This window comes from Saccostrea cucullata, unplaced genomic scaffold (genome assembly GCF_032062105.1).
Source record: "Saccostrea cucullata isolate Sc308-1 unplaced genomic scaffold, CSIRO_AGI_Scuc_v1 ctg48, whole genome shotgun sequence".
NCBI lineage: Eukaryota > Metazoa > Mollusca > Bivalvia > Ostreida > Ostreidae > Saccostrea > Saccostrea cuccullata.
In genome coordinates, this window is record NW_026930219.1 from 3,489 (window position 1) to 75,577 (window position 72,089).

The window sequence follows — 72,089 nt, forward strand, 5'->3', positions numbered from 1 at the left end:
CATCCCCAAATGAAAAAGAAAAAAGTTCAACCCCAAAAATCCTATTTCGTGGAAGAGTGGGCGGGGGTGTTTTCTTTTACTTTTTTTCAAATCCCGGAATTTGCCAGTGCCTGACCTACTGGTAACAGCAACAAGAAGTTGGGGAAGGGCAACCAGCAGCTAACTGAAGATAGACTGTACTCAGGAAAGCCCCCCGTGCCCTTCCCCCGCGTCCTACGGGCCTAATAAGACAATACTTATTCAGGATTGCAGACTTTTTGGAAACAAAATTTATCTTGTCATCAGGTGTTTCATCCTTTAATTAGAAACACGGACTAATCAATGAAGATTTTATTACTGGAGCTAGACTGAGTAATCGATCAGCGTTGTCTGTAAAATTAACACGACTCTGAATGTTTGTAAGAATCTCCAGTTCATAAGTGTGGTTTCTACACAATCACAAGTTAACAACTTTATAGCAATCGATAATTTCATTTTTGAAATCTGCAGAAGAATGGAAAAAGAATAGAATAATCATATAAAAAATTAACAATAATTTGTAAACCTAAGTTTTCTGATATATTCTTTGAGCTGAAAAACAAATTAAAGGGGTCTTCTGAATGCTTTAAAGTTATGGTGTAGACTTATAGTTTCATTGCAGAGACTTCTTAAAATATCGTTCAAAAACGAGTTTTACGAGAATTAATGATCTTGACCTCTGACTTTTTGATCACAAAGTCAGTAGGGGTTTTCTAGTTTGAAATTAAATTCTATTGAATAAAAAATTATGTGGAAAATGTTATTTACAATGTATTAATTTATAACCTTGACCTTTTGACCTCAAAATCAAAATCAAAATGAGTTTTCTCTCATACGGAGGCATGATATAAAAAACTCATATATTTGTAAAGATATTGGCTTGAAATGAAGTGTTCGAATTATGAAGTTATGACCTTGACCTGTCAACCGCAAATACTGGCTTCTTTAGGACATAGGGAGTTTGTGGTAAAGAATTACATTGCTAGAGCTGAAGAGTTTTTGAGATATAGTTCAGAAAATACAGCTAAACAGACACTAGGACGAACAGACCCAATTATCCCCATTTACAGTGCAACGAAATCTTGTATAAATCCCTATTGCCTACAGAAAACCTATATTAGTTTTGGGGTCAAAAAGCAAATTAATTACTACATTCAGCAGGTGTATAAGACCTTCTTTTCCGTGCAAAACCTGGATTTTTTTTAGCTATATGTCAAGCCCAATTTCTTAATGCATAAAGAAAATCAGTTTTGGTCTTCAAGGCTAAAGGTAAAGGGTGGCACTTTGCAAATACATTTTTCAGATGAAACCTTTAGTTTTCTTTAAGCTCTCTTTGATGTGTCAGAGGTCAAATCAATATATACTATTTATGAGTAACCCTTTCATTCTAGACATCTTTTCAGTCTTTGAGCTTTTGCATTTTTTTTAATACAGCTCCTAATGGCCTTAAAAAAACCCATAGGTCAAAGTCTTATCTTTATATCAAATTTATTATTTCCCTTAATAATTTTAGAATTTCTTTAAGAAGACATATTTACTTTAAGGTAAAAAAACTGAAAGGTCAAAGCTGACCTTTTTTCTTTCTCCATCTGCAAATGTTCCCTGATCCTTAACCCTTTTCTCTGTTTTTGAAGGGGGAGGGGGCAAATTCTCTGAATTGGCTTGTTAAAGTTCGAATTCCCTTAGGTGAGAAATCATGAAGCAAGTAAAAACAAATGAAGAAAAACAAACTGAGGCCTGAGCGGTTGATTTCTTTATTTTACGTTGGGACACAGAAGCAATGTTTTAAAAAATCCTAACAAAATCGTTCATGTAAAAATTAAACACCTAAAATGTGTACAGCTAAAATTACATGTATATCAAAATGTTTGACAGCTTTAAAATACATGTATAAGAATATAAATGTTTCAACCTGCATATAGCACTGAATGTTCTGTAATGTACAACTAACTTGCAATAATGTTCATTTAAAAAAAAAAACAAAATTGCAAGTTCCTTTTTAAAAATTTTAAAAAATTCAAACATTAATTTCACATATCATGACAGAGACATATAGCCTTAAAGAGATACAAATCTATTCATCTGAGATTCAATTATAGATCACTGTAAATTTTTAAAACATACATTTCATGGTGTATAAGTATTTTCTGCAATTTTGTTCTAATACATTTACTACAATTCTACAAAAAAAATCACTTTGACAGAACATGATGCAGAGATAGCTAGAAATTCTGGTAAAGAAAAAGAGACATCAAAAAGTGCAAAAGGTTACAATGTAATCCTCTTTTTTTTGTCAAATTATAAAAACTCCAATACAAGTATGGTTTTAAAAGTTTAATTAAAAGTGGAATTGGTCCATAAAGAAAATGTGAACTTCGAAACTTAAATTTTTGTAAGAGCTCATTTACAAGGTTATTTTTGTCCCTTTTTCTCTCTGCAAAGACTTGTTGCATTACTTTATCTATCTTTCATTAAATTCCAAGGTAAATTTTCAGTACAACTTTTCATCATAAACCACACAAAATAACATTTTTGAAAATAATCAAATGCAGTTTCCCTAGTCTTTTTCACATTGTTCTGCCATAGTAATTTTCTATGAAATTACATTACTTCCATGATTGTAAATCAGCAATAATTCTTCCTCCTTTACAATAAATTCCATTCCAGAAAAAAAAAATGTTTTCAACTACAGCAAGACCACTAACAGTTGTACAACATCTATAACAACATAACAAGTACATCACATTAAAAATATATCTTACTTTATAATTTTGTACATCCAATGTACACATATATTACCAACAATATATCCTCTAAATAAAATGCTGGAATGGGAGGAAAAAAATACTGTGTCTGTCCATTATCTTGGGTATGATGTTATTCACCAGAATCAAAAGTATCACATACTCCATGAAAAAGCTTCGTGATCATTAAAGCAAGGAGTTCTGATTAGAGAGGGGATTCCCTTCAGTTCTGACACTACCCCTCTTTGCACATAGCCCAGGGCTGGGAATCTAGCAGCCTTATATAAGCCCTAATAATTTAACAATTCCAGTAAGTCAGTACGTCCCTCCTCACCCCTCTTCCACCTGCTGTATGGGCTGTCCAGCGTACGCCACCATTTGAATCGGTCCCTCCTCTGTATCCACTGTCAGGGTCTCAGGAAACACCTCCATCTCCCCCTCCTCCCCTGTTTCACTTGAATCTTCAAAAAAAAAAAAGTTTTCAAAAGATTAAATCAAGTGTCATCAATTGACTCTGATGTGGGAAAGATATGTTGAAGAATTAGGAGTTTCTTATATATCTGTATTATTTAAACCTTTTAAAATTGATAGATATCCAAAAGCACATTATGAAAAAATGTCAATTTTTTTTTTTTACCTAAAGCTAATTGGGCATTCTTGTTTTTGTGTGTTTTTCTGTGCTTTGTAAGATGGTCACTTCTCATAAACCTTTTCTGACACTCAGGACATTCAAACCTCTTCTCTCCTAAAAATCACAATCATATTTTGATTTAATACAATATTTGTCACTGTACCATTATCATGCCTTTAAAATCATGGAGAAATGTGTCAAAAACATTTCAAAGATTAACCTGTATGTGTTCTCCTGTGTCTTTGAAGTTCATCAGATCTTGTGAAGCGCTTTCCACAAAATAACCAATTGCACACAAATGGACGTTCACCTGAGTGCCACCTTTAGGGAAAAAAAATTATGCAAACAATGTATTCTTACAAGTACAAACATTAGAGCAAGCATAAAATAGTAGTTAAGTGTGATATTTATTTTTAAACTTAAGGACAAGCACTGGTAATAACATGAAAATGATATAATTACCTGAGATGGGCACGCAGATGAGAAGTTTTTCCATAGACTTTATTACATCCAGGATAATGACATATATGTTGCTTTTTCTTGTTGTCACCAGATCTGTAAATACATACATATATATACAGGGAAGGAACTCCAACAATGTAACACCCAAAATTGTGTGATACACTTGAAAATTTACCAACAGAAGAGAAATATGGTCACTCAAGTTCTTATATGGAAGAATATGTGTAATAGAGACATCATGCAGTAAAATTATTTGGGATGATGTGCAAGGCTGTTAAAAACTAGGCAACTGCAGACTCATAATTGCAATATAATCAGTCCTGGTTTTGACTTGCATGTCAAAATTCAATAACTATAAATATATGATAGCAGTTTGGAATGGAAGGCTAGCAGTTTTAATGTGCATAGAAACCTTAATTACTGCTTTTATTCCCTTAATTGTCTTGTAGACTTGAGTATATTTTACTATTAAAGTGCAGATGACCTACAGGATTAAGTATGCCTAAGTGCATATGACAGCTCAGTATGACAGCATACTTTACACTCCTTTGGCAATTTTAGAGTCAGTATTTGATTATGCAAAAGTTTATTTTAGCATTATACATGGCAATTAATTACACATATACATGTATTTAGAATGTGGTTTGAATGCATTATCATTAAATTTAGATTTTTTTTTCTAATTTGCATAAAATAAACAATGATTGTAATTTTTGTCTGGATGGAAGGATACTGCAGAAATTCAACTAGGACAGAACACAATTTTTTTTTTAGATGGGGACCCAACCATCTCAGAAACTTTGAGTCCTGGAACTCAAATTAGTAAAATCCTAGAGAGAACCTTATACACATTATGTCTCTTCCACCCAAAATCCTAAACTGCTGTTAAGGCCATAAAAAAAAATTGCTAGATTCTCACCCAAATCTTTTTAAAAATCGAGGCAGGCCGGCGGCTTTTATTTTATATTTTATATTTTTTCAATTTTGCAGATTTTTTATTGACCTGGTCAATCGGTGTAATTTCATCTACAATACCCGAATAAAAGTCATAGTAAAGGTTCAATTATCTCTTACTTCACATCATCACCAATCTTTTTCAACCAATGACCCTTGTTTAAAATATATATGCATGTATTACAGCAATAGTCTATATTACCATCTTTTCAGCTGTCAAAATCATGTAGACTTTCGCGGGATTTAAAACGAAAGTAGAATGGTAGATGAATACCGATCCCGATCAGAATTAAGACGAAGAAAAATGGAAATAAAAAAAATCGAGGCGGGGGTATAAAATTGGGGCGGGCGGGGAAGAGAATCTAGGAATATTTTTATTATGGCCTAACTTGGCCTGTCACCTACCTTCCCTCATTGTCTTTACAGTTAGGACAGGTGCATGCCACTCTCCTAAGCCTCCTCCCTGGCTGTGCTATCCCCTGTTCTGTGGGACTAAGAGGTGGGTTGTTGGGGGTTTGAACTACTTGCCATTTAGTAGGGTCATTTGGATCCTGCTGTATGGTGGTTCCAGCCACAGGCTGTCCTGTATTTGCTACAAAAATAAATGGCAAATGAATAATTCTCACATCATAGACTAAAATTTATTATATTCTTAAACAACAGTCTTATTTCATTTGCTTCTATCATTTACTATAAATCACTTTTTGTTCACGAGAACTTAACTTTGCGTAATTATACCAGACAGTGTGTTTGCAAAAATTTTATTCTCATGTAAAATAGTATTACATTAGATTATACTATAGAGCAAATACCACAATTTGTGAAAATTTTGTCTCGCTAAAAAGGGACAATGACTTTCTTGCAAAAATAAAGAATTACTTACCATTGATAATCTGAGCTTGTTGGGGTGCGGGCTGAATGTTTTGTACAGTTGCCGTGTACTGTTGGGACATCTGTGGGCTCAGAGACTGGGCAGGTTGGGTCTGCTGGGTAGTCTGTGCTTGAGGGGCTGCTATAGTAATCGCCCCCTGGGAGTTTACGGCAAGATTTGATTGGATAGGGGTAGGTCCAGCTGCAATCAACTGCCCTTGAGGTGTCAACTGAAATGTCTGTATCCCTTGAAAGTTCTGCACTGCAGGCAGACCTTGAAGGTTTTGTAGAGTCATGTTTGGAACTTGTATGGTTTGAATTGTGTTTGGTGGCCTAATGCCGCCCACATTTAAATTGTTTATGGCAGATAACCAAGGTGTACCAGTGATGACTTGACCAGGCTGTTGGGCACCAGAGAACTGGATATTCTGACCTTGGATAGTTTGAAGGCCAAGTTGCTGAGGGGTAATTACCTGGCCTGGTTGAAGCACTGAGACAGGTTGAGAGGACTGGGCTGATGATGCAGTACTGACAGTTGACGTTGAAACACTAGATGCCATCTGTGGCATAGAATTCATCACAATACTTTGTCCATTAGACACTATCATCCCTTGAGAAAGTGGAATTAACTGTCCAGTGGCAGCATTGTACACCATCGTGGGCATCTGCTGGATGGGAACAGAACCGCTGGCAGGGAGAAGCTGAGGGATTGCACCCTGGTTAGGTTGCTGCGTTGAAGCTGCTGTCGTTGACGGTGGTGAAGATGAAACAGGGTTTGGTTGGATCGTTAAAGTCTGTGGTGTAGATGGTTTACTACTATTATTATTGTCACTGCCTTTTGAGGGAGTTGCTACATTAGAGATTTCAAGCACTTGTGGTTGTATTTGAATTGTCTGAGGCTGTTGCTGCTGTGTTGGCTGAGGTGCAATACTGACTGTGCTTGTACTGGACACAGTCTGTGTTCCATCGGCATTCGTCTGTCCACTGCTATTAGCAGTAGTTGTAATTGCTTGAGAACCTTGAACCATCTGAAATCCTGGTAAAGACTGTAACTGAATAGCCTGCATTGCTGCAGCTTGACCATTAGAGACAGGTATCTGAATAAAATTGGGCACCTGTTGATATTGCGACTGAAGCTGAACAGCCTGGACTGGTCTTGGACCACCCTGGACATTGCCCAAACTTACTAAATTTCCTCCCAAGTTCACAACATTCCCTGCCAAGTTTGCAAATCCCATGTTTGGAATAACACTGTTAGCTGGGAGACCTTGAGCTCTGATCAGTTGACCATTAGGTGCAGCCAGCACAGTTTGTTGTCCTCCAGTAAATATAGCTTGTCCTGTGTTATTTGCTGATGGAGAAGCTGGAATAATGATAGCAGATCCATCCTGGCTGTCAATGCCAATTGTTGGGTAAGAAGGTATAACACTGTACTGTACATTTCCATTTGCAAACAGTTGAGGTTGGGCTGCTTGCTGTATAATCTGACCATTAGGGCCTATGGAAACAGGGATCCCAAACTGCTGTTTACCTATGAATTATATTTTTAATAAATAATAACAAATGAATATTGATAGATCATTTATAAAATTTTCTATAATTTGAAAAAAAAAATTAATAGAATTCGTAAACTTAAGAGAACACTTACCACTAGCGTCTACAATGGCTCCCGATGGTAACTGTATAAAGTTTGGTGTAACTATTTCCGCACCCCCAGCTTGTCCGACCACTCTTACTGCATTACCCCCATTCTGTGTGGCTCCTCCCTCGGGGGCAGTCGCAGGATCACCTATTTTACTGCACGTTGCTGCTAGAAGGGCTAAGGGGGATGGTTGCGCGTCCTAAAACAAGGCGGGGTTAACGTAGATGAGGGGTGTACATAAACATGGCCGACACATGTATACAACACGCGATGGTGCCGATGTATTATAATACACACTTGTAAAAATATCTTACCTGAGAAGAACTTGCAGGCACAACATATTCCTGGTTATTTCGCCTGACTGTTATTGTTGTCGTCATATGGTTTTATTTAATATTCTACTCATACAGAGATAAAGACAAAGAGGCTTGTTTATTCAAAATATGGGCCGTGAATTCATTGTCACAGGAAGGTGCGTCTCCCTCAATGGCTCGTGTCCAAAAATTGATAGCCTCGACGAGATTCATACGCGTACGTTTGTATCCAGGTTTTGATATCAAAATTTTATCAAAATCAAAAGTTAAATCACACTTTTACAATCTATTTGAAAATTCTACGTGACCTAGGATAAGAAAATTCGAAAAATTTAAATAAAAATGATGATCTATATCTTACCGCGAAAGGATTTTTTGTCGAAAATAAACACGCCTTTCACCATCACCGGATCTTGTAATTTGATTGACAGGAAAATATAGATTTTGTAAAAGATCAAAGGAAATGAATTTTTTAGGCGAAACAGCTCGCAAATAATGCATAAAATTTAACTATATGTGGATGATATTAATTTACACTTGTTCTAGTGCAAAATAAATACAAAGTTGCTGAAAACTTGAGAAAAGGTGTATATTCATGAATGAGTGTGGGCGTGGATTTGGGTTTGTCGAACATGAAAGTATATTGCCTCGGGTCATGAAGTGCGTCGACCGCCTAGCACATAGCACACGCCCTATCCCGGTTAACATCATGATCAGTTTAAACATAGACCTAAAGCACACAAATCTCTTCCTCAGAGAGCTGTAATGTATACTAATCAAGGCCTGTGTGTAATGTAAAAAAAAAATCAATAGAACATATCGTAGGATACAAATTTGGGGGGGGGGGGGGGACGTGATCATTTTGGTGAACTACAGCAGGCCTTATGTCTAACAAGCAAAAAATTTGTTAATATAAAAAAATAAAGGAACACGCAATTAAATGTCGTCAGTTTTTGAGTTTTAAAAAACTTTTAATTTCGTTGATAAATATCGTGTTTCTGAATAGAGTTATGATTTATATACAGCACAAAAACTATGAAATTTGTGCACTATTTTTTTCACACATTAAGGCAAATGTTTATTGAGTGAAGCGGTCATAACAGGTGCCCCGTTTCTTTTACGCATGCGCTAATGCATCTTTCGCCATCTTGGAACATTTGAATAAAGCGAGCAAAGTGAGAGCACGAAAAAATACAATAGAAAAGAGAGAGTGTCGACATTTTGTTTCGAAAGCCACCTATGGTTCGAGGGGGCATTACAATTTCGGTAAGAAACTATTTCAATGCACAAGATATTGGCTTTACTAAACTTTTTACTGAAAAGCGAAGAATGGCCGACATTGTTATTACATTTACACAGTGGACCCTTTTGTTACTAATCTGTGTAATATTGCCAAGAGAAGTGTGCAAACAATTATTTTAAACAATATAACACTTATTCTTCATTGATTTTTTTTTATTATAACTAATGTTTAAACAAAAGAAACTCTTGAACATGAGCATTTAGCGTTTGGTGAAAATGTTATAAGAACATGGGTGATTGAGGAAAAATGCCTATGAATGGACAGTTATAGGCCTATTGAGTTTTACACTTGCAGACAATATATGTACTTGTTCTAAAACCTGTGTGATATGTGTATAATTACAAATAATCTGTTTCTTGGATATAAGTCAATATGTGTATTATTTTAAAAAGACAAAGTGAATGGGATTGGGCAGCAGACACAGTCTATTTTGGCATAGTTAGATATGAATCTTTCTTGGGATACCATAGAATATGGTTGCACCAAGAAGTAGAGGAGTGGAACTGTTCCGAACTGATCATGAATGATACAAAAGAATTGCAGAGTTGTGGAAAAATGCCGGCAAAACCGGCAAAAAATTTGCATGACTGGTAAAAATGCCATCAATGTTGGTCCGAATGACCGGCCCCTTTTTTGGTTAGTGTTTTTTTTTGTTTTGTGCATTTCCCATCTTAATTATTGTACCTTATATGTGATTGCGTAATACCTTTTCTTTAAATGAGATTGAGGCTGTAAATGAAAGCAAAACTAGCATGGTTCTTGTGACCTATTAAATTTACAACTGGGGCAGAGTTAGGTAGAAAACATTTTTAAGGAAATACTTAAGGGGGGACCTATGTCCGAAAAGTCTTTGTGTGAAATTTTAAAAACTTTGACATTTTTTTCCTGACTACTTGTTCTTAATTTTTAGGTATTAAAAATAGTACCTTTATATGTTTATTTTTACACAGGAGCGCGTGCAAAAACACTGCGAAATGCTAAAAATAGATTATTTTCAGACATTATTGTTCTACCCAAAATATGCGCTAAAAAGAAACAAAAATGTCAAATCACATTCAAAATCAACAGGTATTTAATTTATATGACTTGTATCTTTAAGATAAAGGCAAAATCATTGTCATTCATCTCGCATGAAAAATTATAATGGGGCACAATGTAAGTATCATCCCGTTTTTCTTGTCGTATTTTTTACAATTCCGACATGCATAACAGGTAATATCTTAAAAAGTCTTTGTGTGAAAATGTTGAAATTCATATTTTTGGAAAGAAATGATCCATCTCTTTATTTTAACAAAGAAAAAAGTATACCTTTATGATAAAATTAAAGAGAAATATGACGTTTTCTTTTATTTTCGTGCTCTTGTGTCATAAATATTCACATGTCTGCACTTAAAAAAAAGGTAAATAGGCACTGACAAACATCAGAAAATAAAATTATTTTGCGAAAAACGAGTATTTTGTTTTGATTAGAATCAATTTAAACAGATTAATTCTTTTCATCTTCATTCCAATCATTCTGTTTCTCCCCCTCCCCCCCCCCCCCCCATTTCCCCGTCATAACCAACACCTATTAGAACCTAGGAGTGACTTTATACAATAAAATCTACATGTACTTTAAATCAATAAGCAAATATAGGTACAAGTGCATTTCTTTATTTTTTCTTAGTTTTATCCAGAAAATACAATGAATGGTAAACATAAAATTTTACATATTTCCCTGATTTAAGCCGCTTTCTTTGCTGAAATTTATCGTATTTTTTTGCACTTATATATATCAGCATATCATCGAGGTATTTCTTCACAAGTGAAATTGCTATGAATTATCAACCAATGGAAGAGAATTCTTTTATTAACAAACTCTATAAATCATATAGAGCAGTTAATAATGATGATAAATTTTCTTTTTGTAAATATTGTATACGTTATTGATTAATAACAATGTTATGCCTATATCACAGTTGCAAAAGTCAACAGGTAAAAACTAACGTCGCTATTGTGACGTCACATAATGCTGCTTTGACGTGGAACGACATAGGTCCCCCCTTAAGATGAAGCTGAGTTAAATGTGAAGAATTTCAACAGAAAGAATTCAAGCACAGGTGGGGAAAGCTGTAAATCTACTCTAGTACTTCCAACTGTCGGAGTGTCCCGAATTTTCGTTTTTTCACCGATTGTGTTGATATCTTTATTTTCAGATTATCCATGCAAAGCATTTTTGCAATTTTTAGACCCATTTTCTAGGTCTATATAATTCCAAAATGCATAAATGTTTTTTAAAAAAAATTACGTTCAGTGTGCTGAATTAGCATTGTCACCTGCCCAAAAGTGGTGGTATCTAGTATTGTTATAAATGCAAAATTAAAAGAAAACGGAAGAGGACTTGGAAATGGAGACTGAATTTTGTTTTATTATTAACATTGGCTGCAATAATGTAGCCCTCTCCCTTTTTTTTTTTTTTATTTTTTTGGGGGAGAGGGCTACAACTCCTTGGGATCTCCGTAATGGTGCAGAGCAGGAGCGATTCGCCCCCGCACGGATTTCGGCTTAAATTGCTAGTAAACGGCTATTTTATATATATGTCTTACCTGGACTTCCAAAATGTAGTTATCCCAGACATAAATCGATCCAAAAATATACAGAACAATCCATATATCAGTATTTTTCGTGTATGTCAACATCACAACTTAAATTTATCCGCCATGTTTACTGACCTTGACAGATTTTATTTCGGGACAACCAATGAGATTAAGGATCTATAGGGAGCGGATTTCTTTGGAATTACCTTATTTTAAGCTTAAATATCGGTGTTTACAAAAAAATGAAACATGGAATGATTTTATTTATTGATGTTTAGTGTTACTATTCATCACAATTATTTATAAACATCGACATTTGCTTTATTGAGTTGTTCTAAATTTCAAGCGCAAGTGTCACTACGTCACGCGTGAACTGTCATGGCTGCCGAAGTAAATGCACAGATTTTTTTTACATGGTTTTTGCGTTTAACGAGCTTTGATGTCGACAGTGAATAAAAATTTCGTCTTATTAGAAGTAAGTTGATTTGGAAAAACAATTTATTCTGCCTGCAGTCCCCAGTATTTACAAAATATTTTTGCACCATTACGGAGATGCTGTGGAATTGTAGCCCTCTCCAGAAAATAGAGAGGTTTAGTTACACGTTTTGCGATGAACTTGTACCGGTGACGTCATCAAGACATAATGATCAAATCCGACGTGTAGCTACAAGTTTAGAACGTGTAAAAACATGTACGACGTAAACGGGTAAAGTTATGGATTAAATTCTTTATTTTTTGATTCAGTTTATATTTCTATGCAATGATTTAAAAATTACTATATGATGATTCGATGATTCCATCAAAGTATTTGTATATTAAATTTTTATCATTGAAAAGTCAAACTCAAACTGATACCAAACAGCAAGTTTATTTTGTACGCAGGATCCATTTGAAGAAGACCCTGTCAATGTATCAAAAAATTCTTGGCGCTGATTTTTTCCCTTTATATCATTTTTTATTAAAACCTATTTTAACACCCTTATATATTCTTTAATTTTTTTAAATAAAATATTTTCTATTTTAAAAATGAAAGAAAAAGTGAGCCAGCTCACATACCCACGCTCCCCCAAAACTCAAAGTGCTGAAAATCCTGGAAAAAATGAAAGAATCAGAATTTCCCGGTAATATGCACATCTACAAATGGTGTCCTAAATATCTGCAAAGTTTGATGAAATTTGTCGTATGAGGAGTAAAACTTTGTTACATATTTCAAGATATCCTCTTCTTCTCGGAATTTCCTGGTAAAATGCACATCTATACATTGTGTCCTAAATATTCAAGTCCAAAGCTTGCCACAAAATGTTCATCCTATATTCAAGGTATGGTGAAAAATAAGGGGTAATATGCACATCTGCACATTGTGTCCTAAATATCTGCAAAGTCTGACAAAATTCTGTGCAGGGCCACAAAATGTTCATCTCTATATTCAAGGTATGGCCAAAAATCTAATTTGAAAAGTGCCAAAATTCCAAGAAAAATAAAAATGGAATTTCCTGTAATAAATTTGTGTCCTAAATATCTGCAAAGTTTATGCAGCGGTTTTGAGGAAACAAGCTGTTCATTCTTATTCAAGATATGGCCAAATACCATTGTGCCAGGATATGCACATCTACACATTGTGTCCTAAAACCTGCAAAGTTTGATGAAATTCTGTGCAGCAGTTTATGAGGGGTCGCGCTGACAAAGAAAAGGACTGACTGACTGACACTCTGACACACTGACGCTCTGACGGACAGGTCAAAAACATTATACCTCACGCAACTAGTTGCGTGGGGTATAATAACATCCACAGGCATTAGTGACATGACAAAAATATAACCCCTCGCCTATAAAAGTTATAGGTAGTATGTGTAACGTCAAGTGCTTGTGTAGATTCTATTTCATTAACAATTTTTTTCCCTTTTTTACTAGCACTTGTAAAGATCTAGAGCAGACACGTATTTAAAAAAAGGGGGCCGGGCCGTGTTTGATTTTGGTTTAAACAATGTATTGATGTATTAAATTTTATTCCATGCCTCCTTTCTAGACGTTATAATGACTGAGCCCTCACAATTATCGTTTTTCCCCCCCTCCACAAAGTGCAAAATGTGGTCGTTTTAATTTTATCGTCACTTAAATACTTTTATGACTGCTTCCATTTTTAAAGTGACGCAGAATTAAAAGCTTGTCATCTAGATATACTAGGCGACAAAATGTTTAGACCGCTTCAATGCAGTTAGATGACAATACATTTAATTTTTCATAGTTTATGATATCTATGACTAGAATAAGTATAAACTGCAATGTCTAAATTAAAAATGATAGATACAATGCCGTTCAATTAATTTACTGTACTCTCAATCACGAAATTTCCATACGTACACGTGTACGTATAACTAAAATATGTTATTGATGTTGACGTCAAGTATAACGTGTACGTCAAAGTTTCGCGTACACGTTGTTACGTCACTTGTAACTAAACCTCTCTGTTAACAGATAAAAAAATCGGAGAGGGCTACATTATTGCAGCTATATTAACATGATTTATTAAATAGATGTGTTATAAAATGAATAAATGTTATATGCCTTTTAGCTCACCTGAGCCGAAGGCTCAAGTGAGCTTTTCTGATCAAAATTTGTCCGTCGTCTGTCGTCGTCGTTGTTGTTGTCGTTGTAAACTTTTTACATTTTCATCTTCTTCTCAAGAACCACTTGGCCAATTTCAACCAAACTTGCCACAAAGTATCCTTAGGTGAAGGGGATTCAATTTTGTTAAAATGAAGGGCCACGCTCTTATTCAAGGGGAGATAATTCAGAAATGGTGAAAATTTGGTGGTATGTTTTAAAAATCTTCTTCTCAAGAACCATTGTGCCAGGAATGATGAAACTTATATGGAAGCATCCTCAGGTAGTGTAGATTTAAGTTTGTTCAAATCATGACCCCCGGGGGTAGGGCGGGGCCACAATGGCCGATCAAAGTTTTACATAGAAATATATAGGGAAATTATTTAAAAATCTTCTCAAGAATAGCAAAGGCATGAATGATCATATTTATATGGAAGCATCCTCAGGTAGTTTCAAGTTTGTTCCAATCATGACCCCCGGGGTTAGGGCGGGGCCACAATGGCCGAGCAAAGTTTTACATAGAAATATATAGGAAAATTCTTTAAAAATCTTCTTCTCAAGAACCACTGTGCCAGGAATGATGAAACTTTAATGGAAGCATCCTCAGGTAGTGTAGAACTGTAGATTCAAGTTTGTTCAAATCATGACCCCCCGGGGTAGGGCGGGGCCACAATGGCTGCTCAAAGTTTTACATAGAAATTTATAGGGAAATTCTTGAAAAATATTCCTCTGAGGAATAGCGAAGCCATGATTAGTCATATTTATATGGAAGCATTCTTAGTTAGTGTATATTCAAATTTTTTCAAATCACGACCCCTGGGGGCAGGTTTGGGCCACAACATGGAATCCAAGTTTTACTTAGAAATATGTTTAAAAATTCTTTAAAAATCTTCTTTTCATGAATGGCAAAGCCATGATTAGTCATATTTATATGGAAGCATTCTCATGTAGTGTAGATTCAAGTTTGTTCAAATCATACCCTCTCCCCTTTAAGGATTGGTTGGAACCACTTTTGGGTTTAAACTTTTCAATAATAAACTGATTTCTGCTTTTTTTCCAAGCTACAGTACTCAGGTGAGCGATGTGGCCCATGGGCTTCTTGTTTAGCTCTTCTGAGCCAAAGGCTCAAAGAGCTAATGCTATGGCCATTTGTGCGGTGTGCGTCGTGCAGTGTGCGTTAACGTTTTAGAATATGGGCCATAACTCAAGAACCCCTTGGCCAATCATTGTCAAATTTGTCACAGGGTATCCTTGGCCCAAGGGCTACCATTTATACTAAAACTAGGGATGGGACCCTAAAACAAGGGGAGATTATCAGGAAAATTAAATCAAAATACTGGTTGCTAAAAAATCTTCTTCTCCAGAACCACCAGGCAGATTTTCACCAAACTTACATACAAGGGTTGGGATATGTTGAAGATAAAAAATTGTTCAAGGCATGACCCTGGGGCAAAGGGCGTGGTCTCAAGGTCACAATAGCGTTTAATTTTGGATAAGTTGTACATAAAATATTCAATATAACAAAAACAGGTACGGTTTTATTTTGGGAAAAATACGTTGAAAATTGGGAAAAAATCAGTAATTTTTGAGAGGGGAAAGGGCCGATATTCGGACCTAAATTGGGCGTAGAAAAATTACTGGTCATAGTTATGTGGAAGCATCCTCAGAAAGTGTAGATTCAAGTTTGTTCAGATCATGACCCTTTGGGGTAGAGGGGACAGAGGGGATCAAAGTTTAACATAGGAATACATAGAAAAATCTTTAGATAACTTTTTCTCAAGAAAAATCAAAGCTATGATTGGTCATAGTAATATGGAAGCATCCATGTAGTGTAGATTCAAGAGTAGATTCAAGTTTGTTCAAATCATAACCCTTGCAAGGGTGGGGCCATTACTGTGACTGTGATCAAAGTAGGATTATGTAGAAAATTATCTTTAAAATTCTAATTCTTGAGAACAGCAAAGCTGTGATTGGTTATAGTTATATGGAAGTATCCTCGGGTAGTGTAGATTCGAGGTTATGTAAATCATGACCCCGGGGGGTTGAGTGGGGCCACAATTGGTGATCAAAGTTTTACGTGCAAAAACATGGGGAAATTCGTTAAAAAACTTCACAAGAACAACAAATCCATGATGATCATGAATATAAAAGCATCAAAATAGATAATGGATTGCAACAAAGGAATATTAAGGCTTTGGCTATATCAATTAATAAAAATTTTCATCTTATAAACAGCAAACAGTGCTCCAAGTTGCGACTAAAACGATCGCATTTGTGACCAAAAAATTTGTTTTGCGACTAGCAATTAAAACTAAGTCGCATTTTCGTGACTGAGAAAATTTGGGCTGGCAACGTCCATCTTTTTATGATCGGGATCGAGATTTACGTTTTCAAGATTCTCTATCATGAAAATGTTTGAAGATATACACTTTAACACCTTTACAAAGCGTCGTATGGAATTGGATCACGTAATGTTATGACAGCATGCTGTAATAGTAAAGTTTGATAGAACCAGAAACGTATATACATAACGTCTCTGAGAGAATGGCATCCAAACGTCGTAAACTTTCTAGAGTTTCTCTGACCTGCTTATTAAAGTATTTGGTCAATGGCTTGAACATCACAATTAATTAAGTGTTTTGGCGGCATTGATAACGACTGCGCTATGGGTAAGATACTTAGTAGTAAGTAAACAGGTAAACATGATAAACAATTGCAGGGCTCTCACACCACTTTTTAGGACTGGGGCTGGGGCCATTCAAATTGGGAAAATTATCATCATTTTGGGAAAAGTTGGATAACCAAAATTCATTAAAAAAATCCTCAAATTTTGCTTTTCTAGCATTTTGTCATCAATTAAACTCTGGTTTTGAATAAACAGTTAAACAGAACAAACATGGTGCAGCTTACTAATGTTTAAATGAAATGTCTATTTTTGAAACCAATATCATGATGTTTTTTGTTGAAACTACATGACAAGATACTCTGCTCTCATAGTTATAAGTACATATTTTTGTAAAAACAATAACCTGGTTCCCCGAACCAGTTTACGAATGCATTTGCCGCGAACTATTAAAATAGTACAGTTTCACTTTCATTTGCAAGTGTGTTTCGTTTGGGGTTTTTTGCGATTAAGTTTCATGGACTTTTATTTTTTTAATTAATATTTTGCTATGGAAATTGGGAAATTTACACCTTTCTTTTGGGAAAAAAGGTACCTTTTTTGCATTGGGAACGGGGCCGAATGTCGGCCCCAAATATAGAGAATCTAGAGCCCTGAATTGGCAAAGTTCTGTCTCAACAACTGTCAAAGTTTTATTTTCTTTTGATTAAACTTTAATTCTAGGATCAGATTACGTGTGTTCTTCTGAGTACCATACAAAGGGTGGTTGTATGTAATAAAAATATATCCTTTAACTAGCAAAAGATTTCTAGTCACAGTAATCAATAATCTTTGGTTTAATAAAAACATAACACATGTGGATGTTAGTTCATCGTTTTAATTGTGTTATTCCCATGTTTTCATCATGGCGAGTGAAAAATTTGTTAATGGCGACCAGAAATTCTGAAATGGTGACCAAAAAAAGTTTTAGGTCGCCATTTAGCGACCTAAAAGTAAGTGTGACTTGGAGCACTGGCAAAGCTATATTGTGTCATATTAATTCAAAAGCATTCCTAAGAATTGTAGATAAAGTTTGTTCACCCCCCCCCCCCCCCTCCTCCATCTAACCCACTTTTATAATAAATTTTCAATACTGAACTGGTTTTTGCTTTTACCTAGCTAGTTGCTCAGGTGAGCGATGTGGCCCCTGGGTCTCTTGTTACTGTATCCCCCACCATGCCCCTATTAGGAGAGGAACCCCAAACTCCTGTCTACCTTTTTAATGTCCTGCCTATTCAACTGTTAAAGACAACCTTGAGGATTGATTCATAATTTTATTCAGGTTAAGTTTTAAAGGTCAAGGTCAATTTATATATTGAATAAAATGGTTTTCAGATGACTGTGTACCAAAAACTCATTTGGTAACACCCCTTTCCAGTGTTTTTCTGCATTGAAATGGTTCAATATCTCTTAGGCTCAGTGTATTAGTGTATGGACATGTAGGCATATTCAAGGATATGGAAACTTTGTGAAAATGACTGCCATTGTGAAAAGAGATTTTTCTGTCTTTGTTATTATCCACTGTCTGCAGTCAGTATTGAGGGGTAAATTTTGCCATCCTTCTTGAGGAAGATTCTCTTATTCTTTAAAGCTGTAGAAATATTGAGGGCTCAATCAATATTATTATAAACATAGAGCCAATAAATATATTCACAATTGAAATGTTCTCATTACTTTAAAAAAAATGGAGAGCAAAAAAAAAACCAAAAGATAGAATTTGATAATGATGCCACTAATATTTCAAAACTCTCTTAATCAGTGTAATGTGGTATCCATATTAAATATAGAAAGTAAGTCAGGAATGAGACATTTGCTTATTATTACTAATTCTGTCTTTTTCTTTTGATTTTAGATTATTTTTTATGCTTCTGAAAGAAAATAATTGCAGTGAAGTTAACATTTTCAGAACTAAATGAAGAGTTAGAAATTTGCACTACTTTGCAATTCATAAGTTTCACTTTTTAGCTCACCTGAGTGAGCTCTTCTGATTACCCATTCGCGATGGGCCCTTGGGCTTGTTGTTAAAAGATTGAGTCCTTATAATTCACAAGTAAATTAGAAAACATAAAATTGTGTGTCATATTTTGGTAGTTTTTGACAGCTTACTGTAAATTTTGTTTGAACAAAGTAGTTGTAAATTCAAAGATTTAAAATTATACTTTAATTTACCATTCTCATTCTTTCACTGGTGATGTATTTAAGTCTGACACCTTTATGACTAATTTGGTATATCTTCTATAGTGATAGTTTATTATAAAAAGGTACAGTACAGATGTACTTTGTAACAATTTCCCCGAAGAGCACAAAGTAAAATAAACGTGTTAACTTGGTAAACTAACTGTAACATCACAGAGCCAATCATAGTGTTCCTTTGCCGACCCAATTTTTTCAAAATATCGAATAAAAATAAAAGAGGTCAATTTCACTTTTATTTTTAAAATACCCGCCGACTGTGTCATTCATTGATGGTTTGAAATAAAATCGGGTTTGATGTACACCTATTTCTAAAGAATCATGTAAACGTTTGACAAAGCCTGTGTTGATCAAAGTCTTTTACGAGCGTCTTGCTGATTACGATGTCGTAACCAGTTTAAGGAACTAGTTTATCACGCTTCGCGGGTTCTATCAAGTTATCAAGAAGCAAGAAAGTCATTTCAAGACATTAATAGACGGTTATTTTAAATCCATTGATGATGAAAACAAGCAAGTTCTTGAAATGGGAGTTAAAGTATTGACAACCTAAATACACCAGATGCACATTGAACTGTGGAGCAGGTGTCCAAATAGTTGGGGTAAGTTTTGAGACGTTGTCTTGATATAAACTTTCTGTAAAAAATTTTGAGTGTTTGGCACTTTTATATGTTTTTTCTTCTTTTAAAGATGTTTGCATTCTAGATTTAATTTAATCACATATGGTACATAACAAGTTGAGGTAAAATTAGCAAAATTTTATTTTACAATGAATCGTGTCAAACTATATCAGGGACATAAAATGATGATTAAAATATTTTAGATACGAGTCCATGTCTATTTGGTTGAATAAAATAAGGCTAGGATTTTAGGTCCGTGTCTATTTGGTTGAATAAAATGAGGCTAGGATTCCTACAGAATTAAAAGAGTTGGTATAAAATACTGACAAGTGAAGTGACAGCTATATTGGAGTTGCACATATGGAAAGGTAAGGATAGAAAGAAGTGGACAGTTGAATACTTTAGTGCAAAATGGACAAAGAACGATGTTATTGTTATTTATTTTTATCTAAGAAAAAACTCTTAAAATATTTGTATCTTCATTTAGAAAAGAAAATAATTTCATGTAAATAGTTGTTTTTTCTACTTTCTACCATTTACTACATGAATTTGATTAGCTAATAATGTATCATAAAGGAATTTTTTTTTTTGCAGTTTCATTTCTTGGCAGAGACCCAGCCATTTGTGAAGACTTCCACGAGGACTTTGCTGTTGTTCATCAAAAAGTTTGACAAATTTCCATTCAGAACCTCAATAATGTGTTATCCCTTTATACTAACATAGCATTGTCAAGTCAGCTATCAACCCCACTGTAAATCATAATATACATGTAGCTTAAAACATTTCTGATCATGACTTTTATAAATTTTATACAATAGATATGATCACTTGAAGACCTGTGTAAAATTTTAAGCAGTGTGGTTTTTCTGTCATCTGCGTTTATCCAACATTATTGTTGCTGTATAACAAATGTAAATTATAATATTATATTGATATGCTTTCATACTAGAAAAATGTGCAAGTGTGATTAAGCACAGTAGGATAACTCATGCAATTGTATCTTTTTATCTGTATTTGAAATCCTTATACATTATGAACAAAATTGTATTGTTTTCTTTCGTTTTTCAACATTTAAATGAAAAAAAAAATTCATACCAATTTTTGGTTTTATTTTTATTATGGCCCCGACTCGACAAATTTTGATCTTTTATTTTTATTTTTATTTCGTCCCCTCGACCCAATTTTTTCTGAAAAATTCCCGTTAAACAGAAAATAAAAAAACTCTGGCCTTAGCTACATGTGGTGTCAGTTGATATATATGTTAATTTGAGGTTTGGAGTAATATTTTAAACCTTGTGTTTCTATGCAATCTTAAATTGAACTTAATAGCCTTACAATGAAATATAAACAATATTGAAATGTTTATGTTCATTGCTATTCCAGGTCAATGAAAAACAATAATAATTCCTGCATGTAAAAGTCTTTAAATTTGAAAGTAAAATGAATGTTGATAATAAATAGATTAAATGGTTTGTAGATCCATTTGTCAATAAGAGCACTATCTTTGCAGTATACTTAATAATTTATTAATGTTTAATTCTACTTAATATATTCTTAATTGTTTCACGAAAAACCAAAACAGTCAGTTAATTTATTATTCTCCTTAAAGTGCAGACTGTCATAAAGCCCCATGTCATATTTTTAGCTGTTTATTAAGAAATGGGGAAAGTGACAGCAATTCTGTTTAAATGCTTTCCATTATGGCATATTATCTTGATTAATTAAGGGGAAAACACAGGCAAGTTGTTGTGTTTAGATTATTAAGATCTTCCCAAACCATATGGCAGATATTGATAGTATTTTGTCTTATCAAGTTCTGATCTTGGCAGTAGTGTGTTGATCTGGGGTTTGAGATAGATTTAAGAATTACCCATCTAGAACCTCTTTTAAGGTTACTGGCGGACGTGGTTCAGGGGGTCACACATGACACATGTCATAGTAGACTATTTAAATAAGGCATCCATCCATTTCCCCCCTCAGACGTTGTAATGATAAGCAGAAATTAAGTGCCATGGTTGAGTCCATGTCACCTTTGAGGGATGTTCAGGTTGAATGATTAAAAATGCCTGTCAGTTAGGAGTGTAAATATTAGTCACATTATCTCAGGATTTTAAATGTGGGAGAGAGATTGAATAATTTTAAACATTTGACACTTTAATTGTAACTCTCTCTCATAGACTAAAGTCACTTTGAAAACATTGAGAAGTTTTGACAAGATTCACTGTTTGGATATAAGCCATTAGTTTTGTGATGTGTTGATTCATTGTACCTTGTGATTGTCTCAGTGGGAATTACCACCTTCATTAATTAACAAGTGTTCCCTTCAACAAAGCATGTAATTTAAGGTATGGAATGATGCACTGTTCCTTTTCTATACTTGTGAGTTATTGATCTGGAAAAATGCAGGAAACAAATCAGTATTTAACTAGAACAGTAATTATGTCACTAGTTCAGTGGTAGACATTCAGTCTGTGAGATGTGAAGGTAGATTTGAATCATTTGATTGAACCACAGGGGGGACTGTCATCCCCTAGGAAAACAAAGCAGTAAACTTGTTGCAGTTGAACAAACAATATTGTAGTTCATTTAGGTGCATGTGAATGTGTATATTGATTTATTCTGACTTAGCTGATAATATTCGGTGCATCTACATGCATTGATGATATGTTTCTAAGGAATCTTCAGTAAGTTCAGGTAGTATATTTGAAGGGAAGAAGTCGAGCTTTTTAAGATGTTTTAAGGTGCACAGTTTTCTGTTATACTCCAAATGGTAATTAATACATTTTCTACCAATGTTAAAGAAGAAAATAGATGTGAATTTAAAAAAAAGAGGGAGAAAATGGTACAGTAAACATAGGTCTGGAGGTTGATTAATCGACTGACTGGTGTATTTTGTTTGGTTTATACTTTGAGGTTCATTCTACAAAATGAGATCAAGCTTTGTTTCTTCAGAGCTGACAAGAGGAAATGTTTAACATGTTGAAAGTCATTCAGTTACAATTAGTAAGAGAAAAGCTGACACAATTCATTAATTATCATGTCTAAAATGATGTACTTTGTGAAAATAAATGGCTTTAAGATGTTAATTACAGTTGACACCTTGTTTGAAAGTACAGACATGCATTTTGAATGAACATCAAGTGTAAGTTTAGAACAAGACAGGTTAATATACTTGGAGGAAAGACGGAACATATTATATAGGCACGTGGCTAGTGGATGGAGATGCCTGTATGTTTTTTAATAATACAATACAGTGGCAGAGCTCTTAATCTTCCCATAATTCGACAGCTCTTTTTTTCAGGCACGTAGCAACAGGGTGGCCTGGTCCTCCCAATTTTTTTCAAACATAACTTTTACTATTGAAAATGTTCATTGAAAGGCTGGTTGAACCCCCCCTTTTTGCTACAGTAAATTGAAATAAGGGTAAAGTGGTATTGTATGTCAAGAAATTGGTATTGAAAAAAGTTGACTTAACACCCTCCCTCCCACTCCCTCCCTTCAGAAATGCTACGTTTCTGTTATTTTTATATAAAATCGGAACTGGTGATGTGTGTGTGTTTCATGCCCAAAGTTGATACAAAGCTTAGATAATGCACCTGTTTAGAAGTTTAGGGAAGTGTCAATTAAGAGTATTGAAATAAGCAGTGGAAATTTGTCGTTCTGGTCTGTGTATTACCACTGGATTCCTTTGTAACACCAAAATGCTTTATAAATCATAATTGAGAGGTATTTGGGTATTTAATACACAGGTGACCTTTGTTACAATGGTAAATGGTGTGCAGACAAAAATCTTTACCTTCCAGTGGCAGGAGGGTTATCGTTACAAACCCGTGACCTCACAGCGGGCTCTACAGATAAAAGCCAGTGTGAGGGGTGCCACAGGGGGCAGGAAAAGATGTAATAATGGTGTTAGGAACAGAAGTAAAAAATATGATTTTACTGAAGAGGAAGAATTCAGCACTTATTATGAACTTAATTGAAAGGCATTCAAGCATGAATGAACATTAAGAAAGTGAGATTTGTGATGTGGTACTCAGTTACATGTAATGTTTAAGTGGGTTGAATTTTACACAGGTGTATTTTTCTGCTGAGTAATACAGTAACAATATGGTTATTCAGATTAAAAATTGTTCCAATTTGCATTACTGGGTGGGATGAATCATTTTGCAGGTAATTGTGCACATTTGATGCTTTCCCTTCAAAAATATAAAGTGTGACTTTATTTTTCAATTCTTGTATTAAGTATCAAGCACTATACAAACAGGCCAAAGTTTTTGTTTCCAAGTTTTTTTGTTTAAGCCAACTGGGTGTGAACTGGCTCATCACAATAATTGTGATAATAACAAAAAAATTGTGCAGATAAGTTTTGCTGTGTGGAGAAAGGACTGTCGATCTGATTGTATGTTGTTCTATTTTCAGAGTTTTAAAGAACCAGTTAAACCATGAGTACATATCAGATGAACCAGAGTGATGGGGGACCCCGATCAAGTAAGTTATCCAGAATCCATCACTATCAGTTAGTGAAAGGGGGGGGGATCTAGATCTCAGTCCAAAAACCACTTGGTCATCCTAAAAGTCAGTTCCAGCAATCTTCTTTAATTCAGCTATAGAATGTCTGACCAGAAATTATCGCACCAAAGATGGTTAATGCATCTGGAAAGAAAAAGATAATGGATCAAAATAAAAAAAAATGGTGTAAATAATATCTACAATATAGCTTTAAAACACTGAATTGGATTTAATCAATAAGCGTTCTCTTACACTTACATATATCAAAAAAATTGTGGTCATTGTTTTAACACTTCCATAACTTGTGAATCTTTTGAATGTAAGCCAATCAAAATGATTCTTTTGAGGGAGTATCTACATTTAAAAGGGTATACCTACCTCACCTGTATTGACATATACGCGCTACTTGGTGGCCTAAAATTTGTTAATATCAATGTCATCATCAGTGTTATAAACCAATCAAAGAAAATTTTATGTGATATTATTTCACTTAAATAGCAGTTATATATAAGATGCGGCAGATGATTCTTATTTGCCGAGATTCTTGCCAATTGCTGATAAGTATCTTTAATTAACAGTGTCTGGGGGGCAGAACTACATGGACCTTTCAAACATGCCCCTGGAAAACAAGCAGGAACAGACCATGATGTGGCAGCAGAACCAATACATGGGGGACTCTGGGATCCACTCTGGAGCCACCACCCAGGCCCCCTCCATCAGCAGCAAGGGGGGCCACCATGATGAAATGGAGGAACCACAATCCAACATGGAGACCTCCCACATGCAGATGTTTGACTGGGCCGATCAGCAATATCCTCAGCAAGGATACACACAGGAACAAATTGATGGTAAATTTATATAAGTAACCAATTAAAAATGACACGATTAAGTTAAGTGATAATTGCATATTTGTCACAGTGTATATCTATGATATTTTACTGAAAATTTTGTTTGTTTAAGATGTCAACCAACAGCTTAACCAGACTCGATCACAGAGGGTGAGGGCGGCCATGTTCCCCGAGACTCTGGATGAAGGGGTACCCATTCCTTCTACCCAGGTCCACCCAGACCAGCCCACAGCTGTACAGAGACTTGCAGAACCCTCGCAAATGCTGAAACATGCTGTTGTCAATCTCATCAACTACCAGGTGAATAAACTAATTCCTGTTTCTAAAGTTTTTATTTTTACTTCAAAATTTTTTTTGAAAGGAAAATATGATAAGCATCTTTGATGCAAGCTGTTGGTGAAAAGGGCTGCTGGCTTTTCCTATTTTATTTTTTTCAAGAGATCTTCAATGCAATGATGAATAATTTACAAATCTTTAAATGAGCATTTTATTGTGAATCAACAACAATCCTTAATATTAAATATGCTTTCTGTAGGATGATGCTGATCTTGCCACAAGAGCGATCCCTGAGCTGACCAAGCTTCTGAATGATGAAGATCAGGTGGTGGTCGGGCAGGCAGCCATGATGGTGCATCAGTTGTCTAAGAAAGAGGCCAGTCGTCATGCAATAATGAACTCCCCCCAGATGGTAGCAGCCCTTGTGAAGGCTATGAACAACACCACAGATTTAGAAACTACACGCTGTGCGGCTGGCACCCTACACAATCTCTCACATCATCGTCAAGGTCTCCTGGCCATCTTCAAGTCTGGGGGCATTCCTGCACTTGTCAAGTTACTGAGGTGACTAATAGTTTCACTCTTTGTAAGAATAAAAATTAGCCTGGATGAAGAATCCTGTTCACATTTCTAAATAACATTTGTAAATCTTGCTAAGAGGCAACAGTATCTGAATATTTTGTCAAAGTTTCTTTGCAGAAAGGAAAGAAACATAGGTCCTGTATAATTATTAAGACTTTAAAATCTGAAACCCTTTCAAATTGTGCATGTCATATTATCAGAAATATGATAAAAAAAATTTGAAATTTCGTTTAACAGCTCTCCAGTGGAATCTGTCTTATTTTACGCAATTACAACTCTCCACAACCTACTGCTTCATCAGGAAGGTTCCAAGATGGCCGTCCGATTAGCAGGTGGTCTACAAAAAATGGTGGCATTACTGCAAAGGAACAATGTCAAGTTCTTGGCTATAACCACAGACTGTCTACAAATTCTGGCTTATGGGAATCAGGAAAGCAAGGTAGGGTTCTTTTCTGATTATGTTTTGAAATGTACATGTATCTCTAAACAGAAACCATCAGAAATGTTAACATTTATTCAACAATATGCTGATTTAGATGTAATCAAGTTACCGCAACTAGGAACTGCTACGAAAGGAATTCTAAATTTAATGACATTTTTCAGCTGATTGTGTTGGCCAGTGGTGGACCAGGTGAACTGGTGAGGATCATGAGATCTTACACATACGAGAAACTGCTGTGGACAACCTCGCGAGTCATCAAAGTTCTCTCTGTCTGCTCCAGCAACAAACCCGCCATTGTGGAAGCAGGTACCATCATTATTGACATCTGAATTTTAGTTCAGGAGGAGCAAATCTACCATTCCTGTCAAAGGTTTTGGTTCTTATGCGAATTTAGAAATGTCAGATGATGCTTCTAGGGTTAAAGAATTAAAGGGAGAATCATTGTTTTCTGTATTGCAGGAGGAATGCAGGCTTTGGCTATGCACTTAGGACACCAGAGCCAAAGACTGGTACAGAACTGTTTGTGGACAATAAGAAACTTGTCAGATGCTGCAACAAAATGTGTAAGTAATCTTAAAATAAATCAATCTTTGCTCCATGAATTAGTTAAATAAATTGCAATAACATGTCTAGGACAGATTAGGTGTGACTTCTTTTAAATTTCAATGTGTTATTCTCTTTCAGGAAAATATGGAAGGCATCTTACAAATGCTTGTCCAGCTTCTCTCGTCTAACGATCTCAATGTGGTGACATGTGCTGCTGGAATCCTGTCTAACTTGACCTGTAACAACCAGCGTAACAAGGTCATTGTATGCCAGGTTAATGGTATCGAGGCTTTGGTCAGAACCATCCTGCAGGCAGGAGACCGTGAGGACATCACAGAACCAGCAGTAAGTAGCTTCTGCTTAGAGCGGAGGAGAGTTGTCTAATGGAATTCTTAATATTTCAAACCTTGTGTTGTTGAATGAAAAGTTATTGTTCAGATATTGACAAAATTATTACGTGGTCAGTACTTACGTGTAATTGGTTTTATACTCAAAAAAAGAGTTCCCTTTATCAAATGTTTTATACTCTTCATCACAGGTGTGTGCATTGAGGCATTTGACCAGTCGCCACCCAGAATCTGAGATGGCCCAGAATGCCGTTCGTCTGCACTATGGACTTCCTGTTCTAGTCAAGTTACTTCACCCACCAAGCAGATGGCCCCTTATCAAGGCTGTGGTTGGTCTCATCAGGAATCTGGCCCTGTGCCCCGCCAACCATGCCCCACTGAGGGAACACGGAGCACTGCCCAGGATTGTCCATCTCCTCATCAGAGCCCATCAAGACACACAGAGGGTAAGAAATGCAAGTTTTTGTAGTAAATGTAAAAATGCACTGCAGGTTTATCTTTGAAAAAAAAATTCTATTTATTTTCAACACTAAGTATTATTGAAAGAGCTGATTGATAAGAAAAGTTAAGTAGATACGATATAAAAAATAAATAAGATTTAAAAAAGCTGAATAATACTTTTTTTGACCTTTTCTACAGAGAGCCTCCATTAGCTCCAATGGACAGGGATCAGGGTATGTGGATGGCGTCCGTATGGAGGAGATTGTGGAAGGAACAGTGGGAGCACTTCATATTCTGGCCAGAGAGGCTCACAACAGAGCTGTCATCCGCGGCTTGAATGGCATTCCTCTTTTCGTGCAGGTAATAAAAAAAACAAAGGAAAAAATAAAAATTTAAAAACATTAGATTTAACAAGAAGTTCCATTTCAATGCTGGATTATATTAAAAGAATTTTTGTCATTTGCAAAAAAGGAAAAAATTTTGAAAGGGAATATTATTCTGATCAATGATTGAAAAAGCACTTTTTAGTCAAAAACAAGATTACACAAATATTGTACAGAACTGTTTTTCTTACAGCTGCTGTACTCACCCATTGAGAACATTCAGCGTGTGGCTGCAGGAGTTCTGTGTGAACTAGCAGCTGATAAGGAGGGTGCTGAGCTTATTGAACAAGAGGGAGCTACTGCACCACTCACTGAATTATTACACTCCAGAAATGAAGGCGTCGGTAAGACAAAATTTCTCATCTTTATACCATATATGTAGGAAAAATGTGTTTTGAGAATTTTCACAAAGTCTACTGAGGCCTAAAAAATTATTCACAAAGTGATTAAGATTTATTGTATTTGTCACCTTAGCTACCTATGCAGCAGCTGTACTTTTCCGTATGTCTGAGGACAAGCCACAGGACTACAAGAAGAGACTCTCTGTAGAACTGACCAGCTCTCTGTTCCGGGACAACCAAAACATGCCCTGGTCCGACGTCCAGCCCCCAGGATTTGAGGATGTAGGACACATGATGCCCCCTGCTGATGATTCCTACAGGGATCAGATGTACCAGCCTCCACACCACGACAGCCAGGGAAGCATGCACAGCAATGATATGAACAGAGGTATGATCCACAACATATGTATTATATAAATAGGAAGCAGGAATAAGATTATACAAAGTATCCTGAATCTTGGAAGGTCAACTTGTGCATATTTTTCTCATGTGTTCCAAAGATTCTAGCATTGTAACATGTATATATGAATTTGATACAGGATAAATTACTCACTGTTGATTTATCTGTTTTAGGTTATGAACACCAAATCCCAATTGACTCCATGCAGGGTCTTGATATTGGCAGTCAGGGAGGAAGCCAGTATGGGGGAATGGAAAATCTGCCTGACCTGGGACCAAATGCACAGTCAGGGGACCTCAATTTCGAGAATCTCGAGTCCAGTCTGCCTCAACAGTCTGGCAACAACCAAGCCATGCCGTGGTTTGATACGGACTTGTAAATTCATGTGCCACAGACTTATACATATGCCATGACTTGACAACACAAGAGGCATAACTCCTCTGCTTGGTCAATACAAAGACTTCGCAAATGTATAAAAACAAAGTAGTCAGTTCTTTTCTGTACATTGGATCTGAGGATCTGTAGCTCGAAGTAATGTGTATTTGTTATTTGACAGAAAGAGGAGGGAAATTCCTGTTAAAAAGAATTAACATGTATGGTCTCTTTTGAAAAATTTTCAGTATATGTACATATTTCATATGAATAAAAAAAAATTTCAAAGATTATTTGGCATCATGGGGAAAACTTTTGTTCATTATCTTCAATTTTCCAATGTTAAGGTTGTAAACTGAGCAGCTGAACTTTAAAATGATTTGGTATATCGTAAATTATCATCATCTAAACCACTTGGACCAGAATTTTATTCTTGTTGTAAATAATTCATTCCAGTAGTTTATCTTCATCTTGTATATGCCTTAGAATAGAACACTTTGATAAAACACACAAAAAAAAAGTCTTATGTAAGCAGCAAACAAACCATGTGAACATAATATTTGTATTTCTGACAACTATTTACAATGCAAACATCTTCTTTGTGTCCAGAATTTCGGATTGTTAATATTGCAAAGGTCTGTCAGAAATATAAAGGATCTATATTTTTATAACAATGCCATATCAGTAGTGTACTCCTTCATGTAAGTGCCTCAAAGGTAGCCATTTTAATTTTGGTCATATATTTATTGAATTTTACCAAGTTCATGAAAACATCTCTGGCAGAAAGTTTTCTATCTTTTAATTTTATTGCATTTGTCTGTAGAGTTATTTTTGGTTTGTACTTTCTTTACCTTACTTTTTATCCATTTTTAGATAATTTTTATAATTCAGGAAATTTATTTATAATAGTTGACATTAAGATATTACTATGTGTTGTGTAATGCATGCAATTCAAAATAAAACTTCAGTTTTAATAATTGTGTTTCATTTTTTCAAGACCATCAAAAAGAGAGAAACAGAAATGAAATGACTTCAAGGAGTTGCCTAATTATTATTGATTCATTTACGGCATCATCTCGTGGAAACAAAATTTCTGCAGATGATCATGTGTTGTTATATTCTGTTTTTGAAAATGTATTTTTTTTCCCTAATAACACCAATGATTTTTTTAATCAGTAGAAGAATATCTATTGTAATTTCTAGTGTTGAACTGCTCCATTTTATAGTATTGTCACTATTGTCACATTTTTCAGTCAACGAATCTGAAAGTAAAGATTTAAAAGAAGATAAAACTTCTAAGGGACATGTACTTTGCACATGGAGTGAGGACAATCTCCCCTCAGTTGTAAAGGAATTTGTTATCTACTTTGCACATGGAGTGAGTACAATCTCCCCTCAGTTATAAAGGAATTTGTAATCTCCCAAACAAATTTTGAAAAAAGGGCTTTTAAAGTGGGTGAAGTTGTGTTTCAGAAATTTAGGGGAGTTGAGGAGACTGCAGCTTTTCCAGTTCCTCTGCCTCATTCTTTTGCCACTGCAAAACTCCACACTGAGCCTTGTACTTCAAATCTCAGGATATTCAAATCCCCTTTTGATCCTGTTCAATCATTAGCTGTGTCAGTATGAATGATAATGATTTCAACTGGAAATGTAACTTAATAATATGGCAAACAAAAATAAATGTCCCATGAGTTGGAATGTATCTAAAGTGGAGGGTAGATGTGCCTTCAAATAGCACAGAGACATACTAGTAAAGAACTTATTTACGTCTCTGAGTAGCACTATAAATCAACTGTTTCCCTTCAATACACTAGTAACACAACGACGAAAATATAACCAGAAGGCCATAAGTATTAACATTTTGTCAACTTTGTGTATGTTTTTTAGTTTCCCCATTCACACCAAACAGACCCTGTAAAACACAATATTTTGCGCGTTTACACCTTTCCGGAAGTTGCGTCGTTGTTGGTTCGACTATTAGGATTTGGTGATTTCGAAATAATTTTGGCAAACACAGGTTTGTATTAGTTAGTAACCTTGTAAGACTTTTGTTTATTTATTTTTATTGTAAAGAATGAAATGAAATTGTATAATCAAATCTAATAGTCTAATTATTTCGCCTTCCTATACTGTTGTCTGCTTCGGTTTGTTATATTAATCAGTGTTTGACAGGAATAAAGGCACTTATTTGATGTAAACATTTTGACCAGCGCCCATTTCTCATAATGCATAAATAGGCGAATAATGATTTTAAAAAATGGAATGGTTAGAATAATGTGTGAAATTCTATCCCCAATTTAAATAGTTATATTTCATCAAACAAATCACCTAAAAATATGAACTTGCACCGCGTAGAAAAAAAATGGGGGGGGGGGGGGTGTCTTTTATCTTTGTAATTCAGAGTGTTTTACCTTACTTTAAAATACGTAATATTATTCTTATTTACATAGTTGCCATGTACAGTACACCGATGAATAAATATATCTTACATTTGGTATGACTTTTAAAAATGAGTATTTGTGGTAACATAAGCAGGAAGGAACCCCCTACCTTATAATATTCTGCATCTGTAGTATGTAAATCCTGAGGAGCAAGTTCCTGTTGAATCAGATTACTGAATGGTTCATTTATTTCAGCACTAATACATTTGACATGATGCTTTAACTGTTAGTAAAAATTCTGTGGCATCTCAAAATTTATAGATGGAGAAACAGAATAGAAATTGTTGCAGTAGTTAATTTGTAAATTTTTATTCAAATAAAGAAAATATTTAAAATAATTCAAATAAAGAAATATCTGAGAGTTTCACAACATATATTAACTTGCAAATAATCAAATGCCATTTATTTTGCTTCGTATATGTAGAGAATGTTTCCCAAGTCACAAAAAGTAATTGTTGCAGTTTAATTTCAAACTGACAAGTTGCAAATAAAAGATGATGTAAATAATATTTGGTTCACTGTATTATGTGTTTCAGTCTGAACTAGCAGAGTAGTGAAAGAATTTTATTCTTGCAGGGTGAGCCATGGCTGAAAAAGGCTGTATAGCCGTATTAGTTGTGATCGGGGCTTTGGTAATTATGACAATAGCCCTGATAGCTACATCGCTAAAGAAGCTGGCCTCTGATGAAAGTAAGTCTTAGTACATTAATGGATTTTACGAGAAGCGCTGACTTTTACAGTTGACGAATTACTCTCACACTAGGACAGTGTATGGAAGCTCTTTTAAGATATAAATATTTTACCTCAACCTTTAATCATGTTAATTCAACGAAAACAACATGCTATTTTAAAGCACAGATAAGTTGTCCTTGAAGAAAACAGCAATCATCCTACCCTCAAATCCAGGCCTTGACATATAAGTGCCCCTAACGCCAGAACTATGACCACTAGAAAGGTTTTCTTATCCATTATCAATTCTGTACCTCCGTAGATGATACAGGTTTAAATGTCCAAGTAAACAGTCACTTCTCGTAAAAGTCCAATAGCAGGCCTTGAAAAGAGTTTCAGCATGCTAGCCTGAGTAAGAACGGTTCAAAGACTGGAAATAAGAAATAATTAAATATCACATTGTATACAGTAAAACACAGTTATAACGAACATGCTTATAATGAACTGATGCTTGTAACAGCAAAAAAAAAAAAAAAAAAAAAAACGTCGATCGTAATCTGTTAGAAAGCTTTCACACTCATTCACTAATCTCATTATTGTTTGGCTTTAATTTAATATAATGTGACATCAATCGTCTGTCGTTTGTTGTTTTCAAGTAAGCTATAACAAATTGCATTTATATAAACAAAGCATAATTTCCACGCATGTGGCATTATTGTGTTACCCGTTGTCCGTGTGTTTACAGGACGAACGGATTGTTAAGAAACAATAAAATATTTAACATGAAAGTATAATAAAATTAAATATCAGATTGTATGCAGTAAAACACAGTTATAAAACATTTTGCAGGACTAAAATATATGACATTCAGTAATTGGGAAGGCCAAAATGGTCAATCTCCATTTTTTGCCATTTCAGTTGAAGGGCCATTTTTAAAAATAACAAAGTGACAAACAAATAAGAAATATGAGTGAAAACACGTTTTTATTAACCAAATCTGACTTTTAACACATGCAATGCAGCGAATTTAAAGGAACTTGCTTAGAATATAACTAACCGGTATTTTGTGCTAAAATTACGACAGTTTTGGAAAGGGAACAGCCCTACAATACAAATGAATGAATTATTGTACCCCGTTTAACCTGGCTTTGAATTTGTTGTTTTATATTGAGCATTTAAAACGAAAGTAAAACAAAAAAGAAAGTCGTACTCAAAATATTTCCAAATAACATCGCTAAAAATTGAATGCGCACCTTGGCGCCATGAATGATTGATTTAATACGCCATTTTTCACTTCAATGCGACTATGGCGCGTGGCGCAAGCCCTTCCCAATCACTGGACATTAATGAATGTAACAAATTGCATTTATATGAATTTGCCCTGGTTGTTAAATAGTGAAATTATAAAATTACAGAAAGACCTAGGATCCTTTTGGCCTACAAATCCCTTGAGTTTTCTAAAAGAAGTTCACCTAAAAATCATTTATCCAGACCCATTGTACTGATATCACATCAGGGGACTAGGTTCAATAACTATCCTGTAAGATATACTGTTAATCTAATTTTAAATCAAGGGATGTTCTACATTATAAATCTTACAAATGCAGTTGTTTTGCTATGAGGCATCAGTATCTAATTTTGATACTTTATAATTTTACTTTTTCTTATATTGTTAAAAATTCTGGTGTCTGACAAATTAGATGAAGCTATAGACAGGAGTTGTATTATGGTATTCATATTTATCATTCATATCCACAAACTGACTTAAGTTAGAATACCCTGTAGAAGTTTCACTATTTTTACAAATGGCAAACTTATTTTGTTATACTGTATTTTAGTGCTTGAATAAGGACGGAGTTCAGATCAAACTGGACGTTACCTACCAGTACAAAGTACGCTCCGCAAATTTACGGACCGTCATTCTGAACTTCAGGAACTTCACAGGATACAAGACTGTCTTGACTTACGCTGGTTTGTATTAAATTATTGAGAAAAAAGAGAAGACATAGTGGAATTACTTCTGTTACAATGTTTAGGTTTTTACTGCATTTACACCTCCATTCAGCTTAATATACTTGCTCTTATACCTCTGTTTTTAGCTCACCTGAGCCAAAGGCTCAAGTGAGCTTTTCTGATCACATTTTGTCCGGCGTCCGTCTGTCTGTCTAGCTGTCTGTCTGTAAACTTTTCACATTTTTGACTTCTTCTCAAGAACTGCTTGGCCAATTTCAGCCAAACTTGCCACAAAGCATCCTTGGGTGAAGGGGATTCAAGTTTGTTCAAATGAAGGGCCATGCCCTAATTCAAGGGGAGATAATTGGGAATTATTGAAAATTTGGTGGTATCTTTTAAAAATCTTCTTCTCAAGAACCACTGTGCCAAGAAAAATGAAACTTATGTGGAAACATCCTAAGGTAGTGTAGATTCAAATTTGTACAAATCATGACCCCCAGGGGTAGGGCGGGGCCACAATGGCCGCCCAAAGTTTTACATTGAAATTTATAGGAAAATTCTTTAAAAATCTTCTTCTCAAGAATGACAAAGCCGTAATTGATCATATTCATATGGAAGCATCCTCAGGTAGTGTAGATTCAAGTTTGTTCAAATCATGACCCCCAGGGTAGGGCGGGGCCAAAATGGCCACCTAAAGTTTTACATTGAAATATATAGGAAAATTCTTTAAAAATCTTCTTCTCAAGAATAACAAAGCCATAATTGATCATATTTATATGGAAGCATCCTCAGGTAGTGTAGATTCAAGTTTGTTCAAATCATGACCCCCCAGGGGTAGGGCGGGGCCACAATGGCCACCCAAAGTTTTACATAGAAATATATAGGAAAATTCTTTAAAAATCTTCTTCTCAAGAATAACAAAGCCATAATTGATCATATTTTTTAGAAGGATGTATCTTCAGGTAGTGTAGATTCAAGTTTGTTCAAATCATTCTGGGGGTAGGGCGGGGCCACAATGGCCACCCAAAGTTTTACATAGAAATATATAGGAAAATTCTTTAAAAATCTTCTTCTCAAGAATAACAAAGCCATGATTGATCATATTCATATGGAAGCATCCTCAGGTAGTGTAGATTTAAGTTTGTTCAAATCATGACCCCCGGGGGTAGGGCGGGGCCACAAAGGCCAATCAAAGTTTTACATAGAAATATATAGGAAAATTCTTTAAAAATCATCTTATCAAGAATAGCAAATCCATGATTGGACATGGGACTACTTTTGGATATAAACTATTCAATAATAATCCAATTTCTGCTTTTTCCCAGCCACAGTGCTCAGGTGAGCGATGTGGCCCATGGGCCTCTTGTTACAATGATAGTTGCAACTGGAAAATCTTGCTTATGACTTATAGAAAAAGATAATATTTTTACAATTATATACAATGTTCCCACTTCACAGGTGAGGCAGCCCTTCATGAGTCCTGTAGCTACTTTAACACATCACAGTTCCAAAGTCAGAGAGCAGAGTTTCAGGAGTTTGTCCGAACCAAGATCATAGAGAGATATGATATCTTATATGCAGACATCACAGACTTACAGGTAAGTTATGAGGATGTTTGAATGTAAATCTCAAGATTAAATTTACATTTATGCATTAGAAATGAGTTGGTACAATTTATGCTGGTTTTCAATGATAATTTTGTTGTCTGTACTCTTTGACAAGGTGAGCAACATTGAGAGACTTTTGAGATATAGGACACTGATTGTGTAATATTTTGAGCCCTGATTCACTTTCTGACTTTGATACAATGACCCTTTATATGAAAATATTACCATTATACTGTATTGGCCCTGGATCAATTTTTTGTGCAGCAAAATATTGACCTTCTTTAATAATTTTATTTTTGGGTAGGTTGTGTTGTTAGGAATTGGGAGTGGGCTGGGTGGGGTCTGGAAATGATGAAAGTAGGGGTTTATGGGTAAAAATCATGACACCGGATCTTGTCAATAGTTATTTGACTGGGGGGTTATTTTCAGTCATATTGTACTCCTTAATTGTATAATTGACTTGACTAAACAACTCCTGCTATTATGATAATAATATTGTATGCAATAAAACCCCCAAAATTCATTTTAATATACTGACACGCAAAAGAAACGCAACCTCCAAATTTCGGTAGAATTTTTAATATTTCGTATAAATATATGGTTTAATGTTTACATCTTATAGAAGATACACATCTGCTCTACTAATTAGTGCATCAAGTTAGTCAGAGACCAGAGTAAAAAATGTCAAGGATGTAGAGGTGGAAACAATTGAACTTTTCCAGGTTTAATATCGAATATGCCCTCCATTAGCATTTGTTGAGATTCTGCGATGCATAGAGTTTGTTCACGGTTGATTTGTGTCATAGAATCACAGAAGTGCCTGACGCAAAGCGGGTAGGGTTTCTGGTGGATTTGGGCGCGTTTGAATGCGTCGATCCAACATGTCCCACACATGCTCAATAGGCGACAAATCAGGATTAAATTTACATTTTTGCATTAGAAAAAAGTGAACGTTGTGCTACATGACACCTTGCATTGTCTTGTTGGAAGATAAGGTTATTTCAATGACCACAGGTTGCAGAAATGTCAATGTACCGCTGAGCTGTCAAACTGCCTTCAATGAATATAAGCGGGTTTTGCGACCACAGCAGATCCCGCCCCACACCATAACGCTTCCACCACCGAACCTGTCACATTCCACCATGCAGTTGTTGGCATAACGTTCACCGCGTCGTCTAAAAAACACGCTGACGCCCATCTGAGCGGTAAAGCGTGAATTTTGACTCGTCAGTGAAGAGTACACGGCACCATCTTTGCATTGAAAACGCTGGACGGTGTCGATGCAACCTTTCTGACGTCACGCCGATGACGATTAAGAGGCATTCCCACTGCAACGCGACACCCTTTATATGAAAATAAGACCATTACACTGACTTCGTCCCAGGTGTCTCATTTTTTTTGTGCAGTTTTAAACCGGTTGCGCAAGTGCTGCAACTTTATAATTTCATTTTTCGAGGGCGATCAGCAGTTGTACCAGTTTGTTTAGGCGTTTGTACAGACGAGATATTGTGCTTTTGTGGACATTCAGTATTCTTGCAACATCTCTTTGGGTGTTTCCAGCCATCAGTAACTGTACTGCCCTATTACACGCATTGTTTGAGAGCCTAGGCATACTTACTGCAGTCCAAAAAACAAATTTTAATGTCGAACTATTCTTACCAGATACATGAAGAATAACAAAAATGTAGTTATTTGATCCGTGCACGTGGGGTATTTATCGATGCCTCGCTGACACGAAAACGTGTAGTGTCACCGAGTTTTATAACATTGCTTGAAAACAAATCCCTTGATTAAAAATTGCTGACAATAAATCATAAAAAGTAAAAAATAATCGTATTTAAATTCATTTGTAGTATATATCTGAATTGTAATGGAATGGTATTCAAAGCTTTCTGTTCAAAAAAGTAATAGAAAAGTTTAAGTAGTGTAATACTTTGATGCCAATTGCATGACATCTGGGGAGAATCAGTGATTTTAAATTTATATTTTTCCATCACAGGTAGCCCTTAATGAGAGGCCAAGGTTACTGACAGAGGCAGAAACGGAAAAACGTGAAGCGGAAACTCAGGCGGAAATCATCAAAGACAAGGCAGAATCAGACGCCAGAATTCTGAACAATAGGTATATTTATTTGGAGATTCATTAAAGTACATTATAGATTTGAAGTCATTTGCCACTTTTTTTCCAATTAAGGGAATGTTTGGTCAAAATTTTATTTTCTTTGCATAAAACCTCACCTCTAATATAAAGAGGAAAGCAGGATCTTATATCAGTTTGACTGGATAGTTGCAGAGAGTAAAAATCATTGCATAAAAAGTACTGTGCTAAGCTAATTTGGGCATAATTTATTATTAGAGCGAGAAAAAATATCCATTTAAGAGACATTTAACCTTTTAATAAATCTCAGAATGATGTTTGAGACTACTGGAAAGAGTTTATATCTGGTCTTGAAAGAAGAGTTATCTATCCTTTAACATTGTGCAGAGATAGTGTTTTCTAATGAGGTTTTGTTAGAAAAATGAAAATTCAGTTGATTGCATTTTGATAATACATGTATTATAATCAATATTATAAATTTTCACCATATCTGACTTTTTTCAGGGCCAAAACTGAAGCGGAGGCCATTTTGACTCAGTACCAGAAGGAGGCTGAGGCCTATAAGCAGATCATTGAGGCCTCTGGCCTCGGTTTCACAGTTGAGGGCTTCATCTCCTACCTCGGGGTCAGAGTCATTGCTGACGCCAAGAACCCGGTGTACATTGGACTTCAGAGTCCAGCCAAATCAGCTTATCCTTAATTACCTAATTAGGACCTTAGAGCCCAGCCAAGTCATCTTAGTATTAACCAGTAATTAGGTCATTCATACAAGAAATGCTCAATTTAATTTAAATTCTGATTTTTCAACTTGATGCAATGAGAGGTTAGTCTAAACCTTTTTTTCTAATATTAATATTTTTCCATTTTTATTAGCATTGGCGTACCTATTGCTATCTTTCTTAATTCCATATTTTCCTAAGGGTCTGAAGATACTTGTATACTTTAGAAGTACAGTATTAATATGATTCTTAATAATGTAAACCAACATTTATTTGTGTGCAAGAAATTTTCGCGAAGTTCGCGAGAGCCTCGTCATCGCGAATATTTCTCGCCGCGAACCGATTCTTAAAGTGTATGTGTCTATTAACAACAGATCCAGAAAGGCTTGTTCGCGAAAATTAATCATTGCAAACTAGTTTATCCCTGGTAAATAGCGAAATAAATTCATCGCGAGTGAAAGTTGGTTTACAGTAGTAAAATAAATATGCACTTGGTACAGCAACGAATTACTGAGGGTGATATTTTTGGCAGTATTTTGCCAGATGTTTCAAATTATTTTAAAACTTTGTAGTTCCCCGCCAAAGCTACATTTGTCAAACCAGTATGGTTGTTATTAAAAATTTAATTAAAAAAAAAATAAGGAGAAGAAAATGGATACAATTTTATTGATTTTAATATGACAAGAAATGTTTTAGTTGCCATTGATGGAGAAATACATATGTTAAGATTGTTTACGTTTGCTAGTCACATGAACAGTGTAAAGAGTAATTGAGGTAATGCTATTTTTACTAGAGGAGAATTGAAGGTTGGCTTCAATATTAAAAATATTTTTTTACCTCCTGGTGTGAACGGGTATTTCTTGTGTATATGAAACTATTTCTGTTGTGTTTGTTATGATGTGCTTTTAAGAAATTATTTTTGCTATGATGTATTTGATTCATATTTCTGAAGTATAATTGGAAAATTGTACTATTGATAGTAGCAAAGATTTGTCAAACAAAAGGTTTTGATTTTTGTGTGTGAAATCTCTTCCTTTTTTGATTTGATATTTTTTAAATTTTTTTTGTACATTTGATCTTGATATAAAAACATTAAAATAAAAGTGCAAAGTTTACACATCGATAAATTCTGAAAAAAAGAATGTTTATGTTGTACTTTTTTGCTTTATACATGTAAAAAATGAAATATATATACTTTTTAGCTCACCTGAGCCAAAGACTCGAATGAGCCATTTCTATCAATGTTTGTTTGTTGTCTGTCTTCCTTTCTATTCGTCTAATTGTCTTGTAACTATATAAGCATTTGCAACCTTGTTTTCCTAATCATAAGGTCAATTTCAACCAAATTTGTTATTCTTGTGTAAAACAGTTTCCAATTCCTTAAAATAAATGCTCTCACCTCTTCTCAGGAGGAATAATTAAAAAAAAAAAGTGAAAAAAAATTGAATTTAATCTTTTCAAGAACTAAAGAACCATTGGACCAGGAATGAAACATTTCAAAGGAAAGGAATGAGTGTACATTCTATTGCATAACAATTATTTCCACAGAGTTTGAACATGACAACAATAGGGGTTCAAGGGTTTTAAATTGTGGTACTAAATCTGAGAATATCTCACGAGTTTGTAAATGAGATGAGCATTGTGGGTCCCTTATCTCCTGAATGCTGCATTAAATACTCTGCTTGTTTTGTGCAATGAGGTACTAGCTGTTATAATCCAATTGTATCTTTATGTGACCTCTGACTTGTTTTGTAGCAAAGAACTTTGTGTATTGTATTGCCAATTTACTATTAATCCCTGTGCATTTTGACTCAACTTTTCAAACATGGCCTTGTATCAACTTACAAATTTTTACTTTTATAATGTTACATGTATATTGGACTTCTTTCCTTTATGTTATTTTTTGTACCATTATCTGTATATTGTTTAACTCCATTATAAATGTTATTTATTGTTGACTTGTTAACCATACTTGATATACTGTAAACTAATGTTCCTGTCTGATAATAAATGTCCCAGTCATTGTCACTATATCTTATTTCAAATTTTTTTTATTGGCATTAGTAGCAACCATTCAACCTTTTTTGTACATTCCTGAACATCTCCGTAATGGGCCATATTTTTAAATACATACACAGAAAATATTGACCTTTATTTACCAGACCAAGAAATTTTTCAAGGAAAAATTTTTTTCTGTGCTTCCAAAATTTATGTATTTGTTGAGTTCTTGCTGATTTAGCTCACTTGGGCCACAGGTCCTAAGGTGACAACCATGTGTTGGTGTAGCCAAAGTCTGATGGTCAGCATCAAATAGAACCTTGATGATTTGTTGGTATGGAGACTGAAGACCGACTGTTTGTTTCTTATGAAGCACACCATGCAAAAGTGGGGTGGTACTGCATAGTAAAAACTGATATGTAGCAAACTCACCATCAATGATGTCACAATGTGTTCTCCAGTTTTCAAGAATTGAGGGTTAGTCCTCACATACAATGGCTTTTGGTCATTGCTTGCACCATATTAGAGTTAAGTCTTCACATAATGCTTGACTGTCAAGGATTAGTCTTTGAATACAATTGACTGACTTTGACAATGCTTGCACCTGAGATATGTGTTTATCCTTGTACACCACTAGACTGCTATGGATTAGTCATCACTCTCTACAGAACTGATAATGGGATAGCTTTGCAGTTTGCACCCATCAGAGAATCTTGCTTACTATTTGACTGAACAGGGTTAATCTTGCACCAAAGATATAAAAGATGCACAATATTTGAGTGATTAGTCTGGCACACTGGCAGTCTGGCCACAAAATATACTAGTACTTAGGTCAGATGTTGCACTGTTTAAGTGATTAGGATTTCCCTTGCACTCACCAGAGATTGGGGTTAGTGTTGCACTCACTTAGAAAGTAGAGTTCATGAATTTAAAAAGAGGTGCTATCGTCATACGTAGTTACTTAAAATCATTGGACATTTGCGAGGCAGCAATTCTGGACTTTGGCACACTAGTACAGAACATATGGCATGAATCAACATCAGTGATTGAACCATCAGGGTACGTTTGGTTCTCAAGTCACCATTATTTGGCACAGACCATCAACCATAACCATTTGGCTTTTGAGTCGTATAAACTATATTATGGGAACAAAGTATGAAAAAGTAACAATAGTAAATACTTTGATTTTTTGATTTACTATAAAACTTTACTTTAGATCTTCTTTTTTAAAAGATTTAGTTTACATTCTGCGTTAATCTCTTCATAAAACAATCCCAGTTTATTACATCTTGCGTTTAATTTCTATTACATTTCGCGTTGTAACAATACACTATTGAGCCGTATGAGGTATCACGAAACTCTACCTCGGGGTCAAGATTTACATCCCATAGTACAAGTCCAGTTCCCTCGGCAGTGTTTCAATATTTCACATCAAGGAAAATAATTGATACCTTCAACCACAGGAAACCCCATATACGTATCTTTATAATAATTATTATCACTGTGGTAATTTTTGATCCCCAAGTCGATAACGTGCGGGGACGAACCAAAACACTGGAAATCGAATCCGAATTAGGTGTGGTAACACAGATTTTTAGTCGATCTTTAACCGTATTTCCAAGAGAAAAATGTAACATTATCTTAAGTAATATTAAAACACCTATGATGATGTGTAATATATCTACCAAACTCCATAGTTTTTACTTAACCATTAATTAATATAAATCTAATAAAGAGGACCAAAGTTAATCAGTATCTTGTTTTCCGTCAATGCCTGAGAGTCAAAACAAATTATAGACCTAATGGCTTCAGGCAATTCTGACCGATACAAATTGTACATAGGCTTTCCAATGTTTTTCGTTAATCTGATGGCCCTGTTTCTGCTGGTAAAGAGTACAAAACTGTCTTTCAAAATTAGAATTCTCTCCATAAATTTGTGTATAGCGGACACTTTGACATGCGTGTTTCTGAGTTTTCCGACTTATTCCTACAAATATGTTTTTGGAAGTGATCTGAAGAACTTTTTCGTGCTCCTTTCGTCCACGGCGGCCTTTTTGACCATCACTCTGTTTAATCTGGACCGTTTTCTTGCATTCAAAACAACGATCTTTTACCACAGGTATCTGTCCAAACAGAAAATAAAAGCATCATGCTTTGTCCCATGGATCGTGGCGGTTTTGCTTTCATATTCTCAATACTGCATTTTTGTTGGTGGAAATCAATGCTCACAGGAACCATCTACCGTAAAACGGAACACAATTATCATTGGCTATATACGGCTAGTGCTATTTTTGACAAACGTTGTGTTTTTCGGTGCAAGTCTGCATCATATCAAATTCAGACTTAGAACAATGGCCGACCACTATAAATGCATGAATCAAACCAAAACCTTCTTGAAGATATCAGCGATTACGGGTACGTTTCTGGTTCTGTTTACCCCAGGAATGGTATGGACACTTTTTAAACCATATATTACTGACCCCAAAGTAATCTTCCTTGTCGATATGGTGTCTGGGTTTTGTTTTTCTGCCTCGTTCATTATGGATCCAATCTGGTACGTTTTGCGTTTCCGAGATTGCCGATATCAACTTCAACTTCTACCTTATGTTTTCAACAAGAAGAAACGAGAGAAAATAATGAAACTGAGGAATGAACAATATGCTACATACCAAATCAGCAGTAGTTCAAGCTAAGAAATGTCCCCAGTAGTTCTAACTACTTACTTTCAAGAACTTTTAAATGTATTTGCATTTTTGAATATTGTTTGTTTGTTTAACGTTCTTTCGAAAATTTCTCTCTCATATTGAGAGGCCAATACATGTATTTGCCGATAGACCCTACACTCTTAAAACATGTAGAAATCAATTGGTAAGTTCAATTTTGCAACGTTTTCAATTTAAACATGCTATCAAATGCTTGTAAACGTTCATTGTAAATTTAGGCATTTTTTATTACGCATTTGAGATGTAGATATCAATTGGTGAGTTCAATTATGAAAGATTTTGATTTGAAAATACTAATATGCTTTAATGCTCGTAATCGTGAATCTAAAATTTAAGTTACATCTAAATAAGCTAGAAGCAAAGCTTTATGATAAACGGAATGACTTCAACTTTTCAATCATCAGCATCCCTTACTTATGTAGCAATATACCCTTATCACCGGCATATGGGGTTAATGTTCCTCATTTAATTCAAAACGCAAGAGCATGCCCTACGGATGAACAATTTCTAAAAAAAAAAAAAGCAAGCTACTGACATACAAGTTGATAAAACAAGGATATCAACAGTCTCGTTTGAAGTTTTATGGTGGATACAATGATCAACAAATTACAACCTATTATTAAGTCAAATGCTAACTGACATTTTCATACTAATTGTATTGCCATTATTCATTCACACCAAATTTTCGACGGATTTTTCCACGTGTGGATTTTTTCTGATCATAACAAGGAACACACTGTGTGTGTGTGTGTGACTGATCGATAGAGGATGGTCAGTCCATCATGGTACCTAATCTCACTTCTGATCTTTTTGGAGGTCCATGTTTGCTCTGCTTCAGATAACAAACAAAAGGTGAGCTATATTCATTGCTTGATGAGATTCAATTGTAAAAAATATGAACCATGTACTATAAGGGATTTACAAATTATTTTTATTATATACTAAAAGGCCAAAAAATGTTAAAATCTGAGGAAAAAAATATTAAATACTATTACTCCTGTCGCCCTTATATTCATAAATTAATTATTTTATAATTATATATAGATAAATTGAATAAAATATATAGTGCAAATACAAAGGAAATATGCAACTATAGAAAATGTATAAATTGTAAACTGAAATACTTGTTTCAAATATTGTGATTACCCTTACCTATTATTCTTAAAATGGTGTTCATGTAAGATGCATTGTGAATTGTATTTATCTACATTAAATATACCTGTGAGATTTACATTTCTTGTTTTAAAACGTAATTATTTGAACACGATTGTCACGTAAATTATCCAAATTATAGCTCAAATACAAGTTTTTAAAAACCTCCAGACAACTTTTAGAAAAAATATATTTAACTCAACTTTTGTTGTCTGCAAGATATATTGGATACTGAGTAGTACACATTCAATATCAACAGGAAGTTAAATGCTTTTGATACAGCAAACGAGTCAAGACACGTATCTCTTTATGAAGAATATGTCCATACATTTCTTGTAATTATTTCCTTAAAGCAAATGTAATTTAAGATAAATGCTGGAAAGACAGGAAGTGCTACCAGGTTTTTACAAAGCACATGTATATAAAATACTTAGAAATTGTAAGTTTAAATAAACACAAGGCAATATAAACAATATTCTAAGAGTTTATGTTTAGTTTACTGGTAAGGAATCTATCAGCTATAAAAATAAATTCGACAGATTACGCAAGGCATGTTTGAATATGAGAAAAAAACCCAAAGTATTCTCGATACAAGGAATGCTAAGTTTAATTTAAATCTTGATTTTCCAACTTGATCCTATGAGAGATTATTCTAAACCTTTTTTTTTAGCATGAACATTTTCCCTTTTTTATTAGCATTGGCTTACCTATTGCTATCTTTCTTAATTCCATATTTTCCTAAGGTTCTGAAGATATTTTTTTCTTTATATTTACATTTGCAAATGTTTTCCCTTATATAACACTATTTGAACAAGGCGTTTTTACATCTCCGTAAAACACGTTCGTCATATGACCATAAATTGATTGTTAGTCGTAAGCGATCTACGTAATTTCATGGTAACGTCATAAGCGATCGATGTTATCAACACATTCAATTTATACCATTGAGTTTTGAAAAAAAAAACTTAATAGATTTCAAACTTTACTTAAGTACCTTACTATCTGTAATAAATCAGTCAAAAATGTAAATATAAGTAATAAGGTATCATTTTTTTTAGTTTTATTGGGATGCAAAACGGGTTGGCACATGATCAAATCTTCTATAAAGCCCTTCTACCTTATTTCTTAAAAAAGTACAGTATTAAAAGGATTCTTAATAGTATACATAAATTAAATACGCACTTGATACAGCAACGAATTACTGAGGGTGATATTTTTGGGAGTATTTTGTTGGATGTTTCAAATTAAGTTAAAACGCTGTATTTCCCCGCTAAAGCTACATTTATCAACCCAGTATGATTGTCATTAAAAACTTAATTAAAAAAGATAACGAGAAGAAAATGGATACAATTTTATTGATTTTAATATGACAGGAAATGTTTTAGTGCCATTGAGAGAGAAATACATGTGTTAAGATTGTTTACATTTGCTAGTCACATGAACAGTGTAAAGAGTAATTGAGGTAATGCTATTTTTACTAAAGGAGAATTGAAGGGTGGCTTCAATATTGAAAATACTTTTTTACCTCATGTTGTGAACGGGTAATTCTTGTGTATATGTGCATATGAAATTATTACTGTTGTGTTTGTTATGATGTGCTTTTAAGAAATTATTTTTGCTGTGATGTATTTAATTCATATTTCAGAAGTATAATAGAAAAATTATATTATTGATAGTGGCAAAGTTTTGTCAAACAAATGTTTTGATTTATGTGTTTGAAATCTCTTCCTTTTTTGATTTGATCTTTTTTTAATTTATTTGAAATAGATGTACATTTCTTTCTATCCAAAATTTACTGTTTTGTCCTTTGATATAAAACACATTCATTATTCCTCATGGTTTCTTTTTATGAAAGGGCTTTCTTTTTTGGCACAGACTTGCAACAGCAAATATGCACTGTAGATTGCTTCTGTAATGTAGTTTACACTGCTCTTTTGGAAATATATGTACTTTTTTTGCTTTAAACCTTTAAAAATTGAAATATATAAACTTTTTAGTTCACCTGAGCCAACGACTTGGATGAGCCATTTCTATCAATGTTTGTTTGTTGTCTGTCTTCCTTTCTATTTGTCTAATTGTCTTGTAACTATAAGCATATGCAACCTTGTTTTCCTAATCATTCTTTCAATTTCAACCAAATTTGTTATTCTTGTGTAAAACAGTTTCCAATTCCTTAAAATAAATGCTCTCACCTCTTCTCAGGAGGAATAATTTTAAAGAAAAGTGAAAAAAAATTGAATTTAACCTTTTCAAGAACTAAAAAACCATTGGACCAGGAATGAAACAGTTCAAAGGAAAGGAATGAGTGTACATTCTATTGCATTACAATTATTTCCACAGAGTTTGAACATGACAACAGTAGGGGTTCAAGGGTTTTAAATTGTGGTACTAAGTCTGAGAATATCTTGCGAGTTTGTAAATGAGATGAGCATTGTGGGTCCCTTATCTCCTGAACGCCGCATTAAATACTCTGCCTGTTTTGTGCAATGAGGTACTAGCTGTTATAATCCAATTGTATCTTTATTTGACTACTGACTTGTTTTGTAGCAAAGAACATTTTGTAATTTATTGCCAAATTTACTATTAATCCCTGTGCATTTTGACTCAACTTTTCAAACATGACCTTGTATCAACTTACAAATTTTTACTTTTATAATGTTACATGTATATTGGACTTCTTTCCTTTATGTTATTTTTTTGTACCATTATCTGTATATTGTTTAACTCCATTATAAATGTTATTTATTGTTGACTTGTTAACCATACTTAGTATACTGTAAACTAATGTTCCTGTCTGATAATAAATGTCCCAGTCATTGTCACTATATCTTATTTCAAAAAATTTTTTATTGGCATTAGTAGCAACCATTCAACCTTTTTCGTGCATTCCTGAACATCTCCGTAATGGGCCATATTTTTAAATACATACACAGAAAATATTGACCTTTATTTACCAGACCAAGAAATTTTTCAAGGAAAAATATTTTTCTGTGCTTCCAACATTTATGCATTTGTTGAGTTCTTGGTGATTAACCTCACTTGGGCCACAGGTCCTAAGGTGACAACCATGTGTTGGTGTAGCCAAAGTCTGATGGTCAGCATCAAATAGAACCTTGATGATTTGTTGGTATGGAGACTGAAGACCGACTGTTTGTTTCCTATGAAGCACACCATGCAAATGTGGGGTGTTACTGCATAGCAAAAACTGATATGTAGCAAACTCACCATCAATGTTGTCACAACGTGTTCTCCAGTTTTCAAGAATTTAGGGTTAGTCCTCACATACAACATGTACAATGGCTGATTTTGGTCAGTGCTTGCACCATATTAGAGTTAAGTCTTCACATAATGCTTGACTGTCAAGGATTAATTTTTAAATACAATTGACTGACTTTGGCAATGCTTGCACCTGAGATATGTGTTTATCCTTGTACACCACTAGACTGCTATGGATTAGTCCTCACTCTGTACAGAACTGATAATGATATAGCTTTGCACCCAACAGAGAACCTTGCTTACTATTTGACTGAACAGGGTTAATCTTGCACCAAAGAGATAAAAGATGCACACTAATTGAGTGATTAGTCTGGCACACTGGCAGTCTGGCCACAAATTATACTAGTACTTAGGTCAGGTGTTGCACTGTTTAAGTGATTATGGTTAGTCTTGCACTCACCAGAGATTGGGGTTGTTGTTGAACCCACTCAGAAAGTAGAGTTAGTGTATTTTAAAAAGAGGTGCTATCGTCATACGTAGTTATTTAAAATCATTGGACATTTGCGTGGCAGCAATTCTGGACTTTGGCATATTAGTACAGAACATATGACATGAATCAACATCAGTGATTGAACCATCAGGTTACGTTTGGTTGTCAAACCACCATTGTTTGGCACAGACCATCAAAAATAACCATTTGGCTTCAAAGTTCTTTAAAATATAGTATTATGGAAACAAAGTATTAAAAAGTAATAATAGTAGATACTTTGATTCTTTGATTTACTATAAAACTTTACTTTAGATCTTTTTTTAAAGATTTAGTTTACATTCTGCGTTAATCTCTTCATAAAACAATCCCAGTTTATTACATCTTGCGTTTCTATTACATTTCGCGTTGTAACAATACACTATTCAGCCGTATGAGGTATCACGAAACTCTATCTCGGGGTCAACATACACATTCAATAGTACAAGTCCAGTTCCCTCGGCAGTGTTTCAATATTTCACATCAGAGAAAATAATTGATACCTTCAACCACAGGATGCCCCATATACGTATCTTTATAATAATTATTATCACTGTGGTAATTTTTGATCCCCAAGTCGATAACGTGCGGGGACGAACCAAAACATTGGAAATCGAATCCGAATTAGGTGTGGTGACACAGAGTTTTAGCCGATCTTTAACCGTATTTCCAAGAGAAAAATGTAACATTATCTTAAGTAATATTAAAACACCTATGATGATGTGTAATATATCTACCAAACTCCATAGTTGTTACTTAACCATTAATTAATTGTTTTCCGTCGATGCCTGAGAGTCGAAACAAATTATAGACCTAATGGCTTCAGGCAATTCTGACCGATACAAATTGTACATAGGCTTTCCAATGTTTTTCGTTAATCTGTTGGCACTGTTTCTGCTGGTAAAGAGTACAAAACTGTCTTTCAAAATTAGAATTCTCTCCATAAATTTGTGTATAGCGGAAACTTTGACATGCGTGTTTCTGAGTTTTCCGACTTATTCCTACAGATATGTTTTTGGAAGTGATCTGAAGAACTTTTTCGTGCTTCTTTCGTCTACGGCGGCCTTTTTGATCATCTCTCTGTTTAATCTGGACCGTTTTCTTGTATTCAAAACAACAATCTTTTACCACAGGTATCTGTCCAAACAGAAAATAAAAGCATCCTGCTTTGTCCCATGGATCGTGGCGGTTGTACTTTCATATTCTCAATACTGCAATTTTGTTGGTGGAAATATATGCTCACAGGAACCATCTACCGTAAAACGGAACACAATTATCATTGGCTATATACGGCTGGTGCTCTTTTTGACAAACGCTGTGTTTTTCGGTGCAAGTCTGCATCATATCAAATTCAGACTTAGGACAATGGCCGACCACTATAAATGCATGAATCAAACCAAAGCCTTCTTGGAGATATCAGCTATTACTGGTACGTTTCTGGTTCTGCTTTCCCCAGGAATGGTATGGACACCTTTTAAACCATATATTACTGACCCCAAAGTAATCTTCCTTGTCGATATGGTATCGGGGTTTTGTTTTTCTGCAATCTGGTGTGTTTTGCGTTTCCGAGATTGCCGATATCAACTTCTACTTCTACCTTATGTTTTCAATCAGAAGGAACGAGAGAAAATAATGAAACTGAGGAATGAACGTTATGCTACATACCAAATCAGCAGTAGTTCAAGCTAACAAATGTCCCCAGTAGTTCTACCTACTTATTTTCAAGAACTTGAATTTATTTGTATTTTTGATTGTTGTTTGTTTGTTTAACGTTCTTTCGAAAAATTTTTCTCTCATATTGAGAGACCAATACATGTATTTGCCGATAGACCCTACACTCGGCACTTGGAGCAGTGAGAGATCTTTTTCATGCCAGCACCTATTGCGATATGGGACATCTCGGTATTCAGTCTCATTCAAAGGACCGGTCTTCACGTCCTGCAGTAGGATTCAAACATAAGAATCAACTTCATACTCTTAAGCAAATGATACATCGCAAAGAGGGCGATATGTTGCCAAATGAGTTCTAAAAATTGTACAGACATTCATGATCAGGAACAGCATTGCTGCCAGAGAAAAGATGCTAAATAGGAATGCAATGAAATTTTCTTTAAAAATTTTCTTTGCTGTGTCTTATGCCAACATTTTTTGGCTGACAAGAAATGAGTTCTAAAACATTTTCATATCATAAAATGACGAAAGATACCGTATAAATAGAAATTTTAGCGAGGATTTAATTTTGGCATTATTAGCGAGGGTGCAGACATCGCTAAAATTGAATATCGCTAAAAATTAATTGCGTATTATTTGTAATAGCTTCTTTAGTTAGCATTTTAAAATCGCTAAAATTACTTCTCGCTAAAAATAAAATACCAGATTTTAGGTAGAAATCGCTAAATTTGCGTCTCGCTAAAATTTCCACTTATACGGTTTCTGCATATGATGGTACCCTAGAAAAAACCACTTCATTTATTGTTTCGCATTTAACATGTAACATTAATCACTGGTAAGTTTAATTTTGCAACGTTTTCCATTTGAATAGGCTCTTTAATACTTGTAAACGTGCATTGATAAATTAATGCATTTTTATTACGCATCTAAGATTTAGATATCAATTGGTGATTTCAATTATGAAACTTTTTGTTTTGAAAATACTAATATGCTTCAATGCTTGAATCTAATCAATCTTAATTTAAGTTTTATCTAAGTAAGCTAGAAGCAAAGCTTTATGATAGACGTAACGACTTCAACTTTTCAATCATTAGCATCCCTTACTTATGTAGCAATATACCATATCCCTTTGTTCTAATTTTCAATAAAGTTATATTGTTAAAGATTAGAGAAAAAACTTGAAGGAAATGTTTTTGTTCCAGCTAGCACGGCTTATAACAACAGAGATTTTGTAGGCTTAATATCACAAATGTATTTTACATAATTTGACTTTAATTCTCTATTTGATAATTTATAGTTTACTTTCAAAGAATGAAATTTTTCACAATTACGTGTCAGTTTTTAATACTTTTAATACCAAAGTCCATAGAATGAATTTAAACAACAATACTGAATTTGTAATTGTCATAAAAAGGAAATGCAGGGTCTACAAAATGTTCTGTATAATTTTAAGCCGAAGCAGGCTACCGACAAAGAAATTGATGTCACAGTTTGAAAGATTATTCGTCGTCAGAATGACATATATTCAAGGTAAATCTTATTTTGTCCCCCGCTTTCGCGAAAGCGAGGGGACATTAAATCTCATTCGTCTGCCCGTCAGTCTGTCCGGCTGTCCGTCCGTCACAAAAACTTTAACCTTGCCCATAACTTTTGATTTAGTGGAGCTATGACTTTCATATTTCACATGTCCATTCCTTGTGAGAAGACCTTTCTTTGGGTTCCACCTAATTTGACCTTTTGACCTTGAAGTTTGACCCACTTTTACACAATTTTTTTAACTTTTACTTTGGCCATAACTTTTGAACAGTAGATAATAGGACTTTCATAATTCACATATGTATTCTTTGTGGGAAGACCTTTCATTGGATACCAGCAACTTTGACCTTTTAACCTTGGAGATTTCCGTATTTGTATTTATGAATTTTTTTTAACCTTGACCATTACTTTTGAACGGTAAGGGCTGGTGATTTCAAACCTCACATATGTTACTCTTGTGAAAAGACCTTTTATTTGATACCAAGAAATTTGACCTTCTGACCCTGACCTTTGAGTTTGACCTACTTTTAAAAAACAAACCTTGACCATAACTTTCGAAGGGTTAGGGCTAGGGTTTTCATACTTACATAAATACATATTTAATCCATGTGACAAGACCTTTCGTTGGATATCAAGAACTTTGACCCTCTGACCTTGACATTGGAGTTTGACCTCCTTTTTAAAAACTTTAACCTTAGTCATAACTTTTGAACGGTAAAGGCTAGAGCTTTCATACTTCACATATGCAATACTTGTGACAAGACTTTTCTTAAGAAACCAACAACTTTCACCCTTTGACCTTGGAGTTAGACCTACATGTACCTTTCAAAAACTTATCCTTGGACATAACTTTTGACCTTGACCTTCACGATTGATCTTATTCTTTTTTTAAATTCAACTTCGGTGATAATTTCTAAATGACATATGATAGGACGTTTATATTTGACACAATATGTCATAAAAATGACATCTCACCCAGAAAGACACCGAAAGCGGGGGACCGCAATTCTTTGAATTTGCTTGTTATTCTTAAAATGTTGTTCATATAAGATGCATTGTAAATTTTATTTATCTACAATAAATAAATATACCCGTGAGATTTACATTTCTTGTTTTAAAATGTGATTGTTTAAACACGATTTTCACGTAAATAATCCAAACTATAGCTTGAATACAAGTTTTTAAGAACCTCAAGATAAGTTCTAGAAAAAAAATTAACCCAGCTTTTGTTGTTTGCAAGATATATTGGATACTGAGTAGTACACATTAAGTATTAACAGGAAGTTAAATGCTTTTCATACAGCAAACGAGTCAAGGCACACATATCTTTATGAAGAATATGTCCATACATTTCTTGTAATTATTTCCTTAAAGGAAATGCAATTTAAGATTAATGCTGGAAAGACAGGAAGTGCTACTAGGTTTTTACAAAGCACATGTATATAAATTCCTCAGCAATTGTCAGTTTAAATACACACAGTTTAGGCAATAAACAATATTCTATGAGTTTATGTTTAGTTTACTGGTAAGGCATCTATCAGCTATAAAAAAAATTGACAGATTATGCAAGGCATGTTGTGTTTGAATGTGAGAAAATAAATTTTGTTCGAAACCGAACAAAATATTCATTTATAGATTCAATGCATTTGAACATATAATATTTTTTTAAAAATACCAAAAAGTTTGACACATCTGTATTATCTTTCAATTTTTAACTAGAAAAATATATTATAAAACAATTAACATAACAAAAAAAAAACTTTCATGAGCGTGATTTCAACTTTTCATTTTTAACTTGCGTATAACATCTTACCAATATATTACATACATGTAAGTCGTTGATATTTCCAAGTTGATTCAACATGCAGAAGTATGCTTTGCATACCAATAATTTCTAAAACAAAACAAGCTATCGACGAATAAGTTGATATTACAAGGATATCAAATATTCTTTTAAAGGGACATGGACATAGTTTCAACAGATTTTTTTAATAACCAATTTCAATATTTACAATTCCTAATTGAGGCTATTCAAATTATCAGCAAAGAATTGAATATCATTTGTTGATTTACAAAGGAGATACAGAACTTAAAAGTCTTCATAGTGTAAACAAGGCTCGTGCCTCGTTTTTGTTTACACGAAGAAAACATCATATTTATAACAAACAAGAATAAATGAATCACCAGAAACTGTCTAATGGTATTAAGAATTAACTTCTTTATTGAAAAAAATCTGCATATTAGTATACTCAGTATTTAACCTATGTAAACAAAAACGCGGGCCTTGTTTACATAACAAAGGTTTAGATCTCTAAATCTGTCTTGTGTCTCGACAACTGAGATTCAAGTTTTTGATTATCCTTAAAACACCTTAGTTTAGTATTTTTAAGCACAAAAAAAAAAAAAAAAATGGAAAAATAACTTTGAAAATTTTCAGCTGTAACTGTGTCAATGTCCCTTTAAAGTTGCCTTTTCACAAATATTTGTTACTTTTGTTTGACATCCCTTTCGAGAATATTCTTCCGTTCATGTTGAGAACCGACCACTTGCTACGCAACGATGCAAATTTTCTTAGCCCTACAATCAAGGTCATTAAACATGTAGGGTTCCTCCACCTTTTACCTAAAACATTGGTTTTAAATTCCCTTTTCGCTCAACTATAACATCACTTCATTTAATTTACTTAAATTACTTACTTATATATAGATCTATACATGTATATTGACCTGAATTTTGATGTTATTTAAAAATAAATTGTATATAAAATATTTATTTAGTTAATAAGGTTTACTAAAGGTCAATAAATGTCTTAAATTGTTGTTCACATTTTTTCAACAGAGGACTTCCGGTCCCACTGTTGGTATTGTTTGCCATCATGTCGACTTTGGAACAGTTAGAGGAAACAATTAACAATCGTTTAATATAAAGACGATAATTTGACATGTTGGCTTTTAAACCTGCAGCTAACTTGTCTCAAACACATAAATACGGTGGATAAAAAAACCTGGAAGTGTTACTATTATGGCAGAAAGTTTGGATACGTTAAATGATGAGATGGCATCTTCGTTTTCACCTTTGATTGCTGTCCTTGCCTTATTTCTGATCTTCGGAACTTTTGGAAACATGGTTGTGTTGTTCGTTTATGGAAACAACACAAAGAAGTTTTCTAGTGATTATTTCATCATATGCCTATCGATGCATGATTTGTTGATCACTATAATTGGAATACCAACAGAAATACTGGATCTCAGATATCCGATCATTTTCTCCCTAGTCAGTGTGTGTAAGGTACTTAAAGGCCTACAAGGGGCGTCACTGATGACGTCATCTACGATTTTACTGTCTATAACACTTGATAGGTATAAGAGGATATGTAAGTTTGGGAGAACAATGCGAAAAAGAACAACAAAATTGTTATGCATTTTATCTTATGTCATTTTAATTGTGACGGCTATCCCAGTTTTTATTGTATATGGAAAAAAAACTGTTCGGCTAGAAAGCATTAATTCAACAGGAAGTGCTTGCTCTGTTGCAGATGAATTTCGCAATTCTTCAGCGATTCTTATATACTATGGTTTTTTAATAATCTACTTCATTTGTTGTATAATTATATTTGTAACAGTGTATACCTTGATAAGATACCGCATCAAAACCTCATTCGCATCTTTAAGTCAAACGAGGAAGAAATGCAGTCAAATGTTTACAGTGACGTATGCTGTCCCTCAGGGGTCTACCTCTGATATTGATTTGCCTCAAGATTCTAATTCTGGCATAATGATAAACAGCACACCTTCTCAGAGTGATACCCACGACAACAGAAATCTGAAGAAAGATAGCCGCTCCAGCACAGGAAACGTACAACAGGAGACAAACATTGACGGCAAGAAAGACCACTATACGGCAAAAAAATTAGCACGCCGGCAAAACCACAGACTCTTTCGTGATAAAAGTAACAAGACTACTTTGATTTTTGCCTACATTACTGTCGGATTCGTTTTAAGCTTTCTACCCTTTCTGATATCAGTAATAGTAAGAGCAGCAAAGAGTGACCTAGAGGAAAGCATCAGTACCGAAATGAATGTTTTCTTTAAATTTTGCTTAAAGTCGTACTTCCTCAGCAGTGTCATTAATCCCCTCATTTACGGATTTTCAAGTCCTAGATTTAGACATGAATGCAGACGGGCTCTAAAGAAATGTTTATGAGAAAGAAATGTTTTTTAAGTCTCAAATTTCTGCATTCATTTTCAGAGTGTATCATTACAGTATATAAATAAAAAAACAGATAAAGATGAGTGCAGTTGGGTTTTTTTCCTGATTCGTCTTTAAAATACTGCCACTTTTAAAGAAGAGCTCATGTATTGATTCTGCCCGTCTATTGCACTACCGTTTTCCTCTGTCTCTTATATTGAAAGCAATAATAGTCAATTTATTTTTTACAGTATGATCAGTGGTGTCTTGCAGGCCCCAAGACCAAAAACAGAGAACAGACTAAGTCAAAATTCAAATTGATATAACTTTCAAAATAATTTAAATCAAAATAAAATTTTCATCTTATGTTTGAATTGAAGTGTTTTGCACAACTGCAATTTTTAAGCTAATATTCTGAACGAAACTGATGATATTCAAAATCAAAATTTTAACTCAAGTATGTTCTCAGTTTATGATCTTGGGGCCAGGCTTCACAAGATCATAAACTGAGAACAGACGTAAGTCAAAATTTTGATTTTGAATATCTTGAGTATCGATTAACATATTTGCCTAAAATTTGCAGTTTTGTTTATTATTTTTATTTTAAAATATTGTGAAAATTTTATTTCATTATTGAAATTATTTCAAAAGTTATATTGTTTGGAAATTTTGACTTGAAGCTGTTCTCAGGGGCCTGGAGGCCTGACTCCTGGGCCATAAAACTTAGATGAGTTCACTTTTGATCACAGTCTCACTTTTCCGCTCTATATCCCTTTGGAAAAAGTGAGATTGAGATCAAAAGTGAGTTTGTCTATGTTTTATGGCCCCATGGCCAGGTCTTCAAAAAATCTGCCGAAAGTCTCATGGGTACCAATGCAATCCGTTATTAGTAGATCTATTTTTGTATTCATATTGAAGAATAATTTATTCAAAGTCTTATACAGTCCATGTTTTTTTATATATCATCGACAGCTGCTTTTTCAATAAATATGGAACTCGTATATTAATTTACCTCGTCATTGGTCATTTGCAAAATTATTTTGTTTAAAAAAACACTCATAATTGAACACTCAAATACTCTGAAGTTAACATCAAAGAGATGGTTGAGTTTCTGATTGTCAATATCTATGTTGTTTTTGGAGACCAGATCTTCCAACAATCTATTGGAATTCCCATGGGTACCAATTACGCCCCGTTATTAGCAGACCTATTTTTGTACTCGTATTAAGCAGAATTTGTGCAAAATCTTATGCGTGAAAGGAAGAAAACTCTTGCTGTGGCCTTCAACTCGACATTTACATATATCGACGACGTATTGTCAACCAACAATGGTAATTTCCATTCCTATGTCGATACGTTATATCCTGGTAAACTTGAGATGAAAGATACCACAAAGTCTGCACATCTGTATCATATTTGGATATTTTACTTGAAAAGACCTTAATGGTATTCTAACAACGAAGCTCTATGACAAACATGATGACTAACTTTTCTATCGTCAATTTCCCTTACTTATGCAGGAATATATCTTCACCACCTTCATACGGAGTTTATATATCTCAGTTGATTCGATACGCAAAAGCATACTATAAGTATGAACAATTTCTAAAACGAGGTAAATTACTGACAAACAAATGTATGAAACAAGAATGACAGCGGTCTCGTTTAAAGTCATCATTTCACAAGTTCTATGGTCCAGGTCGATACAATGACCTTGTCAGCAATAGAAAAATTACTTCAACGTTTCAATCGTTAATTCACCTCAAATATGTAGCAATTTACCCTTTTCACCTGGTCGACCGCGTGACGCAGTGTTTTGAGCGATTGCTCTAGAATCGCAAAGTAAGGAGCTGATCTGTACGTCCAGGGTTCGAATCCCACAATGGGACGTTGAGACCGCTCCTTCGGATGAGACTGTATAAACGAAGTTCCCTGTCGCAGTAGGTGTTGGCACAAAAAAAAATCCCTCACTGCTCAATGGCCCTAAGTGCTGAGTATAGACATAATCTTGCAGTCCTCCATCGACAAGTAATGGTGTCTCCATATCCTGTTCAACCTATTGATCTTGAGTCTGACCCACACTTGAAGAATTTTTTCCAATCTTCAGCTTTGGCCGTAACTACGTACTAACTACTAACTAAATAAAAAAGACTTTTCCCGTGGCTGTCTATATAAATTTATTGTTTTATTGCCTCTCCCGACCGACTAGCTAAAAAGACGTGACTCAGAGCTTTTTAATTTTCCAAGACATGCTAACATTTCTCTGTATTCCTGATTTTTTTTTCATCTAGTCAACAAATACATAATTATGTGTTGAACTTTTCTGAAGAAAAGATGTTCCCAACACCCCACCGATGCATTTTTTTTTACCTGGAGTCGGGAGAGGGCAAAAAAATATTATTTTAAAGATTGCACTGGGTACATTTTTTTGATTTAACGTTTGTCATTAGTTTTAGTCCTCTTGACTTTAAAGTTTTAAAAACCTTTAATCATAACCATACCGGTGCATTTCTTGTGGCAGAATCTTCCCTCAACCTTGGATGTAAATAAAAAAAGAAATTTGTACACAAGAGGACATCTAATAAAGCTTTGTTAAATATAATTTATCTAATTTCTTTCCCCTTTTTTTTTTTTTACTTTTTTTTTTAAAAACATTAATGGAATTTTAAATAAAGAACACAACCTACAGAATCTTCCTCCAGATAAAGGTGAAGAAAACCCCCAGAACAAAACAGAATCCATTTGACCTTCATTCAATGACATTATGAAATGTGACACAAAATGGCTTGTTAATACTATGATAAATATCTTTGTTTTACATTCAGGAATAGATTAAATGGGGGAAATAAAACCAACAATTGAGTTGATTTTTTTTACCTTACTCAAACGGATAAAATATTTTTATATGTATTTTCTCTGAGAAAAAATTATTTTACTCCATTAATTTGTCTTCTGAGTACTTTTAAAAGAAAAAAAAAGACAAAGTCTTCCGATCAAATGCTTATAAAAGCAAGATTTGCATACCTAAAAGAGTATTAGTGTCTACTCAATTTAAAGTGTTAATCAAGAGATGCATTTTAAACGATTCGTTAAACAACTGATGTATTTTTCCATTGGACATGGATTCTATGCTGAAGGCTATGCTTGAGTAGAGAATCAAAACAGTAAAACTAAAATTTCTTGGAAAGGGCACAATAAAGAAAGCTTTACATTGTAGCATGATTGAAATGTTTCAGCAAGATGTATCTGAGGAAATACGTAAATAGATCTCCTTGATCATTCAAAGTTTGCGTGTGAAAATGAAAGTCATAGGAAGAGCTATGCTAAGGAAACTTAGGGGAGATTCATATGTTTCTCTCCAGATGCATTTTTGTAAAAATATTGAATAAGAATACTCCAACTGACTTCAAGATACATGTAAGAGTAATTGAGATCATTGCAAGTTCAATAGCTATGACAAATTTGTAAATTTTTGAAGTATTTGTGTTTTAAGGAGACCCATTCTAGTTGAAAGTTACGAAAACGAATTGATATAATTTTTTAATTCTTGGAAAGATATCTGAATGTATAATGCTAAGAAAAAATAGAATGAAATTTTGTTACCTTGTCTTTATTGTAGTGAAATGGGGGCACTTTGAAGATATGGACAATTTTTCGTGTTATTATACACAATTACATACCAAAACTCCCCAAAAAACAAAGGAATTGACTAATTGAAAAAAAAAATGATGAAATGTTTTGTTTTTCACATATATCATGCAATGTCCATTCCTCTTTTAAACAAGAAGTCTCAGATGAGGCTGTAGCTCTACTGGTCTTTACAAATAACAAAGAAAAAATAGACTGGAATTTGAAACTTTGCAACAGGCAGCAATAAATAGAATTATGTATCTGTAGTCTACTTGTATGCCAAATTATATTGAAATCAGACTAAAATTGTAGGAAGAGTAGCGTTTTAAGGAATTTCACAGACATTTCTATTTTTAGTAACCATGGCAACACTGTTCATCGAAATCAACAACAGATGCAAAGAAATGACGTGCCTGAAACGACGATGCATGAAAACGCATGCGCAGATCAAATAGATCGGGCCTCGTTAACTTACATATAATTTAGGGAATAACTATGTTCTAATTTGGTATTAGTGACTGTTAATGCTGATTTCACGGTCGCATATTGAGTTTTACCGGCGACGCGTAATTCATGGTCACACGACGAACTTGTTTTACAGAGAAATAAAAACGCCGTGTTCAAATTGTGGTATATAAAGGCAAACATTTGCTAATGTAAATATTTGTTGTTTACGTCTTGTTTTATTGAAGTTTTGTTATATGGAATACGTCAGGAAGCATTGTGTTTTTTCGTCGCTCTATTATGACGTCAAAATGAAAAGCTTTTTCTCTCGTTAATGCTCGTTTTACTGCTTCAAACATCAGTGCATTAGCCAATCAAAACGTGTTTCACAAAAGAATTGCATTTGAATTATGGGTTTCATCCAAGAGCTGGGAACAGATCTGATTAAGGAATTTTTTAAAGTTTTGTGTGCAAGTCTGTGTGATATACACATCAATGAATCACACAACATCTAAAAACCTTCCTTATATTTACATTTTACTTGTTTAAAAGCATAAAAAATATGTTCAATGTTTGAATTTCTCTGCCCTATATTATGGAACGCCATGGCTGCCTTATGTTAGATGATTTTATTATATGCTGTGGGTCTATTATTATATGCTGTGGTTCTGTAATTATATGTTGTGGGTTTGTAATTATATGCTGTGGGTCTTTCATTATATGCTGTGGTTCTATAATTATATGCTGTGGATCTATTATTATATGCTGTGGATCTATTATTATATGCTATGGGTTTGTAATTATATGCTGTTGGTCTATTATTACATGCTGTGGATCTATTATTATATGCTGCGGGTTTATAATTATATGCTGTGGGTCTATTATTAAATGCTGTGGATCTATTATTATATGCTGTGTTTGTATTATTATATGCTGTGGTTTCGTTATTATATGCTGTGGGTTCATTATTATATGCTGTGGGTTCATAATTATATGCTGTGGATCTATTATATGTTGTGGTTTCGTTATTACATCCTGTGGGTTCATTATTATATGCTGTGGGTTTATAATTATATGCTGTGGGTCTATTATCATATGCTGTGGATCTATTATTATATGTTGTGATTGTATTATTATATGCTGTTGGTTCATAATTATATGCTGTGGTTCTTTTATTATATGCTGTGGGTTCATAATTATATGCTGTGGGTGTATAATTTTATATTCTGTCGGTTTATTAGAAACTTGCTATTCGAATCTTGTTTTTGGAGTTTAGCTTGCTCAAAATGGCGGCAACTGCAACAGGCCTTTCCCTTATAGGAATGAGAATACCAAATCCCCGGATGAGCACATGGCTTTATTTGTGGTGCCACAAATAAAGCCATATCTGCTCATCCGGGGATTTGGTACTCTCATTGAGCGCTAGCAACTACGTTAGTCCAAATTCCTTGAATACGCATGCTCGTCATGCATTCTGGGAAAATTGTGAAAACTACCATAGATAGAACGTACAATAACAATTTCGTTGTATCATTAAATAACTAATTTTATTTATTGTGTAGTTTACACTTTAAAGATAACTTCATAATTGTAATACTTGAAATTTTCCCTTTTTTTGACGGAAAAGCCCGAGTCATTATGTGATTGTTTTAAACAAAGACAAGGGAGGTTTTTTGCTAGCGCGCGGCTTCACGGTGGGGCATTCTGGGAAAACTTCACACGGTCTAGCTGTCTGTGAAAACGACCATAGATAGATTGTACTTTAACAATTTCATTGTGTCATTAAGTAACACGGGTCTTTTCTGTTTGATTCTGAAGTTTGTTTATTTACAGTGTAACTTACACTTTAACGTAAACTACACAAGAAAAAACTTAGGTCATATAATGCAAAGATTCTAGACATCTAGCTTGCGAGTTCTACCGCCTTTCTGGATAATGCCGTCAACCTCATAAAAAATCTCTTTTTTTTCTTTTCAAAGTTATTAAATTGGAAAGACACAATAAGCGATTGATACAATGCACTTCCACACTAATATAATTTTAATTCTATAAAGTACACTTCACAAAAGATTATAACTCTAACCATCAGACTTCATACTCATTAAACATGAAAGACTTCAGCAAAATAAATTAGTTGATCACGGATCTTCCTTTCTGTATTAAAAAATTGCTACGGCGCTAGCTTTTTCTAAAAGATAAATTTGTTCCTATTATATATGTTAATGCCGCACATTTATAATAATAAACTCCAAAAACATGTAAGTCCTGAACGAATGGCATATTTTACAAACCCACAGAATATATAATAAACAGCATATAATTATGAACCCACAGCATATAATTATGAACCCACAGTATATCATAATGAAACCACAGCATATAATATTGAAACCACAGCATATAATATTGAAACCACGGCAGATAATAATAGATCCACAGCATATGATTATGAACCCACAGCATATAATAATGAAACCACAGCATATAATAATAGATCCACAGCATATAATATTGAAACCACAGCATATAATACTGCAACCACAGCATAAAATAATAGATCCACAGCATATAATAATAGATCCACAGCATGTAAGTATAGAACCATGGCATATAATTACAAACCCACAGCATATAATAAAAGAACAACAGCATATGATTACAAACCCACAGCATATAATTATAGAACCCACAGCATATAATTATGAAACCACAGCATATAATAATGAAACCACAGCATATAATATTGAAACCACAGCATATATAATAATGAAACCACAGCATATAATAATAGATCCACAGCATATAATTATGAACCCACAGCATATAACAATGGACCCATAGCATATGATAATGCAACCACAGCATATAATAATATACCACAGCATATAATAATAGATCCACAGCATATAATAACGAAACCACAGCATAAAATAATGCAACCACAGCATATAATAATAGATCCACAGCATATAATTATAGAACCACAGCATATAATTACAAACCCACAGCATATAATAAAAGAACCACAGCATATAATTACAAACCCACAGCATATAATTATAGAACCACAGCATATAATAAAATCATCTAACATAAGGCAGCCATGGCGTTCCAAACTATATCGTTGCATTTTTACTAACGTCGCTGTAGCCTCATTGTGATGTCACATTAGCACAAGTTTCTCCGTGTATATTTTCTATTAGGAAGTATTCAAATGAGGCGTTTGAATAAAATTATGTACCACGAACGGGCTCGTAAATCTGACTTATCTACCTTGCAAATAAGAATATAGCTTCAATAGAAATTGTAGAAAATACTGCATATTGAAACTCACAGAATTTAATTTAAAATCATGCCGAAATAATCTTAATTCAATTATATATTTTTGGTTATAATGCTTTGAATTAGAGAAACCTGTAAGCCCCTTTCATTTACTATATCTTGACCTAAATTAAGTTGACAAATCCAAGACCAAGATTATATTGTGTAATGAAATTACAATGCGTACAAGTTCCTGTAATAATGTGAATGGAATGTAACTAGTTTGAAGAAATGCAAAAATCTTAAGAAATCTTCAGTCGCCAACTAAATAGTGTAATATCTTGATGAAATGTGTCTAAGTCAAAGATGTACGTGTTGTAGATCGTGTGATCATGTGTACATTTTTGTGATATCTATCATGAAGTGATGTGCATTCCTTTTCATAATTATTTGTTACTTATTCCAATTCTTGGTGTTTGATTACAATTTTTCTATTAAATATGATCTTTTTGAATTAAAAGTACAATTTTTGATAAACATTTTTAATCTGAAAGTAACCTCAAACAGTCATTTAATAATTAAATACCGTGTAAGTGCAAAAAGTCAAGAATATTAGCATCCGTAAATAGCCTATCTCTCATTAGTTGCAGGCGAAAGGTATATATTTTAATCACTTTTTGTAATCATTTGGGTATGTTCTTCATCATATTAAAGATTGAAAACATTGTGACAAAGACTTCTGAAAATTTTTTACAAATGTAGGGTGGAAAATTAACTAAAGAATAGAGTTCATTTGCCTATTTTTTTTAAATGTAAACTTATCCTTTATGTCAATTGAATAAAAAAGAAATAAATCTTGAGAAATATTGCTTAATATTGTTCAGTTAATAAAGTCTATAAACGACGATGTTTGAAGAAGTATTTTCGTGATTTTTCATATTCTCTTCTTGACATGTACCCTTAAAAATAACTGAAAATGTGTAGTTGCAGTATGTAATTACCATTCCAAGTTTCAAAGGCTGTACTACATTTAAAAACAAGGAAACATATCATGAGCTTTTAACTGATTGATAAGCAAGTACTACCGGTAATTTATAATTTTGAAAAGTTTGAAAATCTTGTGACAAAGACTTTTCCGACATAGGTTCTACCTTAAATGAAAATAGTTGTATGGAAATATTTACATTTCAAGCTTCATTTTGAGACTTTTTGATTTAAATTTGTAAATGAAAGATTTATCCTTCCTGGCTGAGGATCGGATATCCTTAACCTTCATATATGTATTTGATTAATATCATAAGTTAAATGGAATATATAGAATAGATGTTTAAGATTTAACTTTACACCATATAATTTTAATACCAGACTTGTTTTTTTAATTTTTTTTTAAATTTAGAAGAGTTTAGGAGATGCAGCAGGGTAAGTCAAAGCATTATCGTATCGATCTTGAAAGTCGCTTGGTTCGATATACACGCGTATATTTTCTCATACAAAAAAAGATAGAATACAAATACAAATTAATATGCAACCTCTTCCTTTGGTCATTACAAGGACCCTTGGTCAAAAATCATGCTGACAAAACCAAAGCTGCCTAGAGTTTCCTAGTTTTTAAATGACTAGCTCATGTGACTTTTAAAAGCTCAACAAATAGAAATATCCAGGTGTGAAACACGTCAAGTAAACGTTAGTCATTTTGTTTTATGTCCATCAGTCATTTAAAATTTGGACATCGGTTTTATTTGATTACCATGTGTAATTTGTATTACCGGGGGCATACGCAATTATCCTATTTCTTATTTTTTTGTGACTCAACAAAAATACTTTTTTATATAATAATAGTATAATTTGACGAAAGTTGGAATTTTTTGTCAGAATTATTTTGCACGAAGAAACATATATATAGTTTCAACCCGGACCAAGCGATTTTAATGAAAGGTAGAATGAGAAAAAATAGCATTCACCAAATTTAACCTTATTTTGATTTTTCAAAATATTTCTTCTAAAAAATGTTGAATAATTTTTTTAATATAATATAAGTACTCTGAAGTTGACATCAAGAAGATGCTTGAGTTTCTGATTGACAATATCTATGTGGTTTTTGGAGACCAGGTATTCCAACAATCTATTGGAATTCCCATGGGTACAAATTGCGCTCCGTTATTAGCAGACTTATTTTTATATTCATATGAAGCAGAATTTATGCAAAATCTTACGCGTGAAAAGAAGAAAACACTTGCTGTGGCCTTCAACTCGACATTTAGATATATCGACGACGTATTGTCAATTAATAATGATAATTTCCATTCCTACGTCGATACGATATATATCCTGGTGAGCTTGAGATAAAAGATACCACAGAGTGCGACATTTCTGCTTCATACTTGGATATTTTACTTGAAAAAGACACTAATGGTAATCTAACAAGGACGCTCTATGATAAACGTGATGACTTTAACTTTTCTATCATCAACTTCCCTTACTTATGCAGCAATATACCTTCATCACCTGCATACGGAGTATATATATCTCAGTTGATTCGATACGCAAGAGCATGCTCTACGTATGAACAATTTCTAAAACGAGGTAAATTATTGACAAGCAAGTTGATGAAACAAGAATATCAGCAGTCTCGTTTAAAGTCATCATTTCGTAAGTTCTATGGTCGATACAATGACCTTGTCAGCAAATACAATTTATCATTGAGTCAAGTGCTGAGTGACGTTTTTCATATCAATTGTTAGTCCATTATTTATACACTGAATTGACAACGGATTTTTTCCGTTATTTCCTGATCATGACAAGGAGCACACGGCGGGTGTGACCGGTCGGCAGGGGATGCTCACTCCTCCATGGCACCTGATCCCACCTCTGATGTTTCGGGGGTCCGTGTTTGCTCTGTTTTTATTTTGTATTGTTTTATGGACCTTGAGATTGAATACTGTTCGTTATCTCCATATCCTTCCATATATAAAATTTAGTTCTCGTGTTTTAATGTATTCTTTTTGTATGTTACATTTCTGTATTAAAATATGAAGTACAATTTTTGAGAATGAATTATAAAGAGTATCTCATTCAAAATCATAAATAAAAGAAACTTATTGAGATAACTGAAAAACAAGTTTGTTATACCAACTTTTCTTTGGAAAAACATTTAGCAGGGAACAATCTGCAATACAGATCGTACCCCATATCCCATTCGCTCAGTAGAATTATATGCTTAAAATTATAACATTAATTTTGAAGATTGGGAAAAAAGCAACTGAACTATGATAAATTTGATATATAATTTCAGTTCTTTATAATAATGGAAATTTCCTTTTATGACAAATTAACTGAAAAATTCTTTGTTACAGAATAGACCATGTCCACGTGGACAAATTTGTAGGCAGGGATTCTGTGGTGGTAGGTTATCATTGCTTACTTGAATCCCCCCCTCTGTCCTACTCTCTCCCTCTCTCTCTCTCTCTCTCTCTTTTATTCGCTCTTCCTGTTCTTAATGATCTCTCTCTCTCTCTCTTTTTACAATGATGATACCTGCGAAGAGTTGAAATATCATATTATTATATTATTACGTCAAAGAGAAAAATGATGGGTGTTAGATTTATATGCAATCCATAAATACCTTTATCGCAATTTAATTATTTAAAAAGAAAAAGTAAAACAAATACCAATCTAAAAAGTCAAGTCATTTTATTACAGGTAACTTCGGAGAAGGTTAACGCTAGATGGTACATTATGAACACGACAAACACGGGTGTGCGGATAGGACGTAGTAGATCTGTTCACTCGTACACGGAATATTCGACATGTGTTAAAAAATACAGAAATAAATGAAATATTTTTTGATAATATTTATTTCACTGGTAATTTACATTACTATTTAGGTTAACGCTAGATGGAACAATATACAGGTCGACGAACACGAGTTATCGTTCATAAATGTGCAGATTATGTAGCAGATCTGTTCACTCGAACATGGAATGTTCGACATGTGTTAAAATATACAGAAATAAATGAAATGTTCTTTAATAATATTTATTTCACTGGTAACTTAAAATTGGTTATTATATATAAAACCGTGTGCGTAAAAATTGAAATTTCAGTCAATATAAACAATGTATCAACTTATATTAATCATCAAATATGGATAAATTGTTGACAATCGTTGATTAATTTATTCTCCAACCTACGTAGAATGTGCATGCCGAAATTCCTGTGAGTATATCCTGGGGAAAAAATCCAGTTGAAATCTCAGAGCAGTATACGCTTCTTATCAACCTACTTTTGCCTGTAACCAGATTAACATATGAATATAACTCTGATCCAAGATATTTTCTTCCACATACCTGTAGTTTTTACCAGCTTAGAAAAACTGTACGATATCCGCCATTTCTCTAAATACTCTGGTTAGAAACAATATTTATTTAATAAGTAAAATAACCTTGATCTCAGGTGTTTTATCTCATCTACCTGTAGTTTGTACCGGGTGATAAAATTTTTGTATGAAGATATGTCTCTGAACTAAAAGCTATCTCCTACCTCCTGAACTTTGTACCTGATAACCGTACTTTGTACCAGATAAGATCCCTGCAAATTATATACTATAATCCTACCTGCCATTGAAAAATAAATGGTTAATTTGGTATTGAAAATATAACCCTGCTCTCGGAGTGTTTCTCCAACCTACCTGCAGCTTGTATGGGCTGATAGTCTGTGAGAAAAATCGGTAATAGCCCACCTTCTATGGATAGTCATAAGATAAATTTAACATGAAAATATGTCCCTGATCTCAGAGCTTTCTCCAACCTACCTGTTCTTTGAACCAGTTAAGATCCCTGCAGATTATCACCATAATCCTACCTGCCATTAATAGATATATGATTTATTTGGTATTAAAAATATAACCCTGCTCTCAGAGGGTTTCCCCAACCTACCTGTGGATCGTATCAGCTTATAGACTAGGAAAGAAATCGGTAATACCTCACTCTGTTGATAGACACAGATTAAATTTAACATGAAGATATGCACCTGATCTCAGAGCTTTCCCTAAATTACCTATACTTTGTACCAGATAAGATACTTGCAAAATATGCGCCATTATCCTGCTTACCATTGATAGATACAGGATTTATTTTGTATTGAAAATACAATCCTGATATCGTAGTGTTTCCCCAAACTACATGTAGCTTGTATCAGCTAATAGTTCAGGACAAAACTCCGTAATACCCTACCTGCTATGGAGATTCACGAGATAAATTTGACATTAAGATATGTTCCTTATCTCAGAGCCTTCTCTAATATACCTGTACTTTGTACCAGATAAGATTTCTGCAAAATATTTGCCATAATTCTACTTTTGGTCAACATGAGGCTCAAAGTTACTTTAGAATAAACCAGCTTTATAAACACTAACCTGGTTCATTATCTGGAAAATGTAGGTCGGATCCAGCATCCAAAGAAAGCTTTGTGGTATGCATACAAAGATGCATCATTCATTTAAGTCTTGTCAACATAAGACTTTTGCGAGAAGCGCTAACCTTTACAATCGACGACTTACTTTCACACCAGGAAATTATATGGTGGCTCTTTTGTGAAAAAAATATTTATCTAAACATTTAAAACAACGATAATAGCGGGCTATTTCAAAGTCCATATTACCTTTATGAGAAAAGCATCCTACCCAAACACTTTAACTGCTGCCGAATACTCCTTCCGAAATGTTTTCTATTCTTTAATTTAATTTCTTCAGTTATTGAAAATAGAAAGATATACTAATTCCTCATGAATAAGATATGTGACGACGCACTTTGAAGAAATTACGCACTTTGAAATTTTTTTCAAAGTGCGTTAAATTTGGGACGTAGTTAACGCACTTTGAAAAAAATTGTTTTTTTCAAAGTGCGTTAATATCGACCATATTAACTCACTTTGAAAAAAAAATGTGACGAATTTGGTCAATATTCTAGCAAATGCGTATATTATGTCTATCTTTGTAAAAAAAAAAAGCTTGGGGGCTGAACCCCCTGACCTCCGCCACCCCATCCCACCCAAATTTTGAAGAAATATTTAGGTATGGTGATCATGGCATTGAACATTAATGGACTTTCAATTTTAGAAGAACTGAAATTCAATGCACTATGGACTTCCTTATACTTTTTACTGCTTAAAGAATTTTCAAGTTTTTTTTTTTTAATTTTACCATTTAAGCTATATGAACAAGAAATGCGACAAAAAAAGGGTCTTAGTTTGTATGCACATACAAAAATAAATTTCCCGCGTAAAATGATGGATCTTTTTTTAGATCATCATATTACGCGGTTTTGATACGGATAGTTTTGATAGTTTGGTAGCTTTGATAGTTTTATTACGGATGGTTTTGATAGGAATGAAAAAAATATTCCTGATTAGTATTAAGAAGTATGAAAAAAAAATTATTTATGCATCTTATACAATTTTTTTGTATTGTATTTGATTTTGTAAAGCTACTTTGGCCAAAATATAGTTAGATGGCTATTCTTGATAAGATCAGTGACATGGTCCCTGAGTCTCTTTTCTTTAATATAACAAGGTGCTTTTTTCAAGAAATATCTCAATTTTTTTTTCTATTTATATATTCTTATTCTTGAAAGAAAATATATCAATGTCATACCATTTATGTGACTACATATATTTGGGTAGGAAAGATAAAGAGTTGGGATCTTCCACCTGTCTTTGCCTCGATCTCGATGAAGAAAGATTAATTTACCGGTTTTTCAAAAAGAATATATATATATATATATATATATATATATATATATATATATATATATATATATATATATATATATATATATATATATATATATATATATATATATAAAACAAAATAATATAGTCCATTACTAGAACTTCCAATTTTTTTTTTATATATAACTGAAAGTGCGTTAAGTGTCTCCGTGGTTAAAAAAAATGATGTACACTCTTAACGCACTTTGAAATTTTTTTTTCAAAGTGCGTTGGTTTCGTCCAAAATTTAACGCAGTTTGATTTTTTTTTTCAAAGTGCGTTGATGTTGTCCCAATTTTAACGCACTTTGAAAATGTTTTTTAAAGTGCGTATTTTTTTCAAAGTTCGCTGCCACAAAGGTATATAAATTAATTTTATTTTACTCCAATTATATTTTGTGCTCAAAGCCCCTCATTCCATAGCTAAAACCTCTATAAATGTTTTCATATCATAAATCAATTCCATACCTCAGACCATAACGCAGGTTTAAAAGCCGTCAACGGTAAAAGTCAGTGTCTTCGCAAAAGTCTACTAGGCTTATTCTGACTTAGGAATGAATCAGTTTCAAAAATATTATCCTTTCCCTTCATTTAAAAAAATGCAGGTCGGATCCAGCATCTGAAGCAAGCTTGGTGGTGTGCATCCTTAGATGTATCATCCATGCAAATTGGTCAAGACTAATGTAGTTCATTGGACATAAGACTTCCTCAAAAAAATTCAACCTGTTCCCAAAACCTTTATCTGCTCTAAAACATAAAGGTCAAAGTTATAATTTCTTTACTGACTTGTACAGTGAAAAACATTACGTCATTTCTACTTCCAATTAAAACTCTATTAATCATACTAATCTCAAACTAACCCTACCCTGAGGGTCAGGGTTTGAAAAAAGTTGAATATTCACTATGTCAGGTAACGTTCAACCCTTCTGATCCTGTGATTCTTGAGATTTTTAATGACCCCTCCCAATTTTAACTAATTCTTAATTATCTACCCTTGGAAAAGGGGATTTTGATTCTCCCAAGAATACTGTGTGCCAAGTTTATTGAAATTGGCTCAATGGATCTTGAGAAGTAGATGAAAATGTGAAGTTTACGAAAACGCCGCCGCCAAAGATAACAGACAAGAGGATATTTCAAGCAGAGAGGCTCAACTAAGCCTTTGGGTAAGGTGAGCTCATCACTTAATTGATGTTTTTTTGTATGATAAGTTTTGAAATGCATTTTTGCGAAAAAAAAAAAATGCGAATTCAGGCTATAAATAAGAGTTAATTATAAATCAAAATAAAGAAGGTAGAGTTGGCTGGTTTGAAAATATCAAAAACATTTGAATTATTGTGGGCTATCTAAACTTTGGCTTAAACAAAGCTCTCTTAGTTTAAAAGGAGTCAAGTCTCAAGTCAAGCTAACATTAATTGATCAGTTCAAACAAAGTGAACAATTTTCTTTAGTCTACCTTAAATTTATTAAAATATTAATATTTTCGAATCATCAGTGTCTATTATACCTTCGCTTGAAAATCAGGGGGTATATAGTGATGTGGGGGTCCTCCTTCCATCTAGCTGTCCGTTTGTCCGTCCGACCGTCCGTACGTTACGATTTGGAGTACCCATCACTTATCCGCAACTCCTCTTATACCACTGAATGAAATTTAATAAGACTTTTACAGAATCCTTGTTACAAAGTGTCATTGTGCACCTTCTATTTTACTTTTTGATCAGACACATATAGCAGAACATGTACGACTATTCTTTCTATTATATTGAGGGGTACCCTCATCTTGTCCACAATTCCTCCTATAGCTCTGAATAAAATTTGATGACAAATAGTTTTGTCTGAGTGATTTGATTGATTCGTTCTCTTGAAAAGTTTCTTTCAATGCAAGTGTAAACAAATGTATATAAAATAGCATTGAAGTTAATTTTAGTAGATAATTACTCAATTTTACGTGTTGAATAGGGCATGCATTATAAACGATTCGTTAAACAAATGATGTATTTTTACTGCGACACAATAAGCAAGAATTGTTTCCACAGGAGATGTATTCTGTGCTGTGGGCTATGTTTGTGGTCATTTAAGTTATTTAAAACTGGAGTGAAGTGATATTAAAGTAAGATCAATTAAACTTAAGCATGATTGAAATGTTCCCACGAGATGTATCTGAGGAAAGACATGTAAGCAGATCTCTCAGAGCATTCAAGATTTTCACTAGAAGAGGCAAGGCCACTTAGGAGATGATCAATCGTTTTGTTCGCACTTGACATTTATTGGTGTAAAAATTTGAATAAGGTCAAGTACGATGGTGTGCTATGAAGTGCCATGAAGGATTGATCATTTCCTGGAGACCAGTCACACCCGACGTGTGCTCCTTGCCATGATCGGATTATAACGGAAAAATTCGTCGACAATTCAGTGTGCAA

The 72,089-nt window shown here is 34.0% G+C and overlaps 4 protein-coding genes and 1 long non-coding RNA gene across 6 annotated transcripts; 4 read left to right on the forward strand and 1 right to left on the reverse strand.

Moving 5' to 3' along the window:
- Positions 1 to 1,743: 1,743 nt before the first annotated feature.
- On the reverse strand, positions 1,744 to 7,822 carry LOC134283282 (transcription factor Sp3-like). The gene is made up of 8 exons (XM_062765726.1): positions 7,636 to 7,822; positions 7,328 to 7,520; positions 5,693 to 7,210; positions 5,215 to 5,401; positions 3,856 to 3,948; positions 3,614 to 3,714; positions 3,400 to 3,507; positions 1,744 to 3,223 (listed from the first exon to the last, which is right to left on the reverse strand). Exons 1-8 carry the CDS (start codon positions 7,699 to 7,701, stop codon positions 3,093 to 3,095), a joined length of 2,397 nt encoding a protein of 798 aa, XP_062621710.1. The 5' UTR covers positions 7,702 to 7,822; the 3' UTR covers positions 1,744 to 3,092.
- A 931-nt stretch (positions 7,823 to 8,753) lies between these two features.
- LOC134283283 (catenin beta-like) lies at positions 8,754 to 30,054 on the forward strand. Of its 2 annotated transcripts, none has more exons than XM_062765727.1 (14): positions 8,754 to 8,901; positions 24,010 to 24,078; positions 24,678 to 24,947; positions 25,060 to 25,247; positions 25,483 to 25,787; positions 26,043 to 26,244; positions 26,409 to 26,553; positions 26,707 to 26,810; positions 26,932 to 27,138; positions 27,332 to 27,586; positions 27,780 to 27,941; positions 28,158 to 28,308; positions 28,439 to 28,693; positions 28,879 to 30,054. In XM_062765727.1, exons 2-14 carry the CDS (start codon positions 24,033 to 24,035, stop codon positions 29,082 to 29,084), a joined length of 2,496 nt encoding a protein of 831 aa, XP_062621711.1. In that variant the 5' UTR covers positions 8,754 to 8,901; positions 24,010 to 24,032; the 3' UTR covers positions 29,085 to 30,054. The 2 variants fall into 2 exon arrangements, with proteins under 2 accessions (XP_062621711.1, XP_062621712.1); XM_062765728.1 differs by lacking the exon at positions 8,754 to 8,901 and adding an exon at positions 21,714 to 21,935.
- A 989-nt stretch (positions 30,055 to 31,043) lies between these two features.
- LOC134283276 (uncharacterized) lies at positions 31,044 to 39,622 on the forward strand. The gene is made up of 8 exons (XM_062765719.1): positions 31,044 to 31,094; positions 32,095 to 32,208; positions 33,603 to 33,727; positions 34,026 to 34,158; positions 35,599 to 35,738; positions 35,863 to 35,904; positions 37,747 to 37,868; positions 38,349 to 39,622. The coding sequence occupies exons 2-8, from the start codon at positions 32,103 to 32,105 to the stop codon at positions 38,542 to 38,544; spliced, it is 864 nt and encodes a 287-aa protein (XP_062621703.1). The 5' UTR covers positions 31,044 to 31,094; positions 32,095 to 32,102; the 3' UTR covers positions 38,545 to 39,622.
- Positions 39,623 to 54,406: 14,784 nt separating this feature from the next.
- Positions 54,407 to 55,588, forward strand: LOC134283277 (orexin receptor type 2-like). The gene has a single exon (XM_062765720.1). The coding sequence runs from the start codon at positions 54,407 to 54,409 to the stop codon at positions 55,586 to 55,588; it is 1,182 nt and encodes a 393-aa protein (XP_062621704.1).
- An 8,715-nt stretch (positions 55,589 to 64,303) lies between these two features.
- Positions 64,304 to 66,718, forward strand: LOC134283285 (uncharacterized). Its single transcript, XR_009995449.1, has 3 exons — positions 64,304 to 64,327; positions 66,262 to 66,310; positions 66,608 to 66,718. It is a non-coding gene; the product is annotated as an uncharacterized LOC134283285 (long non-coding RNA).
- Positions 66,719 to 72,089: the final 5,371 nt, after the last annotated feature.

Excerpts from the sequence above, each read along its gene's own strand:
- LOC134283282 (XM_062765726.1), bottom strand. The coding sequence starts at position 7,701 with ATGACGACAACAATAACAGTCAGGCGAAATAACCAGGAATATGTTGTG. Across the intron at positions 7,211-7,327 it reads AGCCATTGTAGACGCTAGTG|GTAAACAGCAGTTTGGGATC; the intron begins GTAAGTGTTCTC and ends TATAATTCATAG. Across the intron at positions 5,402-5,692 it reads ACAAGCTCAGATTATCAATG|CAAATACAGGACAGCCTGTG; the intron begins GTAAGTAATTCT and ends TTATTTTTGTAG.
- LOC134283283 (XM_062765727.1), top strand. The coding sequence starts at position 24,033 with ATGAGTACATATCAGATGAACCAGAGTGATGGGGGACCCCGATCAA. Across the intron at positions 26,554-26,706 it reads ACCCGCCATTGTGGAAGCAG|GAGGAATGCAGGCTTTGGCT; the intron begins GTACCATCATTA and ends TCTGTATTGCAG. Across the intron at positions 26,811-26,931 it reads CAGATGCTGCAACAAAATGT|GAAAATATGGAAGGCATCTT; the intron begins GTAAGTAATCTT and ends ATTCTCTTTCAG.
- LOC134283276 (XM_062765719.1), top strand. The coding sequence starts at position 32,103 with ATGGCTGAAAAAGGCTGTATAGCCGTATTAGTTGTGATCGGGGCTTTG. Across the intron at positions 33,728-34,025 it reads CTAGGTTCAATAACTATCCT|TGCTTGAATAAGGACGGAGT; the intron begins GTAAGATATACT and ends ACTGTATTTTAG. Across the intron at positions 37,869-38,348 it reads GCCAGAATTCTGAACAATAG|GGCCAAAACTGAAGCGGAGG; the intron begins GTATATTTATTT and ends GACTTTTTTCAG.
- LOC134283277 (XM_062765720.1), top strand. The coding sequence starts at position 54,407 with ATGGCAGAAAGTTTGGATACGTTAAATGATGAGATGGCATCTTCGTTT.